This window comes from Euphorbia lathyris, chromosome 2 (genome assembly GCF_963576675.1).
Source record: "Euphorbia lathyris chromosome 2, ddEupLath1.1, whole genome shotgun sequence".
In the NCBI taxonomy this organism is placed as follows: Eukaryota; Viridiplantae; Streptophyta; class Magnoliopsida; order Malpighiales; family Euphorbiaceae; genus Euphorbia; species Euphorbia lathyris.
In genome coordinates this window covers 104951575-105023663 of record NC_088911.1, presented here as the reverse complement: position 1 = coordinate 105023663, position 72089 = coordinate 104951575, and the positions used below count along the sequence as shown (strand labels likewise).

The window sequence follows — 72089 nt, the reverse complement described above, 5'->3', positions numbered from 1 at the left end:
TACTTTTTTTTGCAACAGGTGATCAATTGATTATATTTTGTACAAGTTTAAGAGGCTACCTAAACATTTTATACAAGTTGAGGGACAAGTAAATTACACTAATGATACCTGAATTATACCTCATTTCATATTTTGGTACCTGAATTACATTTTGTCCCAAAAATATACTCCAAATAAAAGTGACTGGACATTGTAGTAGTTTTTCCGGTTTATGTTCAGTCGACGACTGTTTGACCATTTCTAATAAAAAAAGAGTGGGATCCACCTAACACCCAAAAGTTTAAAATACCTAAATACCCTTAATTATTTATTGCACAAAAGTTAAAAAATAACTACAGACCAGAAATATCTTTCTCTCTCTCCCTCTTCGGTTTCTCTCTCTTTTGTTTATCTCTCTATCATCTTTGGTGCGCTTTGAAGTGGAGCCAATTCGCTTCGGAGACCCAGAACCATGCCGGATTTGACATAATAGACGACTTTGTCTACGACGAATTTCTTGAGATCGTCTTGGGTGAGAACTGGAGCAGATTGGGATTAGATGGAGAAAGGCTTGCCGAAAAAGTGAAAACGAAGGGAACGAGCGGGAATGTTGGAGGAGAAGAAGGCATTGCAGTAGAGAGAAGAGGATGAAGAGGAAAATAAGGTTGAAGGATTAGAAACGAAAGATGAGATTTTTGTCCGTAATTTTGTAATTGATTGGTATTACGTTGTAGTGATCAGAAACTTCTCTAAATGCAGTTCATTGCAAACCCACCCTATCTTTTTAATTATTGACTCCACTTCTGCTGAGCCTCATGGAAGTCCAACCAGTGCATCTCTAGCTTCATCATAACAACTTAAAGCAATAGAAAGATTTTGATAAAAAAAAATTAGAGATCTGAACGAAGATTGAAAAAATTATTTCCAATTTCGTAACAATTCGTCCAACCATCTTCTTCTTCTTCTTTCGAAAATAAAAAAGAGAAACAAAATTAAAAATAGAGATTTTTAGATGCAAACCTTTAACCAATTAATTGTTCCAATCACTGGTTAAAGAAAAGCATAAAAGACATGGATTGAGTTAGAGAAATGAAATAATGGCCAAGATGAAATGGAACAGACTCTCCATCTTAATTCTTCGAAGAGAGAGAAAGAGAGAGATCGGAAGAGAGAGAAAGTTGGAGAGATAAACAGATTGGAAGAGAGATAAGTTTAACATTTTTGGAATTAATTAGAGGGTAATCTAGTAATTTTATGTTAGTTAGTGCATATTGGACCCCGATTATTTGTTAAAAATTGGTCAAACTAGCGTTCACCCGTCATTAACCGGTTTAGTGTATTAAATTGTCCAGTCACCTTTACTTGAGATATATTTTTGAGACAAAATGTAATTTAGGTATCAAAATATGAAATGAAGTATAGTTCAGGTACCATTGGTGTAATTTACTCTTGAGGGGCTATCGAAACACTTTAAAAGTTAAGGGGGTTAATCAATTTGGACAAATTCAGAGAGCAAATGATTAAATCTTAATTGTTAATTAATTAACAAAGAGTGATTAATTGATTGTTTATCATGTAACAAGTTAATTAATTTGGTTATGGTTAATTAATTAAATTTCTAAATTTAATTAATTAATCAATTGATTAATTAGATTACATAGGATAAATTATTAATTGAACCAAAGTATAATTTAATTCTGTACAGCTTTAATAATAGTTGTAGGATAATTGAATTAGAACTAATTGATTCTAATTGAATTAAGGGAAAAGTACAAAAATAAATCTTGTGGTTACACCTGTTTTCGAATACACCCATGTGGTTTAAAAGTTTGCAGAATGGTACATTGAGGTTTATTCCATTAGCAAACACATACCAAATTGACTAACGGTGTTAAAAGTCAAAGGTAAAAGATTTAATTTAATCTTTATATTTATTTATTTTATAAATTAACCCCCTTATTATCTAATTATCATAAACCAACCCCAAAATAAAAAATAAAAATCAATTATACCATTTTCTCCATCTCTTTAATTTCTTTTTTTTTTCTTTTTCTCTCTCTTCTCTCTTAATTTTTCTCTCTCTAAAATCAATTGAACTACCAAACAAACAACTCATTATTCCACCCTTACACATATCATCCCCATCTTTGCAATTTTCATTTCATCGCTGAAAAAAAGCAAATACCAAACATTAATCCCTCAATTGCGGATCGCCGATCAAATTTCACCACTCTTCACCGTCTAACATCTTTCCGATCAATTTCAACCATGAACAACAACTCCAATTCCACCGCCAATAAGCGCCGCCACAAGCGTTGCAACGACGACGATGACGAAGACCCCGAGGTTTGGGCAACCTTCAACACCACTTTCCGGCAGGCTCGATCGGTGCTTGACCGTAACAGGATTTGATCCAACAAGTGAACGAAAATCACCAGTCGAGAGTCCCCGATAATATGGTAGCATCTAATATACACCATGGCTAGAATTGCCATTGGAAAAGAAGTTAGTTTCAGAAAAATTTACTGATAAAGCTTGCAGGACAGTCCGAATTTGATTACGAAAAACAAATTCTTAATCGAAACTCTGATTTCTTCTTTAGATTCTTAATCGAAACTTGTGGCAACTTTGATAAAAAAAAATACTGAAAAACAGATAAGAAAAAAGGACCGATCAAATCGAGGAAGACGAAGATTATCCAGAGCTTCACTCAACTGCTGAAGCTCTAAATTTGATTACGAAATTGCCAAAATTAAGCAAAACTGAGGGAATTACTAATTAAAAAGGGAAGAACTAAATGATGAAAATTAAAGGGGTAATTAATAGGAAGAGAAGAGAGAACTGACGAAGATCGTTTTTTTCCAAGATTGAAGAACTGAAGATATTTCAAGAGAGATGTGGAGGAAGGTTTAATTGAATTTTATTTTTTATTTATGATAATTAGATAATAAATTAACTCTTTTACCTTTGACTTTTAACACCGTTAGTCAATTTGGTATGTGTTTGCTAACGGAATGAACCTTAATGTACCATTTTGTAAACTTTTAAACCACATGGGTGTTGTTCGAAAACAGGTGTAACCACGAGGTTTATTTTTGTACTTATCATCAAAAAAATATAATCTATAGGGTTATATTTATGATTAGGGATCAGGAAAAGGCTAATTAGAAATTAACCATTTAACCTAAACCTAATTGGAAGATGTATTTAAGGCCTAGGTTAAAAGAATTAACTATCCAAGCCTCCACAACTAAGAAAATTCGGCCCGCTATTGTCCTTGGTGTTCTTCGCATTCCATATTGATTTCGGCTAGCACCAATTCAGTTCTGATACGGTTGGTGCACGAGACCTTTGGAGATTCACACGACTTCATCTCTAGAAGAAACTAAACCCGTGAGTTCCTATCTTTGTTTTTAAAATTGTTTTTGAGGTTCAATCTGTGGTAGTCTAACACGGTTCTTTACTGGATTATAGAAAGGTTTAACGATAGCATTCCGTTGCACTTCGTTGATTTTCGATGATTAATCCCCAACAGGGTCGTCGGTTGAATTAAAACTTCCACCAACATAAAAGGTATGCCAAGATCGGCTTGAACAACTTTGGAATGGTGACATGATACTTAAGGTTGCGGAAATCGAAGCATTGAAATGGCAGCACATTGGTTTACTTGTTCATGAGGAGGATCACTGGTGGCAATGCACCAAAGTTGTGTGGCTTTAAGAGGGTGACCTAAATACCTGGTTTTTTTCACTCTTTTACGAATGGGAGACGGAAGCAAAATCTTATCACTCACCTACAAGACTCAAATGGAACTTGGGTTTCTGATGCTCCAGTTGGGACAGATTGCAATAACATACTTCACAGATATCTTCTCGATTACTAACAGTCATCGGCAGCCAGTTGTTAGCCTCATGCAGCCACGAGTTACAGACAAGGATAATGAATTGGTACTTGTGCCATTTACACATGTGGAATTCCGGACAACCTTATTTGCGATGCACCCAGACCTGATGACTCTAATCTTAGTTTTTTTTCAAAAATTCTGGGATGTCATAGGTACTGGCATATTTAATACAAGTTGCACATGGTTCGAATTAGGTACTTTCCCTTATGGTCTAAACAATACAATTATCACTTTAATCCCTAAGTGTAATGATCCTTGCCCTATGAAAGACCTGCACCCTATTGCATTATATAATGTTCCGATCCATATCATTTCAAAGGTTTTAGCTACCAAATTACAATGACTTTTACCATTCATTATTTCTGAGACCCGATCTGCCTTTCTCAAAGGTCGGTCTATACATGATAATGTTTTGATTGCCTTTGAACTTATACATAATATGAAAATATCAATAAAAAAGGGAGATGTAGCTTTAAAAATTGATATTAGTAAAGCATGTGATCGTGTTAATTGGAACTACTTTAGAGAGATTACGATGAAATTGGGATTTGTAGAGAGATGGGTTAATCTTATAATGATGTGTGTAACGTTGGCATAGTATATGATCTAAGTCAATAGTCAGTTGGTCGGTCCCATTAATCAAAAGCATGGTCTACGGTAGAGGGACCCGCTCTCACCGTACTTATTTTTACTTTGTGTGGAGGGCCTTTTTACTTTGCTTGTTGATGCAGAGTGGAGGAATTTAATACATGGATGTCGAGTTGGTAGGGGAACACCACCAATTTCACATCTATTGTTTGCTGATGATGCTTTTCTTTTCTTTCAGACTGACATGTTGAAAGTCAAGTGCTGAAGAAAGTACTACTCACTTATGAGCAGGCTTCAGGCCAAGCAATTAATTTTGCTAAATCTGGTATATTATGTAGTAGTTATGTGGCCCATGAATTAGCAGATGCAGTTTCAGCTATTTTAGGAGTTACAAATCCTATTGCTACAGGTCGTAACTTGGGCCTACCTTCATTGGTTGGGAGGAAGAAAAAGTCATCTTATCTCAATTTAAAGACGTGTAATGGTAGAAATTGCATAAATGGAGAGGTGGACATTTATCCAAAGCAGGGAGGGTTACTCTAGTTAGAGCAACAAGACAGACAATTCTGATTTACTTTATGAGTGTTTTTTTATTGCCAATCTCTACTGCAGATGAATTACAAAAAATGTTAAATTCCTTTTGGTGGGGTAATAAACCTATTGAATAGAGAGGTTTGAGTTGGCTATCATGGGAAAAATTGTGATTTCCTAAGCATTGTGGAGGTCTGAACTTTAGGAACTTCACTGCTTTTAATTTGGCCATGCTGGAAAACAGGATGGAGGCTTATGTTGAATCCTACTTCTCTTATCAGTCGAGTTTTCAAAGTTAAATACTACCCAAAAGGGGATTTTCTGAATGCGCGTCACCTAGTTACATATGGAGAAGTATATGGAGTTCCCAGCTGGTTATAAAAGAAGGTATTTGGTGGAAGATAAGGGATGGATAGTCCATTAATTTTTGGAAGGACACATGGTTATGTGAAACGAAACAAGTTCGTATTCAAACTCCGATGCTGGAAGGATTGGAAGAATTGAAGGTATATGACTAATTTATTCCAAATTCATTGGATTGGGATGTGGAGTTATTGTCTGAATTATTTCAACTACGGGACATCACAACGATGCTCCGATTACCACCATTGTGGGAAGGTCGAAAGGATGTCTGGTTGTAGCGAGAATCAGTGTCTGGCATTTACACAGTCCATAGTGCATATAAACTTGTAGTATCCATGGAGACATCGTCGCAACAACATATTCTAGGAGCTTGGACTGAATTATGGAAAATGGATGTATCGCTGAAAAGTCAGGTATTTTGCGTGGAATTTGGCTTAAAATGTGCTACCAATACGACATAGTTTAGTTAGATGTGGACTGAACATCAACAATAGATGTGTATTCTATCATAGGGACCTCGAGGATAATTGGAACCCATTTCTATGGCGGGAAAACATGGCAGGAGGCCAATTTATTTCCGCGGAGTAGAGCAGCAACACGAGCAGCACCAAGCTTTCCATAGCTATTTTTTACATTGCTAACCTCTTTTAACAAAGTTGATGCAGGTCAATTTCTGATGTTGCTATGGAGTATTTGGAGGGCTCGCAACGAACGACTATGGAAGAATATTGAGACCCCAGTGCGACAGATATGCTACATGGCGAAAGACATTCTCTATGACTGAACGCAATTGCGTGTGGCGATAATGAGGGGACCAACTTCGGGATTGTTGTGCCGTTAATGGCATCCACCCCCTCCTAATTTCCTGACATGCCATACGGATGCGACGGTGTTCGTAAATTTTACACTTGCTGGAATTGGGGGCAGTTCTTCGTGATTTGGCAGGCAGAATTGTCACCGGTAGAACGGACCAAGTGCATGGCATGCCGTTGATGAAGGAGATCGAGGCGCTATCCTTGCTCAAAGAGGTGGAATAAGTGACACAATGTGAACTTTTGTAGGTAATTTTCCAAACCGATGCCAAACTGGTAGCTGATGCACTTACAGTACCCACCGATGACATCTCTGAGTTGGCGATATTATTGCCCGCTATCAAGCACTGCTTGTTGGTCCCTTATGACGTAACAAGTTAGTTACAAGGGGGTGATAGGAAGTATTTAAAATTTTGGTACGTTAAGGTTGACTTCTTTTTAAATAAAAAGGATTACACAGCGCGCTGAGTGAATTTAAGACACTAGCTTAGTCAATTTGTGACTAAGTCAGCTTCTTTCCTTGAGTCAGGATATAGCACTTGAGTCTATTCCTGAACTCAGACACTCAATGCACACAACTCAGCGTGACCTCTTTACTTAGTCAGTTTTCGAGCAAGTAAAATATATCAAAGGAGTTTAAAGGTTAGAAAGATATTACTCAGCAGATTTATCCAGGTTCGGGCTCTATGCCTACGTCCTGTCCCCGGAATACGTTCCGAGCTTTCGAATTCTCTACTGAGCTCTTTAAAGGTAGAGCACCAAACCTTTTACAACTAGAAGCTGAGTATAACAAGAGTACCTTCCTCTATACCTCTACTCACTCCTATTCTACCGCTGAGTACTATAACCGAGTACTCAGCCTCTCCTTTCGATACTTCTAGAAATGATAATAAGATTGTCCTAAACAACGACTGCTAAGACACTTTAGATGATTGGAAATCACTCTATACTTTTACACAAAATATGGAAATTGGTGTAAGGTATTTACTTTGCTTTTCTCACAGAATCTTCGAGTATGAAATTGGTCAGCGTTTTGACGACTTGAAGTTCTGTGTTGATTGAAGCATATGGATGGCCTTTATATAGTGACACTTGAGGCACCTGGTCATTTCGAATTTCGAAATAACCGTTGGAGGGAAACGGCTTCCTGTCGTTGTCACTCTGAGCGTGCTCAGCGTTGTTGGCCAATAGAATTCTTGCATCTTCTGTCTTCGTCAGTCTTCGGCAGAATGTTTCGCCATTTATGGAAAAGTCCACGGGACAGCTTTCGTGCCTTCTGAATCTTTCCCAAAGTAGAAATACTTTGTCTAGAAGTTGAACATTTCCTGCCGCTGTCCATACTGCTTTGACGTCCAACTCATCAGCTTCTCCTTGAAGCTTTTGCCACGAAGGCTTCCAGATCCTTCTCTTGCTGAGTCGTCGTTTTGGTTGATACGGCTTCGTTTTGAACTTCTAAGCCGAATGGTGTTGATGTGTTGACTTGGGCTTTGGGCTTTTTAATCTTAATGTCTTATACACAATTAAACTCAACATTGAACAAACACATTAGTGTAAATAAATCAAAGCATTATAAATTTAATGTGTTAGAATATTTTTATCATTACTTAAATAATTTTGTCAAATCAAAATCATGTGGAAAGGTGTTTCAACAAACTCCCCCATTTTGATGTTGGCAAAAATATTCAGTCGAAGAACTCAGTGTTGAGCTCCCCCATGATAGTTGACCTTATTTTATCAAATAACTCCCCCGTAAGGGTTGAGCTACCGACTTAGTTTTACTCTAAACATTTCAAGGTTTAATTGAGTAAGTCTAAGGTCAGTTTTCAGAGATAGGTCAGCTCATGGAACATATTCTATTTAACTCAGTTTTACGCGGAAGGTTTAAATATCTGAGAGCGCTGAGTAAAATTTGTTCAATGAGTTTTAGTTAAGTGGACATATAAAAAGTGGTCAACATGCATGTTCAACACAGCAAACATATCATCAATTGATATAGACAGTCAAGCACAGTTGATTTAATGAAGATGCGTTTTAACAAATTATATCAAACACTTAAGTAGGCATCGCATAAGAGTAGTCAGTGTGAAATGATAAAGATGCATATAATTTGTTTCAAGTTTAAAGTCAGCACAACACAAAAGGAACACAGATAAAAGGGTTTAAAAACAAAAGCTATTCTAGACAATACAAGTTAAGCTATTTTTGTTTGCCCTTGCCCTTGTGTTGCTGACTGACTGAAGCTTGCTGAGTTCTTGGGGCTTGTTCTTTCTCCCCCATTTTGCCATCATCAGGTTTGGGAATGAAGATTGAGTCATTGGCAGCTTGAGTGAGACGCTGAGAAAATGCCTTTTAGCTTTTTCGTGCTTTCATTTATTCCGTCGAAGATTGGAACGCCATCATCGATAATGGCTCGAGGAATACAGATAGATGCAGCACTCAGCATGCTTAAAACAACGGCTTAAGACTTGCCGATCCAGTGCATGTTGTCAGTGAGTATTGCAAAAGCTTGATGAAACATTTTTAGCAGAGATGAATCATAATACTCACGTTGACCCTGGATTTTGCGCACATCACTATAGATTGCACGAGAATACTTCAGAATCTCGTTCATTTTAAGCTCATCAGTGGCTATCTCTTGCCTATTTAAGTTCAGCAGACGCACAACCTCAGAAATTTGCTCAATGGAGCATTGGGAGGAAGTGGAAAGCTGGTGATTTGTTTTCTCTTGCTCAGTGTGAAGTTGGCGAAAGAGATGTTGGACTTCGGCAGAGGTGGCATATGCTGAGTTCGAAGCTGACAGTTGATGAAACTCCTGTTGTAGAGAATTCATATGGTTTACAATGGTCAGCTGGAGTTCGGCCAGTTTCAGTATAGAGTCCTGTCGGGGCTGTTGAGATTGCAGTGTAGTTATAACACTCAGAAGGTCCTTCATACCTTTAATCTCGGTGAGAGGCTGAGTGATAGATGAGAATGAAGTTGTCTCAACAGAACTGGATTCAGCGGCATTGGTACTTGATTTTCGGAGGTCCTAGATGAGAGCTTGAGCTGAGTCAACAATTCGTCTACCAGACTCAAAGGCAATGTTGTAATTAAATGATCCATCCAGTGTTGGCCCAGATGCCGGAAGTGGAGTAGAACCAGTTAGAGGCAGTGTTTGGTTCTGCTCGACATTGGAAACCCCAGCATGGTTAGTGGAAACTGACTTAATCTGATTTTGCTCATTTACTTGGGGAAGTGGAGGATCGGCAGAAAGAGTTCCTTGCACGGTGTCAGGCTGAAGCTGACTTGGTGATGGAATTTGAGGAAGTTCAGCATCCACCTGGGTAGGAAATTCCTTATCTTGCTCAACAGTTTGAGGAGCGGAATCTTTGAGCAATTGCTCGGCATTGCTTGGATTTGCGGAGGCATTTAAGGCGGCATGTTCCTTTGGAGAAACAGAGGCTTGATTTTCTAAGTGCCCTTGGTCAGACTCAGGAGGGTTGGAGAAGTATTTGAGATGTACCTCAGTAAGGTCAGTGATCTCTTCTCTCAGCAGGGAGTCTCCCATTAGGTCAATGACCGGTTTTCGAACGGTGCTCTTCTTTCTGAGTCTTTTAAGCTTTGGAGGAGTGGGGTCACAAGGAATGGACTCAATAGAGTCATTAGGTGAGGTTTCCCGTTGAACAGCGGGAGTAGCTACTGTGTGCCCAGTTTCTTCTTCTTCTACTAACTCAGTGTAGATTGGTTAAACCTGTTCATCCTCAGCTGTTTCTTCAGTGTCATCCTGACCACTGTCTTCCTCGTCAGACTCATCATCCAGTTCTTCTTCTTCAAACTGGTCATCCAACACTTCCTCATCAAGCTGACCACCTACTTGGTCTTGGTCGTGTTCTTCCTCATCTTATGGCTCAGTGTCACAGCCTTGACTATGAACATAGTGTGAGTTAGGAGGAACAACTATATTGGTCGGTAGAGCATTGATGGGTCTTAACTCAAAATTGAGCTTCTTCTTCTTGCTCAGCGGTTGCTCTTCAATTTCGTCCCTTTCCTCTGTCTCAGGCTCAGCTTCCCTAGGTCGTTTCGAAGCTGATCTAGATCCACCCAGACTTTGCTGAGTTAGCGGTTTTGTTCCTTTACACACAACCTTGATCCTCTTTGGGGTAGAGGTAGCTCCTTTGGAGGTGCTTTGCACATCTTTCCTCTTTCTTTGTGTTCTGCCCTTCTTAGGCACTGTCCCTTCAGCGTTTTGGATAGCTTCCCCTTTTCCCTCCTTCGGCATAATTGGTAGGTCGTATGCCAATCCAAATAGGGCAGAAGCAGTAATTTCGGTTCCTTGAACTCGAATTTCCGAAATTGTGTCCACTTTGTGATCCAGAAGGATTCGTGTGATGAAGGAGCCCATTCTAAGGGTTCCTGTACTTCGAAGAAACCCACCGATGATGAAGACAGGCATATTAATCGGCGTGTAGATCAGCATGTGCCATATGAAGCACTGCTCGAAGTTGGTTGCTGAGTTGGTGCAGTTAATTTTGGGGTGGAGGAAATTTGTTAGTATGTAATGAGCCATCTTTTGATGCTGACCCATGGAAGTACTAGAAATTTCACCTACATGATCCTTAGGTTTGCAGAAGGTCTTAACGTAGGTGACTTTGTCATGATCACCTGACTTACGAAGTATAGCCCCTTCGTTTTTCAGCTTGAACAGTGAGGCTAGGTACGCTGGGGTGATGGAGATGTTCTTTCCTCGAACATTAGTTGCTAGGTAGTTCCTGTTGTCAGTGGCGACTTTCAGATTGGCGTAAAATTCATGTACCAACTCAGGGTAAGTGGGATCCCATACTGAGAATAGCTCGGTCCAGCCATTATTCTTGATCCACTCATAAGGCTGCTCGGCATCCACAAATCCTTGTGAGAACCACCTCGAGTGGTCAATCTTCCACTCCCTCACATTCGCGAAGACCTGAGTGTAGTTGCGATGTACTACTTTCTTACCCTTATCCTTTTGCTGATGTTTCCCTTTGGAAGGAGTAGCTTGGACAGCTTGAGCTTTCTTGTTCGGCGTAGTAGCTTCAGCGGGATTGCGCTGAGTAGGAGAAGTGGGATTGTCATCGGAGCGGTTTTGGGAAACACCGGCACCGGAGATGTTTAGAGAACCTCTTGTCATATTCTTAGAGAAGTTTTGGGAATTTTGGGAATTTTTTGAGAGAGAGAGTATAAATGCCAAAGATTTCTAAGCGTAAAGAATTAAAAGTGGGAATTCATCCACTATTTATAGAGATGTTGAGTTAATCCAAGGCATTGGGTTGTTCGTTTTACCTCGAGATTCTCAAACGACAAAGATTCTGGCATTTATGACATGTACAGCACGTGGGTTTTCTAATTATAGCCTATACGTCATCCTAGGTGGCTATTCAATTCGTGTGCTTTGCATTAAAGTTTGCAACGGCTCTTTACTCTGTATTAAGAATTTCAAGCGTTTAAAATTCTGAGTAGTAAGTGTTATGCAAAGGAATAGATCTTATACATAGAAGCTCAGCTAGAGTTAAACACTCAGTATATATATATTTATCTACTCAGCATGTAATAGCACAAATCATTCAGCATGGAAATTCACTCAGCATGAATATATATTTTGGACTGGAATTTACTGAAGAGGATTAAACATACCGATGGCTTCTCTCAGTATGCTGAATTGCTCACGAGCCAGTGGCTTCGTGAAGATATCCGTAAGCTGCACATCCGTTGGGACATAGGTCAGCTTGATCTCTCCCTTGAGTACATGGTCTCTAATGAAGTGGTGTCGTATGCTGACATGCTTCATTCTGCTGTGCTGGATTGGGTTCTTTGATAGATCAATTGCACTTTTGTTATCACATTTGACCTCAATTGTCTTTGTTAGAATGCCATAGTCTTCAAGCTGTTGCTTAATCCATAGGACTTGAGCAACACAGCTTCCAGCAGCAATGTACTTAGCTTCAGTGGTTGACAAGGCTACTGACGCCTGCTTCTTGCTGAACCAGGATACAAGACAGCTTCCTAGGAAGTGGCGTCCTCCAGATGTGCTTTTTCGTTCAAGCTTGTCTCGTCCATAGTCAGCGTTAGTGTATCCAACGAGTGTGAAATCATGAGTGTTGGGATACCATAAACCTGCATTCACTAAGCTTTGCAAATATCTAAGGATTCTTTTTACAGCTATGTAATGAGATTCCTTAGGGTTAGATTGATATCTAGCACAATAGCATACTGAAAACTGAATGTCAGGCCGACTAGCAGTTAAGTAGAGTAGAGAACCAATCATACCTCGGTACAATTTGCTGTCTACTGACTTACCATTCTCGTCAGCGCATAGGACAGTGTCAGTGCCCATAGGAGTAGATATTGGGTTGCAATTTTCAAGGTCATATTTCTTCAATATCTCCTTGGCATATTTAGCTTGACTGATGAAGATGCCATTTTTCCCTTGTTTGATTTGAAGTCCAAGGAAGAAGTTGAGTTCTCCCATCATTGACATTTCAAACTCAGTCTGCATTTGCTTGCTAAATTCCTTGCACATTGACTCGTTAGTGGCACCAAAAATAATATCATCTACATAAATCTGAGCCAGCAGGGTATCTTTACCCTTCCTCTTAATGAATAAGGTTGTATCAGCTTTGCCTCTGACGTAATTTCTAGTCAGCAGGAAATTGGTCAGCCTCTCATACCAAGCACGTGGTGCTTGCTTGAGGCCGTACAGAGCCTTTTTGAGTTTATAAACATGGTTTGGGAACTTAGGATCCTCAAACCCTGGAGGCTAATTAACATAGACTTCCTCATTTATAACTCCATTAAGAAACGCACTCTTAACATCCATTTGAAATAATTTAAAGTTCATATAAGATGCATATGCACATAAAATTCTTATAACCTCTAGCCTTGCCACTGGGGCGAAGGTCTCACCGTAGTTAATACCTTCTTGCTGACTGTAGCCCTGAGTTACAAGTCGTGCTTTGTTTCTGACAACGTTCCCTTGTTCATCCAGCTTGTTGCGGAAGACCCATCTCGTCCCTATGGTCTTCTGACTTTCTTGGATGTGGTACTAAATCCCATACTTCGTTTCTTCTGAATTGATCAAGTTCTTCTTCCATTGCACTCATCCAGAATTCATCGTGCTCAGCTTCAGTGAAGTTCTTTAGTTCCTGAACTGAGACGAAGGCTACGTTGCTGAGGTATCTCCTGAGTTGATTCCTTGTCATCAGGGTATTCTCAGGGGCATCAAGAATGGCACTCTCCGACTGACCTCTTGGTATTCTAATCTCCTTTGGTAGATTGATGTCTTGTGCTGTCTGTGTTTCAACAATCTCTGCAGATGTAGACTGGTCAGTGAAAACAATTTGAGGTTCACTTTTACCTTTGTTCAGCCCTTGAGGGAATGGCTCAGCGGCTATTTCTTGGTCAGCGGGTGCTGAGTGTGGATCATCCTCGGTCAGCGGCTGGTATCTACCTGCAGGGTTAGTTTCGTCGAACTCTACATGTACTGACTCTTCTAAAACTTGAGTTCGTTTATTGAAAACTCTGTATGCTTTGCTGTTTGTTGAGTAGCCTAAAAAGATAGCTTCATCAGCTTTTGAGTCAAACTTAGCTAGGCTATCTTTGGTATTTAATATAAAACATTTACAGCCAAAGGCACGAAAGTATCCAATGTTGGGCTTTCGTCCTTTCCAAAGTTCGTAGGGGGTTTTCTTTAATATAGGTCTAACTAGAGCCCTATTAAGAATGTAGCATGCTATGTTAACAGCTTCTTCCCAAAAGTACTTTGGAAGCCTATGCTTACTCAGCATTGTCCTGACTATTTCAACCAAGGTTCTGTTTTTCCTTTCAACAACCCCATTTTGTTGAGGCGTTCTAGGAGCAGAGAAATTATGGTCAATGCCGTTGGTTTCACAGAATTCAACAAACTGTTGGTTCTTGAATTCTCCACCATTATCACTTCGAATGTGAGCCAACTTTAGGTCTTTATCATTTTCAAGTTTTCTTACCAAATTTGAAAATGTCTCAAAGGTTTCATCCTTGCTACTCAGCAAGATGATCCAAGTGTACCGAGAAAGTCATCTACAATGACCAAGGAAAATCTTCTTCCACCCAAGCTCAACGGCTGGACTAGACCGAAGAGATCCAAGTGTAGTAACTCTAATGGACGCTTAGTTGAGACAATGTTTTTACTATGAAAAGATTGTTTGGTTTGTTTTCCAGCTTGGCAAGCGTGGCATAGTTGATCTTTTTCAAATTTAAGTTCTGGCAGTCCCTCAACCAATTGCTTTCTTGCTAATTTGGCCAGGAGGTCCATGCTTACATGACCAAGTCTCCTGTGCCATAGCCAGGAATTTTCTTCTTTTCCAAGTTCAGCATGAAGACATTATCAATACGAGGGGCAGTTAAAATTAACTCATTTGTTTTACGCTCGAATATTTTACATTCAGTGTCATCAAATATAACTTTTCTCCCATTGTCACATAGCTGAGCTACGCTGAGTAAGTTATATTTGAGTCCGCTGACTAGGGAGACAGACTCAATAGTAGGATTACCACCAACGGTTCCTGACCCTACTATCTTACCCTTTCTGTTGTCTCCAAAACTTACGCTTCCTCCTCGTTTACGCTCAAATGTGATGAACTGAGTTTCATCACTAGTCATATGCCTCGAGCATGCGCTATCAATGTACCACATCTTTGACTTCTCAGCACATCTCAGGCTTACCTGCAATATAGCTAGTTGCTTTTAGGTACCCAATTCTTTTTGGGTCCTTGCTTGTTAGGTTCAATAGGTAAAGCATCATATTTTATTTTATGACGACATACTTGGACAGTATGTCCATTCTTTCCACAGAAGTCACAGCTGGCTTTCCGTTTAGGATGTCTCACTGACTGGTCAGCACCCCAGTGCTGAGCGTGCCAGCACACCTTTGTGGTGTGTCCTTTCTTCCCACAGAAGTCACACTGGACATTCCGCTGAGGATTCCATCTCTGCTGACTAGTACTTCGGTACTCAGTGTTCAGAGGATTATTTCTTTTATTCGGAACCTTAAGTTGGTTCTGAATTGATGTGACGTCCTTCCTCAATTTCTTAGAATCTGATTGGACCTCAGAGACAAACTTTTGCATAATTCCTATGTTACTATGCAAAATCGAGGTGTCCTGGAGAATATATCGAAGGTCACTCAGTTTGACCTCCTCAACCTCGTCACATCGCCTGCTGAGTGCTCTAACCTTTTTATTACACTTTTTGACAAGTGTGTAGAGGTCACTCAGGGCATTAACCATTTCATTTCTGAGCAGGGTAGTGATATTACCTCAGTTGAGTGTTCCTCATCGTCAGATGCAATGGAGGGGTCAGCATGCTCAGAAACACATGGCTCAGCAAGTTCGTCAGCCATGAAACAAATCTTTACTGACTCAGTGGCATCGACTTCAGACGATGATGAATCATCACTATCACTCCAGGTTGCCACCATTGCCTTCTTGCCGTTCTTCCTTTCTTTCCTCAGCGAGGGACAACTTGACGTGATATGGCCAGTTTGATGACATTCAAAGCATGTAATGGGCTTTGAGCTGTCCTTCTTGTACTTGTTGTCGCTGGAGTCAGCTTTGTACTTATCAAACTTCTTGTAAGGATTCTTAGAATATTTGTCATTCTTTTTGAACAGCCTTTTCATCTTTCTAGTAAACATAGCCATCTCTTCATCGTCTGTTGAGCTTCCATCAGTGGAGTCAGCTTTCATGACAAGAGACTTTTGCTTATTGTCTTCAGACTTTTCCTTCACCTCGAAATTATTCATTGAGATCTCATGGGTCAGCAGTGAGCCAATGAGTTCATCATACTTATAGGTGGTTAAGTCTTGAGCTTCCTCAACATCGGTCTTCTTCGCTTGCCAGCTTTTAGGAAGACTCCTAAGAATCTTCTTGACTTGTTCTTCCTCAGTGAAGATCTTCCCAAGTCTATTGAGCTCGTTGATGATGTTTGTGAGTCTTGCATTCATGTCTGAGATCCCTTCATCATCGTTCATTTCGAACAGCTCGTACAATCTCATATGTTGGTTCACCTTGGACTCTTTCACCTTGTTGGTTCCTTCGTAGGTGACCTCCAGCTTCTTCCAGATCTCCTGCGCTGACTCACAACCTGAAATCTTGTTGTATTTTACAGCATCTAGCGCATAGTGAAGCATGTTTATAGCCGAAGCATGATTTTGTAGCTTCTTGAGATCATCCTCTGTCCATCTGGTCTCAGATTTGACAACCGTTTGGCCATCAATGGTTTCAACAGGAACAAATGGGCCTTGGACTATAGATAGCTGTGCACTCATATTTGTTGCTTGAATGAAATTTTTCATCCTATTCTTCCAGAAGGTATAGTTAGACCCGAAGAATAGGGGAGGTCGAGTAATGGACAGACCCTCAGGTAAAATCTGAGTTGTCAGATTTCCTGGGAGAAACCGAGTGCTGTTTTCAGACATAGTGGGGATCAGCTCAAGGTAGTTAAACCTTGTATAGTGAGCTTTTAAGCTCTGATACCACTTGTTGGTCCCTTATGACGTAACAAGTTAGTTCCAAGGGGGGGATAGGAACTATTTAAAATTTTGGTACATTAAGGCTGACTTCTTTTTAAATAAAAAGGATTACATAGCGCGCTGAGTGAATTTAAGACACTAGCTTAATCAACTTGTGACTAAGTCAGCTTCTTTCCTTGAGTCAGGAGATAGCACTTGAGTCTATTCCTGAACTCAGACACTCAATGCACACAACTCAGCGTGACCTCTTTACTTAGTCAGTTTTCGAGCAAGCAAAATATATCAAAGGAGTTTAAAGGTTAGAAAGATATTACTCAGCAGATTTATCCAGGTTCGGCCTCTATGCCTACGTCCTGTCCCCGGAACACGTTCCGAGCTTTCGAATTCTCTACTGAGCTCTTTAAAGGTAGAGCACCAAACCTTTTACAACTAGAAGCTGAGTATAACAAGAGTACCTTCCTCTATACCTCTACTCACTCCTATTCTATCGCTGAGTACTATAACCGAGTACTCATCCTCTCCTTTCTATACTTCTAGAAATGATAATAAGATTGTCCTAAACAACGATTGCTAAGACACTTTAAATGATTGGAAATCACTCTAGACTTTTACACAAAATATGGAAATTGGTGTAAGGTATTTGCTTTGCTTTTCTCACAGAATCTTCGAGTATGAAATTGGTCAGCGTTTTGACAACTTGAAGTTCTGTGTTGATTGAAGCATATGGATGGCCTTTATATAGTGACACTTGAGGCACCTGGTCATTTCGAATTTCGAAATAACCATTGGAGGGAAACGGCTTCCTGTCGTTGTCACTCTGGGCGTGCTCAGTGTCGTTGGCCAATAGAATTCTTGCATCTTCTGTCTTCGTCAGTCTTCGGCAGAATGTTTCGCCATTTATGGAAAAGTCCACGGGACAGCTTTCTGCGCCTTCTGAATCTTTCCCAAAGTAGAAATACTTTGTCTAGAAGTTGAACATTTCCTGCCGCTGTCCAAACTGCTTTGACGTCCAACTCAGCAGCTTCTCCTTGAAGCTTTTACCACGAAGGCTTCCAGATCCTTCTCTTGCTGAGTCGTCGTTTTGGTTGATACGGCTTCGTTTTGAACTTCTAAGCCGAATGGTGTTGATGTGTTGACTTGGGCTTGACTCCCACTTTATGGGCCTTTGGGCTTTTTAATCTTAATGTCTTATACACAATTAAACTCAACACTGAACAAACACATTAGTGTAAATAAATCAAAGCATTATAAATTTAATGTGTTAGAATATTTTTATCATTACTTAAATAATTTTGTCAAATCAAAATCATGTGAAAAGGTGTTTCAACACTGCTACTACAAAATTACTATTACTGAGTCAGATCTATCTCGTGACAAGCTGATGGATTGGCCCATGCTTTTACTCGGTCTTCACGTTTAGGATATTGTCCGGAAATTTATCATTATGTTCTGAGTTTTATTTCAGATGTAATGTTCCAACTTTACCCCATTGAGACTCATTAATGTATTTTTTTCTTAAAAGAAATTACTTTCTAATACTATTAATCTTTTATATAAATAATGCTCAGGGTTTCATCCATTTATTGAACATAATATATAATGAAGATTATATAAAAATAAAAAAAATAAAAAAAGATTAGACTAATTAAAATAAAATGAGGAGGAGGAACTGACCGCACCCACACCCCTAAGCTAGGTATTTGCTAGGGGCTCCTGAGAGCCTCGCCGAGGTACCTGCCGGCCCTCTCTTCTCTGGTAAGCCCAAAGTATTGTTGTGTTGGAATGTTAGGGGTGCGGCTAGCAAGGCTACCCGTATCCATATTAATGATCTTATTAAACAGTTTAATCCTTCTTGTTTTGCTTTATTGGAAACTAAGATTAGTGGAGATAAAGCAGATGAGGTGGTTAAAAAGTTTAAAAACTGGAACTGTGTTAGATCGGAGGCAACTGGCCGGGCTGGTGGGATTTGGCTTTTCTGGAGGCCAGATCGGGTTCATTTTGATATTATTAGCATGGATAAGCAGTTTATTCACTGTAAAGTGAGTGTCTCCGGTAATAGTCCTTTTTTTTATTACCCTACTGTATGTTGACCATATCTTAGCTAATCGAAAACAGCTTTGGGAGGTTCTCTACTCTATGAGTGTCAGCATTTCTGAGCCCTGGTTCGTGGCGGGTGACTTTAATGATATCGCCTTTATGAGTGATCAGAGAGGGGGTTCCAATCATTATGTTAATCGATGCCTTCACCACAAGAATAGTATGGATTTATGTGGGCTTTCCGATCTGGGGGCTTTTGGTCATAAATTAACTTGGAAATGTAACAATACCTTTGTTCATTTGGATAAGGTCTATGCTAATGTTTTAGCTCAGACTTCTTTCCCTGAGAGTTCTGTGTTAAATCTCCCGTTCCGTCATTCGGATCATTGTCCTATTTTATTTAGGCTTTTGAGAGGTAACCATCCTAGGGGAGAGAGACCGTTCCGGTATCAGTTGGCTTGGGAGTCCCATCCTAAGTTCAAGGATTTCGTTCAAGAGAATTGGAAACCTCATTCGAATGTCCTTCAAGCTGCTGAAGGGTTCAGGAATAATGTGATGGGGTGGAATAGAAATGTCTTTGGGCATATTATTAGAAGGAAGAATAAGTTATTAAATAGGATGGAGGGCATTCAGCGTAGGTTGGAGGTGAGGTTTGATCACAGTTTGGATGGCCTCCTCAGAACCCTTCAGAAGGAGCTGGAAGATGTGCTCATGCAGGAGGAGCTTCTCTGGTTTCAGAAATCTAGGAAGTCCTGGATTAGAGATGGGGATCGTAATACCAGGTACTTCCATCTTTCTACCATGATCAGAAGGCAGAGGAATATAATTGATGCCATTAAGGACTCTAATGGTGATTGGGTGTATGAAGATGAGGAGATTCGGAAATTGGCCCTGGAGTTCTATAAGGATCTGTTTAAAGAGGAACCTGTCTAGCTAGAGAGGGCTCACTCTGTCACTACCTTTCCTCTGATCAGTAAGGATAGCAGTCAGGATGCCTTTAACCCTATATCCCGAAAAGAGATAGACCAAGCCATTTTCAGCATTGGGGCTTCTAAAGCTCCTGGGATTGATGGTCTGCCTGCTGGCTTTTACCATAAGCATTGGGAAGTTGTGAAGGAAGGTATCTATAATTTTATCATAGGTGTGTTTAATGGTTCTCAGGATATAGAGCTGGTTAATAGAACCCTTCTGGTTCTGATTCCTAAAATTGATAAGCCTTCTTCCTTTTTGCATATGAGACCTATCAGTCTTTGTAATGTTCTTTATAAGACGGTTACAAATATTGTGGCTAATAGAATCCGTGGCATTCTTCCTGCGATCATTTGTCAGAATCAGGGTAGTTTTGTGCCTGGTAGACAAATGACGGATAATATGGTGATTGCCCAAGAGATGGTCCACACGATGAAGATTAGGAAGGGGAAGAAAGGCATTGTGGCTCTGAAGCTGGATTTGGAGAAGGCCTATGATCGTATCAACTGGAATTTCCTGATGGAGAGTCTGGAGAGAGCTAGGATCCCGGACAGCTGGAGAAGGTTAATTAAGGTATGTATCTCTTCTCATGTGTTTCAAGTTATGCTTAATGGGGATATATCGGAGGAGTTCTCCCCGGGCCGGGGAATCCGTTAGGGTGATCCTATGAGTCCCTTCTTTTTCGTTATTGCTATGGAGAGGTTATCTCACCTGATTCAAGATGCAATAGATAATGGGAGTTTCCACCCGGTGGCTATCAATAGCTTCTGTCCCCAGGTGACTCACTTATTCTTTGCAGATGATGTCCTTATCTTTCTGGAAGGTAATGAGGAGCAGTTGAGTATTATTATGGATATTCTTGATTGTTTTTGTTCGGCCTCTGGGAAGAAACTTAATATCCAGAAATCTAGGATGATGTGCTCTAAGAATATGAAACCGAGAGTCTGTAAAAGATTAAGTGATCTTTCAGGTATTCCTCTTACTGATTCTCTTGGGAAGTATCTGGGTATTCCCCTCCACAGTGAGAGAGTGTCTAAAGTTTCTTTTAAAGATACTTTGGATAAAGCCAATATGAAGTGTGCCACGTGGAAAGCCAAGACTCTATCTCTCACTGGCCGCCTCACGTTAATTCAATCAGTTAATTGTGTAGCTCCCAATCACATTATGCAGGCTCGTCAGCTTCCGGATCCTGTGCTTAATGATCTTGATAAGATTAACCGTAGGTTCCTGTGGGGGGAAGCTGCGGAGGGAAGAAAGATCCATCTAGTACCTTGGAGTGAGGTTTGTCAACCGAAAAATTCTGGTGGTCTGGGCATTAGGAAAGGGAAGGATAATAATAAATTTTTATTAATGAAACTCCTTTGGCGTATGTGGCAATGCCCCTCCTCTCTTTGGGTTCGCTTTCTCTGTGGTAAGTATCGGAAAGACAAAATCTTCGGGGGCCCTAAGGAGAGAGTTGTCAATTGTTCCTTCCTCTGGAAAGGGCTTAGCGCCGTGTTTGTATAGTTCTGCTTGGGGGTTGGTCTGGAGGTGGGTAATGGTAAGACCATCAGCTTCTGGTTTGACACCTGGATTGGGGATAAACCGTTAGTAGATGTGTGTAGCTCCCCCCCCCCCCCCCCCCCCCCCCGCCTAGTGATATCCGTAACTAGAGGATTGCCGATGTGGTGGACTCTGAGGGGGACTGGATCTGGTCAAAGTTTGATACCTTCTTTAGCCTAGAGACTCTCCTTAGAATTCGGGGAGTGAAGGTTAGTAATCAAGAGGAGGACATGGATAGGCATTGCTGGGCGCTGACTAATAATGGAGTTTATTCTTGCAAGTCTGCCTTTGAAGCTTTTACCCTCAACAGATCCGATCCTCCCTCGGATATTTGGAAATCCATTTGGGCCCTCAAAGTCCCTTACCGTATTAGGAGTTTCCTATGGCTGGGAGTTAAGGACAGGTTGCTTACTAATTCGGATAGGCACAGACGGCATTTGGCGGACTCAGGAGCTTGCAGTAGATGAAGAGGCCATGATGAAACTTTGTGCCATGCTCTTAGGGATTGCTCTAAGAGTAAAGAGGTTTGGAAGAAAATTCTTCCACACCATATTCTCTCTTCCTTCCTGGCCCACTCTAAGTATGACTGGTTCTCTGATGGTATTAGTGGGAAATTACTGACTTACATGGAGCATGGTGACATTTTCTTTGCTATCATCTATCACCAAATTTGGAAGTGGAGAAATGAGGAGATTTTTGGTAATAAAATTGTTTTTATTCCAAACTTAGCTGAGTTCTTCTCGAAAAAATTCTCTACTATTATTGAGAGTTTCAAAGGGGATTCCCTTGCCAGGTCTACCCAGAAAAGTGATGTCCATCTCGTGGGATGGAGCAGGCCGAGAGATGGGGTTGTAAAGTTGAATACGGATGGCTCCTGCCTTATCAATGGTAAGATTGATGTCGGAGGTGTTCTTAGAGATGCGGGGGGGGGGGGGGGCGCCTGGCTTTCTGGGTTCACCCAGAATCTGGGGTTGGGCTCTTCCTTCTCTGCGGAGCTCTGGGGTATTCTCTCTGGTATCAAGCTTGCTAAAAGCCTGGGCGTTAAGAGGCTATCTGTGGAGTTTGATAACATGGAGGCCATCAAAATGATTTCTGATAATCATGCTATTGGTCTTAATAGCCGCAACCTTATCAAAGCTATTAAAAGGCTTTGCTCTTCCTTTGAGATCTTAAAGTTCAGTCACATTTTCAGAGAGCAGAACCGAGTTGCGGATCGCTTGGCTGCGGCAGGCCATGAGGGGATGTTAGGTGTTACTACCCTTTCTGATCTCCCTATCTTTCTCTCTTCTCTTCTTTTAGAGGATAGGATTGGGGTTAGCTTTCCTAGGCTAATCCCAGGTTAATTGTTCTTTGTTTGTTTTTTCCTTTCCTGTTTCTACCAAAAAAAATGATGAAAAGTTAAACTTATAATATAAAATCCACACAAAAATTCGACTACTTATAATTAAATATTAAAGGATTAAGGTGCAAAAATACCCCTAACATTTTGGGTCAGGAGCAATTTTACCCCTAACGTATAAAATGATGCAATTTTACCTCTAACGTTGAAAGCCAAAAGCAATTTTACCCCTAACGTTGATAAATTGGGCCAATTTGAGAAATAATTCATCAAACTGTATTCTCGGTCTTGAATCTTATGATCTACACTTTATACATGTGTCATTTAATCAGTAACAAATCACAAACATATGTTGGGATGTGAAAAAAATAATAAGAAAAATATTGTCTATTGTATGAATTAGATAAAAAAATTCAAAAAATTAAAAAAATTTATAAATATTAATCTCCAATTCTATTATTAAATTACAAAAAAAATGAATCCTTTTTTTTAAACGAATTGATATGCAATTGGTACAAAATAAAGAATAAAAATATCTGTATTTTATAATAGTGTCTGAAGTTGATCCAATTTATTAACGTTATGGATAAAATTGCTCTTAGCTACAAACGTTAGGGATAAAATTACACAATTTTAGATGTTATGGGTAAAATTGCGTCTGACCCAAAACGTTAAGAGTATTTTTACATCTTAACCTAATATTAAATATTTTTCGTGGTGTTTAGGAAGAGTTGAGAGGCGATGACCTAACCTGCGATGGCGTCTTCTTCCTCGGTGGCCGACGATGAGCCGTTCGCCATTGCGCACCTTTTTGACCGAAATTCTTTTGCTCAATTCTCTAATCACGTCTCTGCTCCTAAGCGATATGAGTTGCACAACTCTCCGCCCTCTTTTGCGGAAGCTGTGAAAGGCTCGTCTTCATCAACGGCAATTCCTACGCCAACCCACCCGGCCGTAACTAAAGAGGGAGGCTTCATGGCGGTCAGAATATCTCAAGATATATATGAGGAAAGGATCAAATCTGTGCATCACTCTGTGATTGGTAGAGTCACTCTGAATAAGGGAGATCGGCCATGGAGGCACGCGGAGCTAAAACAGAAATTGAATCAGGTATGGAAACACAACCTAGACTGGAAATTGATTTCTCTTGGGAAAGGGTTTTATCAAATAATTATACCTAATGCTAGAGCACTTCAGTTTGTTTGGGGACTTGGTGCTATTTCGTTAAAACTGGGCATAATTAGGTTCTCGCCTTGGACTCCTGGATTCAATCCGGAACTACACAAGTCCACTTCTGCACAGGTCTGGGTTAGGCTATACAATCTGCCCTGGGAATTCTGGGACACCAGAATCATGGCTAGAATCGCTTGAGCTTTTGGGGTTCCCATCTGATTCGATCAGAATACGGTAAATGGCGAATTCGGGCACTACGCTAGGGTGCTCATTGATGTTGAGTTGACCAAAGAAGTTCAATCTAAGCTCCGAATTGATACCGATAATCATAAGCAGTGGGTTTACTTAGAGTATGAGAACCTCCCAATGCTTTATGGTACTTGTTCGGCTATTGGGAATTCGTCAGCGCAATGTCGGCGAAATGTAGAGGCGAAACAGCAGGTTCAGAAAGGAAAACAGCAGAAATTGGCCAAAGCTGGGCGACGGGTACAATCAGAGGATACTAATTGTCACGACCGTGCCCGAACGTTTCAGTCTTGATAATATATATTTTAGATTATTAATTAATAAGCCATTATTACCATATTATTGGTTCAATTTACTATGTTTATGGTAAATTAAAATTTTATATAGTTTTAAAATAAATAATAAATTAAAAGAACTAAAATCTATATATTTCAATTACACTAATATAAATATCAATAGTTAAAATTTTGAAATACTATTTGAAAATAGTATATAACCTTATTATTATTATTATTATTTTTATTATCTTTATTAAAAGGGAGAAAAAAAATATGTATATATAAAGTAAAAGGATGATATGTGTGGCATAAATGGAGAGGTGTAAAACACTTGTCATATATAAAATAAAAGAATGACATGTGTATCATGTTATGGAGAGGTGTAAAACACTTGTCAAATAATTATTTCAATTGCTCATATAATGGCACATCTACCTTTAAATAATTAATTTTTTAAAAATATTAATGTTTCATAATGTTTTATTTAATTATAAGGTTCTTAAGTGATAATTTTAAAATTCTAATGCATTTAAAACATTGAATTTTGAGTTTTAGGGGGAGTTTAGTAAATTAAAATTTAATTACAAAATGAAGTCTATATTTAAATATGTTATTATTTACATAATAATAATAGTATTAAGCTTAAAGATGATATGAATATGTGTACATGTTTTATAAACATGTGTCATTTTATATATATATATATATATATATACTTATAAGACATGTGTCATTTCTTTCATAATTTATAAAACATGTGTCCATTTATAAAACATGTGTCATTTAGTTAATGATTTATAAGACATGTGTCCACTTATGGAAAAAATTAATAATAATTTATAGGTAGTTTTACATTTGAATTTTATTGTTAAGTAATAATATATTATTATTAAAAATAGTACCATAATGTGTTTTGTGCATAATAAATCATTTAATAATTTAATTGGTATGTATTTTTAAGTGAAGTAAATTTGAATCTACATAAACCTTTGAATATAATTGAAATATTAAATATTTTAATTTAAAAATATTAGTTTCTGGATTAATTTAATTAGCCTAATCCGTAAGGCTACTAAATAGAGAAAAAAAGAAATGGGGATAATACCAAGGAAGCAAATAATAAAAGTAGTTATGTTTTTATGATTGGATTATTGGTAAGAAAAACACACAAATATATATATATATATATATATATATATATATATATATATATGCGCTAAATGAATAAAAGATGATGATGCATGGATATGTGCCAATAATTTAAGACATAAAATACATGTGTCAACTATTTAAATCTAAAAACTACACATGTCACTCATTTTAATCCCATTTTATATATATATAAAGAAAGGGACTCTTTTTGAATTCAAAAAGAGATGATGGAAATAAAAAGAAAAGAAAAACAAAATGAGAGAGAGGGGTTTTCTTTAATATGTTCACATATATATTTACATAAATGAAAAAAATAAGAAAAAGGGGGAGAGTGCTCCTCTTATTAGGTAATTAATGAGTGGTTTATATATTTAGATAGCTTTTTACAAGTAAAATGGATGTAATTTCATTCGGATTAAATCTCCATTTGAGCAAGTGTGGACAATTAGAGGTGCAATGATGGGTTCGTGGGAGGCTTTACGAGAGTCACGAGAGGTAATATTAGTTTATCTTTATTTCAGTTTTAATTAGCAGTTATATTTCAAAATAGACGGATATTTAGAAGTTTCGGTAACGTAAGGAATTGACAGTAGTAAATTGTCACTGAACCGTCGGTCGGAATTAACGATGTCAGTTTAGTGTTATACGGTGACAAATAAACATAGTCTAATAAAAGTGCTTGGTTTAAAAATTAGTTGTAAGTTATTTATATAATAATTAAGTGACTTTAGTTTGTCGAATCAAAATAAGTTATAAAATGGAAATGGAAATGGTAATTATTGAAAATACCTTAGAAAAATAGAAATGATTATTATTGATAATTGTCAATTAGAATCCACACAAGAGTTTGAATATAAAATTTTTTTGTATATAAAATCAGTACAAAAATGAGGAATATAAAATTGTACAAGTAGATTTATGATAATCTAACGAGTTTAATAACTAGTTAACTACTCTGATTTAGAGTTACTAATCTCGTGCCGATAAGAATATTTAACTTTTTCGATACCATATTTTGGGAAATTTGATTTTTGGAGTTGGATTAAATTATGAATTTTATGATTTTATATGAATTTTTGACAATTTTAGTTATTATTAAAGGAGTATTTGATTTTAAATGATTTTGTATTTTGAGCAATTTTTAGAGAATATTTGAACAATTGTGCTTCTTTTGCGGAAGCCAAATGGTTTATGGTTTATGGTTATGAAATAATTATGAAATTTGATTATGAAAAGAGAGTTGAGCATGTTGTAGTTTTATGATTTTATATATATCCATCTAGAGTAATCTGGATCGGTGGTTTTATATTTGAAGCACATGTTCAGTGAGGGACATGGCCTGTGTACACAGTTGAAAGACCTATCGGGTATGACAAATAAGTGTTGAGTAAGACCATGCGGGTTAGGCAAAATTATGAGATATCTCGATTCTATTGTGGGGATTGATACGTAAGGGGAGAAACTCTAGGATGGATATAATGTTAAGTTTGTTTGATTATGAATTTGGTTTGATAAACCATTTGTTTGATTATGAATTTGGTTTGGTAAAACGTTTGTTTGGTTACAAATTGGTTTGATAACCCGTTTATTTGGATACGAACTCGTTTAATAAAGAGTTTATTTGATTATGAGTTAGATTTGATTATGGTTTATTTTGATAAAAATGTTAATTCGAAAATATCGTTATTTATTTGTGAATTGATTTCATCTATGATACGAGTTGATTTGATAAAGTGATTTGGGAACTTAAAAGTTTATCGGTTTTGATAAAATATTTATGTATATTTTTTTTTTGTAAAATATATATTTACATTTTAAGAAGATTATATTATATGAACTATCAAATAAATTCGAGATACTAAATATTAGTTATGCTCAATAATTGAATTGTGAAAAATAAAATTTGTATAATAAAGTGAAATATACAATTAAATGATTAATGAGTCAAACAAGATGTGAATAGTGAAAGAGAACTACCTAATTTAAGAGAACTACCTAAAATAGGTAGAACTACGTGGCTTTGATTCCCGATTTAAAGATTAAAACGTTCGGGATACGTAGGAAGCTTGATAGAATTATCGAGTTCAAGCCAAATAATTAAATAAAACTTTAGGTAGTCCAAATAAATTTTTTTTATCTATTAGAAAATTAAATTAAGAATTGAACGAGTTAAAGATTGAAGAGCCGAATTCGTAGATTTTTATCCTGTTTCCTTTTCATACCCGATGCTGTTTTGGGTCGGGTGTGACAGTTAATGGCTATCGAAATGAGGAAGTGAATTTGAATAAGGAGGAAGTTTCAAGGGAAGTAGGTGATAAAGACCTGTTGATTAACTCTTTGTAAATGGTTCTACACAAAACTGATGCCTCGGGGATAGGAACTGAGGGAAACAGGGCGGAGTCTTCACTATGGGGTGACTGCAGCGAAGGGGGAAGTCGTTCAGTTTCATACTCAGAAGGGTTTGCGCTGATAATAGCGGATGTACTGCCTAAAGAGGTAAATTTCCTAACTGATTCTCCTGAATGGACTCAATATGCGATTAGATCAAAGAACATGGATTTGGGCATTGTTAATGAATATGCAGCTGAAGGAAGTAACTGGATTACAGCTCGGAAAAAGCGTAAGGCCAAAAAGCTAAAAGGCAGAGATAGTAATCCTGTTAAATACACATGATTATTCTGTACTGGAACTGTAGGGGAATCCATAACATGGGTACCCAGAGAGCGCTCAGGTTGATCTGCAGATCGAATAACCCTGACCTTGTATGTATCTCTGAACCAATGGTGGATTTTGATAAAGTTCCAGCATTCTTCTGGAACTCTATTGGATTGCAATTAATCTCTCAAAATGCCAACAATTCCATTTGGCTATTTTCGAAGATTGGTATAAGCAATAGATGTGTTATCATTCTCAGTCATGAGCAGCATATCACTATCAGGTACAGTTTAGCTGCTGAATGTTTTCAGATTAGTTTTGTCTATGGTAATAATAGCGCTGGTATGAGGAGAATTCTTTGGGATTCCGTTCTTTATATTTCTGATTGTGATAAACGACTCGTTTTGGGAGATTTCAATGCAGTTATGGGTGCTCATGAAAAAACAGGGAGAAATCCTTCTGAAAGTAGCTATCGTGACTTTAGGGATTTTATCCGAAATGGTGGCCTAAGTGAGGTGGATAGCACTGGTTTGCAGCTAACTTGGTCGAATCGCAGAATGGGGGATAATCATATGGAATGCAAGCTAGATAGGGCCTTGGTAAATGACAACTTTATTGATAGCTGGGACAGAGTTAATTGCACGGTTCTACCTCGCAACAAGTCTGATCACTCCCCGATCCTCCCCAATTGTGCTTCTGGCATTGCCTGTAAAGGGCGATTTTGTTTCCTCTCTATGTGGATGATATGGGCATTTTGTCCCTATCTTTTAGCGTGATTTACGGTTTAATTTCGAGCTTAATAGATAAGTTTAATTACAAAAATAGTATGTTTTCAAATAAATTACGAAATAAAAATCAATTTTACGTTTTTAGTTGATTTCTTTAGTTTTTGATTAATTTCAAAAAAATAAACATCAAGCTAACTCGGTTCCCGAAGATCGTATTTTTTAGGTACAAAGAAGAAAACACTCAAGCACTAACTCTCGGATACGAGGGGCGTAAAACAAGGCACGTGGTGCATAGAACAATGCCCTTCAACACACGGCAGTCAACTGAGCATTCCCACATGGTCAACATCAACTACGCGGGGCGTAAATCATACTACGCGGGGCATCTCCTGTGAGAATTGAAGACAAAAGTTCCAGGAACTCAAGGCATATTTCGAGCAAATAAGTTCCAAGAGCTCAACCACGCGGAGCGTATCCCAGTTTACGCGGGGCGTGGTTAAGTCAACAAGTCTAAATCTAGTCCACACGGAAGAAATTATCAACGGAATGGGTTAATCTTGCAGATACGCGGAGCGTACCACCTTCTACATGGGGCGTACCTTATGAAACCTACAAAAATAGTGTGAATTCTTGTTTGTAACTTGTGTAATTACGATTTTACCCCCGAGCTTGATGTGTATAAATAAGAGTGATTAGCACTCATTTCCTCATTCAGAATTTTGTATAGCTAAACTCTACCACTTTGAGAGCTTGTTCATTTATTTTGCCATTGCGCCGAAGTTCCGCTTCACCCTCTTCCACCAAGATCGAGAAGTTCCACCTCCAAGACCTAGGTGACGGCTTTGAGTCCGTGATAAGTCTCCAATTCAACGTTCAAATATCCACTTTAGTGCTATGTTATTTAATTAATTTGGTGTTATTTTAGGTATTATTGCTTGTTTTGGTTTGATTTGCCTCCACATGACTTAAATGATTAAAAGGAGCAGAATTGGGCTTAATTGAAGAAACTTTGGACCAGAAAGGAATTTGGTGCTGAATTAAAGGAGCTGAAACGAGAATGGAGTTAGTCTTTCCCAAGACTAAGGACCTCCGAATGTGCTGATGTTCAAATTGACCAGGACCTTTTCCTACTCGAAAAAGAAGGCATAAAATCAGGGATTTGAAATTTGTAAAAGAGGTTGCTGATTTAGATAGATATTATTTGGTTACCTAACTTTTAGGAGTGGGTTTTCTCTATAAATAGATGTAGAACAAAACTTCTTCGGTGAGGTTTTTTTTTCTCTTTTTGGTTTCTTAGTTAGCTTTATTTATTTTTATCGTCTTTAATGGCTATCATAGTCGATTTCATGACTATGTGTAGCTAAACACTTTATTCGGTTAAGGGATTAATCAAAGGCGAGCATTATTTTCTATCGTGAGATTGTTACTCTTTAATTTAGAAATCTGAATTTATATGAGCTGTTTGCATGTTTGTTAATCTATAAAATCAGACCATCATTGGAGGTTCAGGTGACGGTTCGGCCGGACTTTTTCTTTTTCATTCATTGAACAACGTTAGGAAATAGGATTTGTAATCATCTGAATATCTTAACAACGATTAAGTGCATGAACATGTGATTTGGTTTAAATCGGAATCGCTAAGAATTCGGTTAACTTAGATTGGGTCCTTCTAATTCCTAATGCTTTCGACGGATTAAATTCGAAGCGCTAAGCTAGAACTGTCTGATTGAATAGGAGCTTTATCTTTAGGCGCTCTAAGATTTGCTTTACAATTAAGGAAGGATTAGGTCGGGAATGAATAAGGAACGACTATAACCAATCCAGATCATGTTAATTAAGATAATGTCTCACCGTCAATGATCGATGGAAAATAATTGTTTGGCCTGCGGAATCTCCCTTAACTGAAATTCCAACATATAATTTTACATTCAATTTCAATTTGACTCTGCAATTTTTATTTATTCATTAATCAACAATTTCAATCCCCCCTATTTACTTTTTGTTAATTGCTTGGTTATATTTGTGATTAGATCAGTATTAATCCTTTGGGTACGATCTTTACTTGCTCTTTTACAATTTATTTTCGGCTAAGTGAAGTTATATTTATTTTTGGTGGCTTCGACACCCATCAAATTTTGGCGCCGTTGCCGGGGATTAATTTAACTTGATTTAATTCCATATATGACCAGGTCTGAAACTTCAGAGCAACTTCTTTTTAATTTAGAAATAGAAAAAACAGCAAGAAGACTTCGTAAATAAGTGAGGTTGCAGAAATTACAAGGTGCTGAAACTTCCAGTTCTAGTGAAGAAGAGGAAATTTCCAGGGAAGAAAGCGAGTCATCTGAAGAAGAAACAATGGCAGGCAGAAATTTAAGACAACTCCACGCGCCTCAGGCTGATCAACAGCCCTTATGTGTCACATACCCAGTCCTAGATGCGACTTTTGAACTTAAATCGGGATTGATTCATTATTTGCCTAAGTTTCATGGAATGGAAAGAGAAAATCCACATAATCATCTCAAAGAATTTCATGCGGTCTGCTCAGGTATGAGTCCACGAGGAATAACCGAGGAACAAGTGAAATTAAGAGCTTTTTCCTTTTCTTTGCAGGATGCGGCTAAAGACTGGTTTCTCAACCTACCCTCTGGATCCATCACAACATGGATGGGTATGGCACAAGCATTCCTAGAAAAGTATTTTCCAGCTTCTCGAGCAGCAATGATTCGTAGGGAGATTAGTGGAATAAGGCAAAAAGATATTGAGACACTCCATGACTATTGGGAGAGGTTCAAAAGGCTATGTGCAAGCTGTCCCCAACATGGGATAACTGAACATTCTCTTATTCAATATTTTTATGAGGAAATGTTAGGAATGGAAAGAAAAATGGTAGATGCTGCAAGCGGGGGAAGCCTCATTGATAAAACGCCATCTGCTGCTAAAGAATTGATCCAAAGCATGGCAGCAACTTCCCAACAATTTGGGAAACAACAAGATGTTCCACGAAAAGCGTATGAGGTAGGTACTTCTTCCATTGAAGAAAAATTAAATACTTTGACATCTCTTGTACAAAATTTGGTTGTAGGGAAGGTAGCTCAAGTGAAAACATGCGGGATATGCTTAGTTATTGGACATGCCTCAGATGAATGTCCCACATTGCAAGAAGGTACACCGGAGCAGATCAATGCCGTCTTTGGATATCAAGGGCAACCTCCACAGAAGTACGATCCATACCTCAGCTACAAGCAGCAAAATAATGTGCTTCAATCGAATATTCCCCAACAATATCAACAAATGCCTCAACAATATAGATATGTTCAAATGGATCCAAATTCAGGTACGCTGCTAAATCCTAATGACCAATCTGTTCTTTCTAACTTGTTAAAATTTCAGGAAGAACAAAGCAAGATCAATGTAAATCTTCAAGCAAACTTCCAAAATTTAGAGAAGCAAATTAGTCAGATAGCGACCACTCTAAGTGCAATACAATCCAGGGGAAGTTACCTTCACAAACCGAAGCAAATCCGAGACAGAATGTGAGCGCAATCTCACTCCGTAGCGGAAAAGCTTTAGTCTTGCCCAAGACTAAGTCCGCTTCCGAATCAGAACAGACTGTGTCAGAGAAATCGGCAAGCAAATAGGAGGTATTCGAAAAAGAAACGGAAGGTTTAGCTACAGAAGGTTCAGCTGGTAAGTCATCCGGAGAGCAAAACATGCCTTTTGTAATTAAGGTCCCTTTCCCTAGTCGTTTAGCCAAATCAAAGAAAGAAAAAGAGGAGAAAGACATATTTGAGGTATTTCGTAAGGTTGAGGTGAATATTTCATTGCTTAATGTTATTAGACAAATCCCTCGATATTCTAAATTCCTTAAAGAATTGTGTGCTAACAAGATTAAAAAAATTGGGTATGAAAAGATTACCATGGGTGAGAATGTGTCTGCTGTGCTCCAAAAGAAAATGCCCCAAAAATGTAAGGATAGAGGTATGTTTGCTATTTCTTGTCAAATTGGGAATACTAGTATTAAGAGAGCAATGTGTGATCTAGGAGCGTCAATTAATGTCATGCCTAAATCAATTTATTCATCTTTAAATGTTGGTCCTTTAGAGAAAACAGGAGTAGTAATCCAACTCGCTAACCGATCTATAGTTTATCCCGAAAGTTTGTTAGAAGATGTTCTTGTGCAGGTTAATGGTTTAATTTTCCCAGCTGATTTCTATGTCGCAGACATGGAAGATGAAGATCACTCTTCAAATTCATCAGAAATGCTGTTAGGTAGACCATTCCTAACAACTGCTCGGACAAAAATTGATGTTCATAAAGGAACGATGACTATGGAGTTTGATGGTAAAATTGTTCAATTTGATGTTTATAAGGCCATGAAAATTCCTAATGAAGTGTCTTCTGTTTGTGGTATAGATGCTATTGAACCAATAACTCATCAAGTTTTTGAAGCATGTAGGGAAGACATGATGCAAGTAGTTATAGAAGAAAGCTTAGATGTGAGCAGCAAAATAGAGGAGAAAGAAGTGGAGACTGGAGAAGATGTGCATGAAGTAATGCAACAGTTGGCAGCTCTGAAATCAGAACCTGAGCGTTCTAATGCTAAAACAATTTCACACACCACTCAACATCTTTTAGCTTCCGTTTTTCAGGAACCAAAATCAGAACACGGAGCCTTATGGGCAATTGAGCAGTGTGACATGAATATTGATGAAGCAGGAAAACTCAGGAAGCTAAAAGTACAAGAGCTTGAGGAACTAAGGAATGAAGCTGTGGAAATTCAGCATTTGGAGAACGGGAAAGTGCAAAAAGTAAATGGCCATACGCCATTTTATGAGAATATCCCGATTGAAAGTGGTGAAGTTATGAAGATACAAGTTCCTGGAGACTATCCTTGAAGCTCGATTCCGTCTAGCCAAAGACGTTAACTAGCGACGCTAATGGGAGGCAACCCAGTGTTGGTCCTGCCCAGGACCAGCATATGTCATTTATATTCAGTAGTGTTGGTCCTGCCCAGGACCAGTATCTGTTATTTATATTCAGTCTTTGTTTTTATTTATTTATTTATTTATTCAATTCATATGGAATAACCAATTTTACCATCATCTTCTCCAAATGACTTAAATTTCTGGGTTTTGATTTTACAGGTATAAAAGAAAAAAAAAAGAAGTCCCTAATTCTATCCCTCAAACCGCCACTCCCCCTCTTATTCCAAACCGACGGCAGGTCAAACCCCTTCACCACAACCCGTAGCTTCTGGCCACCATCCTCCACGGGGCAGTAACTCTTACTCTTTTCTTTTATTCTACTGCTGACCTTAGATCCTTAATGGTTTCTCTTTTTACATCGAGACGATGCATGTTATAAGTGGGGGAGGAGACTTGAGTAGTATAGGATGTTAATATATATGTTTGGTGTTGATTGGTGTGATGGGAGCTTTGCTCTGGTTTACATGTGCTGTTCTAAATTTTTATTTTTTTGATGTAAATCTGGGGTCGTAACTGATTTTTGACTAAGTGTGAGGTGCACACCAATTTATGATTGTGAATAAGTTTGCAATAGTGTGGGGGTGTCCATCCTTTGTTTTGTCCCTAGAAATAACAATGCTAGCTCTCAGTTTTGCACTCGGTTGAAAATAGGTTGCCAACTCAGTATTGAAACCTCTAAATTTTGTTTTGAATAAAGCTGACGATTTCAAAAGGTCGGGATTGCACAATTGTCTCAAGCATGCATATGAACCACTTGACTAATCTCACATTACATGACAGACGTTTTGAATGAAACAACACCAATTTACCCCAATTTTTGGAAAGTTTTTGAGCCTAAATGCAAGAACAAAAACATTACACTTTGTTCTATTCTTTCTGAGAGTTATCCAATTCTAGTTTGGAATTCTAGAACTTGCCATGTTATGCATTTCGAGACCACATTGATGTATTCAATCATTAAAAATGATAAGGGCAGTAGGTTTCTTTTCTTAGCCATCTCAAATAAAATTCGAACCCTTAGTCTTGCTCAAGACTAACAAAAATAACAGTACCAGTCCTTAGTTAGCCACATTTGAGCCTTTTCCCATTCTTGACACACCTTTGTTCGAGTCCCTTGGCTAGGAACGTTCTAGCCATCAGAGTCTGTACATTCTCTCACTTATTTTTGTATTTAGTTGTTGCTTTAAGCAATCTCCATATTCGAATAAACCACAAGCTCGTCAAAGTATGAGGATTTAGCATAAGCCTTTTGCTTATATGTGGTTGTGATTCAAAAGGTGTCTAAATGGACATTAGCTTGAAAAGTTGTAGCTTTCTTATTCTAGTTTGAAGTATTATCTTTAGAATAAAAATTAAAAAAAAAGAAAAAAGAAAGAAAGAAAAAAATAAGAAGCACAAAAAAAAGAAGAAAAAACAGAAGCAAAAAGAAAAAAAATGTTTCGTTAACTTATTCATTTCAGTATGTCTATAGTTGTTTAAGTTTGTCTTAAACATTCATTCTGAAGTTTAAGAATTATGAGTCGTTTGTAAATAATTGTGTCTTGATTTCCATTTTGGCCATTTTCAGAGTAAATCTACATTTTTATTACTCTGGGTTTCCCTTTCTTCCTCATTTCCTATCCAAACCTTAACCATAGCCTACGTTACACCCTGTTTTAAGTCCTTTTGATTTAGTGGCTTGAATTCATACTAAGTGGTGGAGATTTGATATATTGGCAAGCTTATGGTGATTTCATTCTAGGTTGCGACTTGAGTGATTTCTTGAAATTAATTATAGCCCAAACACTTGAGTACAATGAGTGGCTTCCGTGAGGGTGTTGTTGATTTTAATTCATACCTCATGTACATGGTCAAAATCTTAATTTTTGAGATTCTTCAAGTAGTTACGTTGTGTGTTTAAACATGAATAATATCTTGGCTTTGAGAATTGATGGCTGAAAATCTTTACATTATGAGGGGGATTGGGAAAGGTTGGTTAACACGAAATCATAAGAGTAAAGAGCTGTTGACATGATCTGATATGCTTGGGGACAAGCATTGGGTAAGTGTGGGGTATTTGATAAGTCTCCAATTCAACGTTCAAATATCCACTTTAGTGCTATGTTATTTAATTAATTTGGTGTTATTTTGGGTATTATTGCTTGTTTTGGTTTGATTTGCCTCCACATGACTTAAATGATTAAAAGGAGCAGAATTGGGCTTAATTGAAGAAACTTTGGACCATAAAGGAATTTGGTGCTGAATTAAAGGAGCTGAAACAAGAATGGAGTTAGTCTTGCCCAAGACTAAGGACCTCCGAATGTGCTGATGTTCAAATTGACCAGGACCTTTTCCTACTCGAAAAAGAAGGCATAAAATCAGGGATTTGAAATTTGTAAAAGAGGTTGCTGATTTAGATAGATATTATTTGGTTACCTAACTTTTAGGAGTGGGTTTTCTCTATAAATAGATGCAGAACAAAACTTCTTCGGTGAGGTTTTTTTTCTCTTTTTGGTTTCTTAGTTAGCTTTATTTATTTTTATCATCTTTAATGGCTATCATAGTCGATTTTATGACTATGTGTAGCTAAACACTTTATTCGGTTAAGGGATTAATCAAAGGCGAGCATTATTTTCTATCGTGAGATTGTTACTCTTTAATTTAAAAATCTGAATTTATATGAGCTGTTTGCATGTTTGTTAATCTATAAAATCAGACCATCATTGGAGGTTCAGGTGACGGTTCGGCCGGACTTTTGCTTTTTCATTCAATGAACAACGTTAGGAAATAGGATTTGTAATCATTTGAATATCTTAACAACGATTAAGCGCGTGAACATGTGATTTGGTTTAAATCGGAATCGCTAAGAATTCGGTTAACTTAGATTGGGTCCTTCTAATTCCTAATGCTTTCGACGTATTAAATTCTAAGCGCTAAGCTAGAACTGTCTGATTGAATAGGAGCTTATCTTTAGGCGCTCTAAGATTTGCTTTACAATTAAGGAAGGATTAGGTCGGGAATGAATAAGGAACGACTATAACCAATCCAGATCATGTTAATTAAGATAATGTCTCACCGTCAATGATCGATGGAAAATAATTGTTTGGCCTGCGGAATCTCCCTTAACTGAAATTCCAACATATAATTTTACATTCAATTTCAATTTGACTCTGCAATTTTTATTTATTCATTAATCAACAATTTCAATCCCCCCTATTTACTTTTTGTTAATTGCTTGGTTATATTTGTGATTAGATCAGTATTAATCCTTTGGGTACGACCTTTACTTGCTCTTTTACAATTTATTTTCGACTAAGTGAAGTTATATTTATTTTTGGTGGTTTCGACACCCATCAGTCCGGTTAGCTAGTTCTAAGGGCCGATTCTTCCATTTTACTTGCTAATTAGCTTGCACTCTTCCTATGTACTAGACTTGGTTGTAATCATATTCTTTCCATTCCATATTTATAATATATGATTTGCAATTCCCGTTTCTTTATACATGTTGATATTTGCTACTTGTTTTGATATTCTTAATTGATTATTGTGTAGGGGAGACACGATTTCCGGTGACCCATAGGGACGGGTTATCTTTAGGGATTCATATAGGTGCTGCCCTACCGGGAGTAACATTTTGGAAACCGTAGGAATTGACAAGCCACGAAACTTACGGGCCCTAGTTTCTGATCCCCAGCATTAGACACGCCTTGACTAGGAACCACGTCGTCTAAGTACTTCACGGTGCGGTCCGTCTACACATAGTCGTTTTTGCAAGAGTAAAGTATCAATCGTATATGTTTGGAGTCTTTGCTTATTATAATTATAACTTATCATAGTCCGTAGAGTTCGGTTATATGAGTATGTCTCACCGTAGTTTAGGAGTAGTTTGTACTTGTCACCCAAACCAACCTAAATTATTCACCGCCTAGATAACAAATAGAGCCGAGTAATTTAATACTTGTAGATATAAATCCCGTGGATTCGAAACCCGGTCTTAACCGGATTATTACTTGATACGACAGGGTACACTTGCCCCTACATAGTAGCGTCTAGTAGAGTTTTTCATCAACGCACACATCATATTTATCGTCACCCATATACCATCTACACATTCCATTATCCCACACTATACTACTAGGCGTCGCGCTCATCAGTGGACCACGCACAACTCTCTACATAAGCTAATTAGTGATCACTGGACCTCCTATAATATCTCTCTACTGCCAGCCCAGCTTCTGTGTCATAAGATTAAGACTCTCAGGCCTAAGCTCAGGGCTTGGAACAAAGAAGTCTTTGGCCTGGTGGATAAAAATATTTCAACTGCCTTGGTCAAACTGGAAGAAATTCAAGCCAAGATATCCAGGGAGGGTCTCAATGGTATTTCCTTTGCTCAAGAGGCCGACGCTCAGCAAGACCTTGATCTTCAGCTGTATAGACAGGAACTGCTCCTCAAGGATAAAAGCAGAGAAAAATGGTTAAATGCAAGGGATAGAAACTCAGCCTTCTTTCACCGCTCAACCAAAATTCGAAAGGTGAAGTCCTCTTTGAATAGCCTTCTGATCAATGATAATATTCTGCAGGATGAAAATGCAATCTCACAGCATGTCGTTAGCTACTATGAAACACTCTTCACTGGCAGTCTACGACATATCGATTATGACGCTGTCAACTTTGTAATTCCTCGTAGTGTGACGAAAGAGGATAATGACACTCTTACCAGGCGACCCTCGGATTCTGAGATTAGAAATGCCATTTTTAGCATGAATAAAGATAGTTCTCCGGGGCCTGACGGTTTTGGGGGAGTGTTTTATCAGCATTTTTGGGACAATGTTGGGCCTGATGTGTGCCAGATGGTTCACTCTTTCTTTAATACTGGATATATGCTCCCTGGCTTAAACTCTAGCATCATTGCGCTCATTCCTAAAGTTGAGCGGGCCAATGAAATTCAGCAATTTTGGCCTGTTGCAATGGGTAATTTTAATTACAAGATCATTTCAAGGATTATTTCTAACAGGCTTGCTCCTATTGCCTCCAAAATAATTTCCGAAAATCAATTTGGTTTCATAGCTGGCAGAAATATTCATCATTGCATCGCTGCATCTTCTGAAGGTGTCAATTTGCTTAAAAAGAAATGTTTTGGGGGAAACATGGCTTTGAAAATTGATATCAGAAAGGCCTTTGACACCTTAGATTGGAACTTCTTACTTGATGTGCTGGAAGCCTTTGGATTCTCCCTGCGGTTCAGAAATTGGATCTTGGAAGTTCTGAGATCAGCTAGAATTTCAATTTCTTTAGGTGGTGGAATCAAAGGCTACTTTGGTTATTCTTGCGGGGTCCGTCAGGGCGATCCACTCTCCTCCACGCTGTTTGGAATTGCCGAGGATTTCCTTGGCAAATGGATATCTAAGCAGGTTGATGATGGTAATTTAGACCCTATGATTTATGCTAGGAGTGATGCTTTTCCCTCTCATCTCTTATATGCAGATGACATAATGATATTTTGTCGTGCCTCGGTCAAAAATATGAACTATATCAGAGAATTATTTAGACTCTATGAAGCTAATTCTGGTCAAGCAGTTAATTGGGAGAAATCGCAGGCCATTTATGGAAATTTCATAACCGCTGCTCGCAAAATTCGGCTTTCTGACAGGCTGGGCATTAAGACGGCCTCTTTTCCTTTCAATTACCTAGGTGTTCCTTTGTTTCAGGGGGCCCCTAGGACTAGATTTCTTCAGCCGCTTGTTGATAAGTTCTTAAGCAAGTTCAGCCTTTGGCGGGGTAAAACTTTGTCGTTTGCTAGTCGGCTAACGCTGATTAATTCCTCCCTCACTGGTGCTCTTGTGCACTCGTTCCTCTTATACAAATGGCCCGCTGCCTTGCTTTCTCGGATCAACAGAGTTGTTCGTAATTTCCTGTGGACCTAGGATAGGGATAAAAGGAAGTTAATCATTGTCTCGTGGAAAATCTGCTGTCAGAAAACAAGCAATGGAGGTTTGGGAATAAAAAATTTTAGGCTCTTTAATCTAGTATTGATTGCAAAATTTTGCTGGGAACTTCTGCGGGGTAAGAGCTTTGTGGCATCACTGATTAGACTTCGTTTCCTTGATCCATCTGGCCTAGCAAAACGACTCATTGCTACCTCCACCATTTGGCCCTCTTTGAGAACTACCTATGATCAGGTCAGGTTAGAGTCTGTCTGGTGGTTTGGGGAGGGATCCGATCTTAACTTCTGGACCGACAGATGGATTGTGCCATCGGTTGCTGACCAGATTGGGATTCCTAGAAAAGAGCAGGCTAAACTTCACAAACCGCTACATGAATTCAGATTGAATGGGGAATGGATTAACCTTCAGAATCTCCCTGATAATGTGCAGGATAATGTCACACGCGTTGAGGGCACTGATGAGCCAGATGATTGCATATGGCAGTCGGCTAATTTCGGAAAACTAACAGTGTAGGACTATTACCGTAAGCTCAATCAAGGGGAAGCAGTCAATTGGTGCAAATTTCTTTGGAATCCTTTCGTGCCCCCTAGAAGAGCCGTTACCTACTGGCTAATTCTGAGCGGCAGATTGGCGGTTCAGGAGCAGCTGTAATCCCGAGCAATGAATCTTGCGCAGAGATGTGAGCTGTACAAAGTTGAGGGTGAATCAATTAATCATTTGTTTGTTAACTGTCAGGTGGCTCAGAATCTGTGGAATGTTGTTTTTGAAAATTTTGGAGTTAGCTGTTATTTTAATAGCGAGATTGAAGGGTTTTTTTAGTAGAATCCGAGAGATTCGAGTGTGGAGGAGCTTGAGGAAAGGCTGGATATTCTTTTTGGTTACCTGCGTTTGGTTCATATGGTTCATTCGGAACAGAGCTATTTTTGACAACGATCTCCCTTCAATCCAAATTTTAAGATATCAGCTGCTGCACTATATTAGAGAGGGTTCGGCTGCTGCTGTTCATGAAAGACCACCGACTGAGCCGGATTGCGTGATTGTCAAATGGCTGGCACCGTTAATGGGGTGGCTACAGGTAAACACGGATGGTGCAGCAAATAATTCTGGGAACGCTGGAGCAGGAGGAGTTTTCTGAAATATCAGATGCTTCGTGGTTGGAAGCTTTGCGATTCCGATTCAGAAAGCGACGACACTTGTGGCTGAGCTCAAGGCGATTATCTTTGCAGTTAGTGCTGCATGGGAGAGAAACTAGAGAAATCTTTGGATTGAATCTGACTCTAGCCATGCAGTCCATCTTCTTCGTAATAAACGGACGGAGGTCCCGTGGAGAATTAAAAGAGACTGGTGCAATTGCTTAACAAAACTATCTGATATGAACTGGACAATCACACACATTTTCAGAGAAGGCAACCAGGTAGCAGATCGGCTTGTTGGTTTTGGTCAATCGGCTATTTCTGATCACAGGTGGGATACGGCTCCCCATTTTTGTCAATCTTTTCTGTTTGACGATCTATGTAATGTAGGTCACATTCGTTTTCTCTAGGTTTTCTTTTCTTTTCCTTTTGTTTTCTTTCTTCTCCCTATCTGTAATTCTTCTATTTTTTTAAATAATATTCGGGTTGTTGGCTGTGTCGGGGGTGCCAACCTAGTTGGGATGTCCAACATGCCTTCGCGTCCCAACCTTCATACAAAAAAAAAAAATCGTTTGATATGAATTCAGGAATATGCATAATTAAGATATGTGAGCTGCTATATACCGCGCCGAAATTCCGGTCTACCGCCCATTTGTGACATATTTGCCCTCCTCACTTTTTCTAACAAAAAAGTGAAATTCTCTCAATTCCTCTCTACCTTCTTTGCATTTTCAAAAAACCGAGCTAAAACGATATGGCACCAAGGGTAGGCAAGGGCAAAGGATTCATGGGTGTCCCGGTAAGTGTTTTTGTTTAAAAAAATTAACGAAATCATGATTTTTGCCTCCGAAATCGGAGGCAAAAAAACTCAGAAATCGCACTAAACGGGTGCGATTTCCTATCTCCACCATATGTGGAACCGTTCCACCTATGGTGGAGACAGGGTGCACCGCGCGTTCCACAAGATGGTGGAACGCGCGACGCACCCGTTCCACCATAAGGTGGAATGGGATCACTACCCGTTCCACCTTATGGTGGGACTGGTGCGCCGCGCGTTCCACCATCTGGTGGAACGCGTGGCGCACCCATTTGGCCCCGCGGTCAAACGGATGCCCCATCCGTTTGATCGAGGGACCAAACGTTTGCGGTGCACCAGTCCGCCCTAGGGCCGACTGGTGCGCCACACCCATTTGGCCTGCGGCCAGGTGGTGTAAACCACCCGCCCAGGCCAAAAACGAGCCGTTTTGTGATTTTTTAAAAAAAAAATTTATTTCGAGCCGGTCGTTGGCAGACCCGAACACATAAAAAATAAGAAAAACGGTAAATTGAATATAATAAATAAATAATTGAATTTTTCGATATTTTACAGGATGATGTTGTTGAGGCGGGTTCTGGCCGTAGGCATACATCTTCACGTGTTGTTATTGCCTCTGCTCGGCGGCAGCGGACGGAGCAACATCGGTTCATGGCGGACGCCCAGAGGGCATATGCAGCAGAGGAGGAGTGTGTCGGAGGTCAGGATGTGGCGGCTGATGTAAAGATGGATGAAGATGACTCCATGCCTCATCCTAGTTCTGATACTATCCCCGTACCTCGTGGCGTCGTGATGAGGGGTCGAGACGGACGATTTTCTTCTACCGTAAGATCGTCTTCTGGTAAGAGAAATTTAAATGTGTTTATTTTTATTTGTTTTATTCGTGATTATTAGAAAATATACTAAAAATTTAATGTAAATTGTTTACTATAATTTCAGGTAGCAGCAAGCGCTCGAGGAGTGCTACAGATGATGACTGGGTTGTGAAGGACCCCATCCCCAAGGGTCCATTTGATGGTGTTGTGATCCCAAGCTCTTTGGGACATGTTGCATGTGCTATTTGGGGCGGTCAGGATAAGGGCGTCCTTAGGTTTCATACCAGATCAGGGTATTGCTCGAAGCTGAGATTATAGTATAGTGGTTCTTCCAGGATGATTCAGTTGCGTATGGAGTCATCTGGCATGTTCCATCTACCTGGTATCATGCACAGTCACATAGATGCTGCTCTGATCACGATATTTGTAGAGCGGTGGCAGCCAGACACGTCATCATTTCACATGTCGTTCGACGAGATGAGCATTTTGATGCATGATGTGTGAGAGATATTGCGCATCCCTATAGATGGTGCCATGGTGACTGCTGATGCGAGTATTGACGAGCTTAAGGTTTGCGTGATGGATTTGTTTGGGATGACTCGGGCTGAGTTAGATACCGGTCACTACTCCTCTGGCGGTATACGAGTCGCTTCCGTCATGGATTATTGTAGAGGTGATCAGATTCCCGAGACCTAGGCTATCGCTTGGACGTGGCTGATGCTCGGTTCCACCTTGTTCGTAGATACGAGTGGTGACCGCATCTGACCTTCTTGCCTGCTGTTGGTGCAGGACTCGGCAGCTGGAGCCGCTGGACTCTCTTGGGGATCGGCTGCACTATCATATCTATACTGTCATTTTGGTATTGCTAGTAGAGGAGATTGCGGGCAGATCACGGGTTGTCTGACATTGCTCCAGTCATGGATTTATGAGTACTTTCCTTGCTTCAAGCCTCATCGAGAGGCAGTTACAGTTGACCCGGATCTTCCTAGGGCTTCCATGTGGCCATCTATATCGCTGGAGAAGAGCGATGAGCGGCTGAGAGCATTTCGTGCCCGGATTGATAGATTGACGGTAGATGAGGTACAATTGCTATATAATTATAAATACTATTCAATTAAAATAAATTTTTATTACTTGTATGTGTTAATGTAGTTTTATACATCTGTAGGTGATGTGGATGCCGTATGATCCTGATGCCATTACGGGAACCCCAAGGATGGTATACGCTGGATGGATACGATATTGGGATGTGATCGAGCCGTACATGCCAGAGAGATGCCTTCGACAGCTTGGATATGAGCAGACCATCCCCAGACCGATATTGCGGCCTTCCAAGGTTGTGCGTCCCTGGGCTAGTTTGAAGTATCGAGTATATGTGCCAGCTTTGATGGTGCAGGATATTTGGGACTCTTTTCCCGAGTCGGTCGTGCTTAGATTGTCTATATTCACTCCAACGCGTACTCCATCGGCCTGTGAGGATCAGTACATGCATTGGTACACCCGTCACTCACACCCTCGTCTACTTCCGGAGATTGTTGCACCCGGACCGACTGTTTATACTCGCTCGAACAGTGAGATTGTAAGTCATTTTTTGTTTTTCTCTACTGATCTACAAATATGAAATGATATTTACTGAAGTGTGAAGTGATATTTACTCTGTTTTTTTATTCGTTTCTTTTGACAGTGGGTTAGTCGTTTATCTACCTGGGGTGAAGGTGTTTTGGATCACATGAGTCATCTTGACGAGGATGCTGCGAATGTGTATAGTCAGTCGTTGGAGCAGATTATGGGTGCTTGGCATTTGGCCAAGTGATTTATGACTGTATACTGGTTGTACGATTTATATTTCGACGTATTTTAGTACTATTATTAGTTGTACAGATTACAAAATTGGTATTTTGGTATTTTTATTTTTAGTTGTATGCTTTATTATTATTTTGGTGTTTTTATTATTAGTTGTACGGATTACAGAACCTGTAACTAACTTGTAACTAAACAGAACCTTACAGAACTCACCAAAATTCACCTGTAACAAACTTGTAACTAAACTGTAACATTACAAAACCTTACAGAACCTTACAAAATTCATCAGAATTCACCTGTAACAAACCTGTAACTAAACAGAACCCTACACAATTCACCTATAACTAAACTATAACATTACAGAACCTTACAGAACTCACCAAAATTCACTTGTAACAAACCTGTAACTAAACTGTAACATTACAGAACCTTACAGAACCTTAAAGAATTCATCAGAATTCACTTGTAACAAACCTGTAACTAAACTGTAACATTACAGAACCTTACAGAACTCACCAGAATTCACCTGTAACTAAATAGAACCTTACAGAACCCTATAGAATCCACCTGTAACAAACCTGTAAGTAAACTGTAACATTACAGAATCTTACAGAACTCACCAGAATTCATCTGTAACAAACCTGTAACTAAATTGTAACATTACACAATACCAATAATTACTAATATCCCCTAAGTTTGGCCAATCTGGTCCACTGTGCCACCCTATCCTCATAGAAGCGCTCCCATCCTACAACGCTTTGACCACGGTGCCGAAACCACCATTGTATTATAGGGGGCACCGAAAAATTAGGCGATAAATTAAACGTATGTTGTGAGGGCAATGATTCCCTAAATGAGCTATACATATCTCACGTGCTGGTCTTGTAGCAGTGGATGTGATATACAAGGGTAAGATAGTACCACACAACTCCAATGTTTCCCCACCCGCGAAGCTGAATAACATGACAACAGCATTATATATTGTAGCAACCGACCACAAGTCATCCCAAACGAGCATCCAATACTCCGGCGTACAACCTGCACTTTCCCAACCTATCGCACGAATAGCTGCATCAACATTATCAACAAACACTCTTTCATACAGACAACAGTTAGCAATTACTTCATTTCGAATGTTATGCCTAACTATCTGCCACTCTTCTTCGCTACAAAAAATGTAAGTTGAAACCGTACGGAAATCACAATTTCCATCACCTACAACGTTATAGTATGATTCGACATGTGGCTTAATTATGCCAACTATTTTATCGGCATGTACGAAGTCAGAACCATAATACGTATTTCCATCTGCATTCACGTATTTTAGTGTAAATGAACTATATATTGCAAAACATTTACAAAAAGAAGTTAGGTTTATCAAATAAACATTACCTGATGAGGCAGCATTATGTACTGATGATGAAGAGCTAATTCTGCCACTTCTACCACGACTCCTAGATGAACTAGTAGAACGAGCACGTCCACGATGAGTTTCATTGTATTCCCAAGAACTCGGTATACGTTTTGTGTATTTGCTCGCCTTAGGTCGTCCTCGAACGTGAATTTTGACATCGGGTTCGGTGTACTGAGCTTGATCAGGGTGTAGTTGATCATGGATAAACATTGAAATATTACGTATTAGGGCTAGGTCGCCTTTAGAGACCTGGTCCACTAAGGACTGAAAATATCGCTGATCCTCGTTCAGATCATTACACCCTGCATTTTCATCAGTGTGACCATAATTGATTAAAAGTGTTCTCCAGAACACATGAACACTCTCAATACTGATCATTTGGTTCAGATCACAAGCTCGTTTGAGCTCGCATGCACATGATATCTGATGCGAGGTTCTCAATACACAACCGCAACGCACGTCCACTTCATGGCTCAACCCTCTCATGCGCTCTAACTCTTTATTCAGCAACTGCATACAGTGGTGAGAGACATTAAATACCAGGTGGTTTAATGGGAATCCGACGAAAGTGACTCCTTGACGAAGTCGGGACTGCTCAAGCATGTACCTGAGATGAAGACAAAATTACAATTAGTTAGTGAAATGATACAACCATAAATGCAAATTCCTAAATTGCAGTAGAACAAATTGCAAATACCTTATATTAGTTGCTTGTGATTCAATCTGCTTGTGAACCTTCTGCCATACCGTGTCAAGGGAGCCAGTTGAGGTATTGAGCCATTGCTTTAGACTAGCATGTTCGCTCTCCACTCGACAAGAAGTTGTGTTGCCAAAATGTAGGAACTCCTTTGTCCAAGCAACAACAAACTTCTCCTTATGCACCAACCACGTCTCCTCAACATACGAGATAAGATTTTTATACCTACTCATCCCATCCTTCATCATGCTAAGATTGGTCTCGTACTCCTCAATGGTTAATGATTGTAATATTGTTTTCCATTTGCCATTCTTGAATTTAGAGGCATGTCCTTTATCTCCCAGAATTCTATACACCAGATCTTCCACATCCTTATTTATATGCCAAGTGCATAGCAAGTGCGCTGCTTGTGGAAAAACTTATTTGATCAACTTTAATAACCCAAGCTCCCTATCACTAACAATAACGGTCGGGTTAAGATCAAACCCAATCAAAATCCTCAGCCTTTGCAAAATCCAACGATAGCTCCCTTCAGTCTCGTCTTTAACTATAACATACGCTATCTTGAAGTTGTTATTGCATGGCGTCATCCACAATCTCAACAAACGGCATTTTGTACTTGTTTGTTTTGTACGTTGAATCAATGCCGATGTACCAGTGGTAAGTCCTTAACATATCAACTGAATCTGGATGTGCCATAAACACATGCGTTATCACACCATAATCAGCCTGTGTGTAATTGACATATTTGTTCTCTACAGCAATATGGTAGAATTGACTAGCCAAGTCTCTACCTTCAAACCCGTCCTTCCTTATTTTGTCCCTGTAATTATATATGTGTTTAATTATTGGGTTGTCTTCTGGGTGTTTTTCTTTAACTGCTGCTAAAATAGCACAGGGCTTTTCTTGAGCTGAAGTCATATCACGCACAATTTGTTTAGATGCGATACTGAGTCCGCTCATCTGCCGACTTCCTTCTAGATACACACGCATTGTATGGTTATACATTCCAGTTAACCCAGCCTTAGCATGTATCCCCCATCCAAAAAGGTCTGCATGTTGATAGGCTTTAATTTGAAATTTACAGCGGCACGCTTTAGTTTTAGTTTTAGTTTTTCTTATTGTAGGATATTCATCAATTCTCACAACACCTCTATAGCGTTCACCCCGTGAACATCTCAACAGCATCTATTTTTCCCCATGTTTGTGCGAAGATATTACAATCTCAAACCCATTCTGAATAGCTATCTTTTTTGCCCAATCAATAGCATCCTGACACGAAGGGAAAACGGTATCCGTTATGAAACGCGAACTATAATCAATGTTATCGGGTTTCCAATCTTCTAACGGTACCTGAATATACAAAAAATGCATAATAGGTTACCATAATTTACATTAAAATTTTAAAAAAATAGTTCGAGGCAATTTCTGCCTTTTTTTACCTGAACAGGTAGCTTGCCCGTTTCACCATTGGTGGGAACGGACAGAGCGTACTGCCGTTCCGTGGGTGGAACAGGTGGCGCGTACCACCCGTTCCATCGGTGGAACGGGTGGCGCATGTTGCCCGTTCCATCGGTGGAATGGGTGGCGCATGCTGCCCGTTCCCTAGATCGAACAGGTAGTTCATCCGTTCGGCCTACGGTACGGGAGTACGCGCTACCCGTTCAGGCAAAAACCCAAAAAAAAATTAAATAGACACGTATTTAAGAATCGTAATATTAGCTCGTGTTCGAAATCATTATCTTCGGGAATGCTTGGGTCCATTTTTGTAAAATCCGAGATTTTTGCTCGGGAGAGAAAGGGAGAGAGAGCTTTTAAGGTTTTGGATGAAATAAAATGAAAAGGGCAATATGGTAAAAGAGGGGGCGGTGGATCGGAATTTGGGTACGGTGAATAGGAATACCCTTAAGATATTGATTAAGTTAGAGATCTCGAGTTCGAATTCTAACGTAGATAAAAAAAACTTTAAATGAAAAAGGATACTTTAAAGGCGTCTGATGAGTTTCGAATTAAAAAAGTCGGATAAATTATATAAAAAAATGGAATAATGTCCAAATTTGTCCTTAACGTTCTTGAAAAAGTGCAGATGTACCCCTAACGTATAAAATGATGAACGTTACCAAACAAGTTCAATTTTACCTACACAATAGAAAATTTGAACTAATTGATTTAACACTTTTTCGACTATCATATCAGATATTTCAAACAAGTTTGTCAAAAAAATAAAGCAGTTATATGAACATAGTAAACATTATATGCAATTTTTTGTGATTAATTTGTATTTTGCAGATTTTTTTTAAATTGATATTTCGACGTGTGTTAGCAATAAAATAAGTATTTTAGATATAATTGATATTTGAAATATCTAATATGATAATTAAATAAAGAGTTAAATAGTACTACAAGAGTTTGTTTAAATTTTATCCCAAAATTGATATTGTTTGACTACATTAGGGTAATTTATCCTAAAAAAAAAGGGATAATGGGTCTATAGTTTTTAAGAAAGTATCAATTTAGGTTTCACGTATAAAATAGTAACAATATAAGTTTAACGTTTAAAAAATGTATCAATTTAAGTATCGATAGATACTATTTTATACGTGAAATTTAAATTGATACTTCGCCAAAAACATACACCTATTTTGCTATCTTATAAAAAAAAAATAAAAAAAAAAATAAAGCAACATCTGATAAGAGGAAAAAGAAATTAAAATTAGGAATCTTGAATGAAATAGTGATCAATTGGTAGCACGTCGCAGCTTTCTTAACCTAAATCGCTGTCCAAACAAATACTAGTGTTTTTCAACTCTGCAAGTTCTATTCTATTCTAATGTCCAATAAACCCTAAACCCTAGCCGAACAAACACAGAACTCTCAACGTTACCTTCTATCTTCTTCAACGTCACGTCCATCCAGCATACGTAGGTATTCTCTTGGAAGTAATTATTTGGAGTAGTAATTATTGTAGATTTGCTCGTTGTTGCATTTCTTAGTACAACTGAATAATGTTTCCGGTTCTTTGAAGCCTTATATTGGCCGCAGGATCTCTCGAATTCAAAATTATGTTTAGAATTTTGGTTTTTTCTTCTTTTAATTACATTGCTTGTCAACAATTTGAGTCCAAAATTATATTCCGAGAGTTTGGAAATTCTATTGTACACTTGATGCTCAGTTGCTTTCTTTCAGTGTTGAGCTAAACTCTCTTATGTGATGCATAGCAGTTTAAATGGCACCTGCTGCACTTAGCAAGAAAAGAGGCTCAAAATCACTGAAGGACCCTGCTGCACTTGGCAAGAAAAAAGGCTCAAAAATACAGAAGCCCCGGCCAAATAAGAAGCAGAAAGATGACCTTTTCACTGAAAAACGCCCGAAAAAAGTTGAGATATCGGATGATTCTGATAGCCCAGATGAAGAAATAGAAGAACAAGTAGAGTTTGGTGAAGATGATCAAGGATCTATTTCCGGTTCAGATATTCTATCTGATGGAGAGGAACCAATTACTGATGATTTTCTTCAAGGAAGTGATGGTGAAGGTGCCATGCTTTTAACTGTTTATTTTGTTATAGTTTGTTATTGTTTCAGTTTTATGACATTTTTTGTTATTTCTTCATGATGTTGCTGCAGAGGAAGATTCAGGTTCAGATTCCACTACGGATGCAGGCTCAGATTCTGATTCAGATGAATCTGATATTGAGAAAAAGTCCAAACGCATTGATTTACGGAAGAAAAAGGAAGAAAAAGATGCCGAGGAAGAAATCAAGGATGACATCCAGGTCAACATTGGTGAAGATGAGTTTAGATTGCCAACCAAAGAGGTTGTTATTTTCCCTGCTTTCTTTCTCTATTTACTCAACTTTGGTTAGATTTTTTCTTCTTCAGTTGGTTCATATCATCTTAAGATTCTTTTTGTTTACCTGTTGGCTTAGGAACTTGAGGATGAAGCACGCGGACCCCCTGATCTTCAAAATCTTCAAAGGAGGATTAGAGAGAGTAATGTTTTCATCCTGCTATTTTGAAATTTTAACATTTTCCCTTTCTTGACAACTAACTTTTTATGTTGTGCTTAGTTGTCCGAGTGCTGTCAAATTTTAAAGATTTGAAGCAAAAGGGAATTGGGAGAAAGGATTATGTAGAGCAGCTTAAAATTGACTTGAGTTCTTACTATGGATATAATGATTTCCTTATTGGAGTTCTGGTTGAGGTATCTCATTCCCTTATTTAATCCCTTTTCTCAATTTGCCTTTTCCATTTGTTATTTGTTTAATTTCTTTCATTTTGGTTGGTTTGTAACATGACTTGCATGATGTTTACAGATGTTTCCAGTCAATGAACTTATTGAACTTGTTGAGGCTTGTGAAAAGCCCCGGCCTATATGCCTAAGAACTAACACTTTAAAGGTAAAGCATGAATTTGGATTGTTACAATTTTTTATTTGATTTGTTGTTCAGTTCTTGCTTTATATATTGCATGACAATGAAATCTCGTGTACACAGACCCGGAGACGTGATTTGGCTGATGTACTCTTAAACAGAGGAGTAAATCTTGACCCCTTAAGCAAGTGGTCAAAGGTATTCACTTGTTATATCTATATATAAATAAATATTTTTGGCTGTACTTTATCATTAGAATAAAGGGGTCTTGTAGGTTGGACTAGTTGTGTATGATTCACAAGTGCCTATTGGTGCCACTCCAGAATATATGGCTGGCTTCTACATGGTAAATTATCTCTTCTAGTTCTTACTGAACCATTTTCTATAGTTTGAATGGCTTATGTAGCTTCAATCGTATTCTCTTCACAGCTGCAAAGTGCAAGCTCATTCTTGCCTGTAATGGCTCTTGCTCCTCAAGAAAAGGAACGAATTGTTGATATGGCGTAAGTGACAGGTTTCTTTCGTCGATAGTAATACCTGCTAGCTATGCCAATTCAATTTAAGCTATCATTTCAAATTTTTTGTCCTTCCAGTGGTCAATGTATTATTATGTCAATATACGTTAACATTGTGTGAAAAATAAGTGTATTGCTGAAGTAAGTACCGACTTGTGTTCAGTGACGGGTTTAGGATTCAGGAGGTGCTTCAATGCTTATGATGCTTAATTGAAATTTTTTGGGTGCGTTTACCCTAAAAAGTTTAAAGCTCCATACATAAGCTAAATGGAGTTTTACAGCAACCAGTGGATGCTTAATCCCCCCAGCCCCCTAGATCTGTCCCTGCTTGTGTTATATTGAGATATTCGCCTGGAACTTAGATGGTTCTTAATTGCAGAATTCATCCCCTACTCCCCAACACCCAACCACCCAAATACACACAAAACCTGAGGATGAAATTTCTGCTGAGATCTAGAGTGAATGTTTATATCTTTTATGGTAATTTTGTTTTTCATCTTCTAGGTATTTAGCGGTTTATGGCATTCTTACTAATCTTATTGTTTTGTTTCCTCTACTAATAAAAAATTATGCCTATTTTAGGGCTGCACCTGGTGGCAAGACAACATACATAGCTGCACTTATGAAAAATAGTGGTACGTGTTTATTCTAGCTTCCATGTTTTTTTTGCTAGATAAGCCCATAGCAAAAATGGTTTCTCCAGTCATCCTATCTAAAACCAAGATATCCAAGTGAAAGCTGAAGATGAAATAAGTGACAAATTAAATCAGACTACTAAATAGGCCAAAAATCATTAATTCAACTGTTAACTTAAAAATCCTTGAGATACTTGTGGTTGTCACCGTGTTTAAATTTATTTTATATTCGAAATCAGTACATTTAAACCTTCATACAAATTTGAAGATAGAGAATCCGAGTCTTCGTTGCAATTTTTGTTAATTTTATTCGGTCTATTTTCTTTGTTTTAACTGGTGGTTAGTGAGACTACTTGGTTTGTGTGCCTGCAGTTTTTTATTTTTCTTGAGTAATTATCTGCTAAAAAAGTGCTTAGGTTGCATGTTTATATGATTCTTTTCTAAGTTGGTCTAGGTGTAAGATGTATTCAAGGTATCTGCTTGTTTGTTTTATGGAAGAAAATTTATGTTTAGCATGCCATAACGAGTTACTGCCAAATTCTAGAAAAAACAGCTGTAAAATTGTTATATAAATTAAAAAGTACTTTTTTATTTGTTCATACACTCGTATGCCTGCATGTGATTTTTTTCCCATTCATTATATAGTTTAGCATATCATATTCCAGCAATTTCAAAAAATTTATGTTTTAATTTGATTGTCACCAGGGTTAATTTATGCAAATGAGATGAAGGAACCGAGACTAAAGTCGCTCACTGCAAATTTGCACCGCATGGGAGTGACTAACACTATTGTTTGTAACTATGATGGTAGAGAGGTTAGTGGCTTGCTTACTTTTTATTGACTGGCAGGATTTCTTGATGACAGGAACTTGTTTTCTGTTCCTGGTCTGGCATGTGGATATTAGAAATTGGTTGATGAAAACCAGAAATGGATACCATATGTCATAGTATTTGAGTATGAAAGTGCCAAATGCACTATCTATTGTGGTTGAAATGAAGTCAATCACGTCTCTTGTCAAACTTCTATTTTTATGTATACTTCATTTGAATTTTCTGTCACAGCACCTCTCATGCATGCCTGATTACTTTGTTTGTTCTATGCCTTCATGAGTGCAGCTTACCAAGATTTTGGGCCACCATGCTGTTGATAGGGTGTTATTGGATGCTCCCTGCAGTGGAACAGGGGTAAATATACTCTTTCAATATTTACCCAAGCTTCAGCTCATTTTTACCACTTCCTGCTTGGCTGAAATGCACATGTATTATTGTTTATTTTGTAGGTTATATCTAAAGATGAATCTGTTAAAACTTCTAAAAGCTTGGAAGATACACAGAAATGTGCCCATCTACAGAAGGTATGTGCTTTCCAATTATTAACAAAGTATTAAGGGTCTGCTTGGATGGAGTTAAAGAAGGTTTTATAAAGATTTTATCAGGAAAAACTTTCAAAACCCTCCGATTTGGTGGGACTCAAAATAACCTTCAATTAACGTCTGCGTTAACCTTTATTTAATCTTTGAATTCCTTCCCAAGCAAGGTTAGTTATCTAACCTTCCTTAACCTCCATCCAAGCAGCAGACCCTATAAGGAGTAGAGGCAAGAGGTGCTTATGCTCTCTTATGTTGCTGGATTGTGTTAACTGTGACACCTTACTGATAAGTGATGGAAGAGTCTGGGATTTTGCAAATTAGCTGGCTTTACTCTTTTCTTTTGATTTATTTATTTTTTGGAAGTTGTTCTGATTTGTCTGCAAAAATTGGCAATATAATGTTCTATGCAAGTCTTAGCAAATATGGTTATTGATTTCTCCATTATTTATTCTTTCCTATTAAAAAGATATTGGTTTATCATTACTTTTCTTTTTCTTTGTTCTTAATTTGGGCCCTTTCTCAAAGACTTAATCCTTTGTGTAGCAATTGATTCTTGCTGCAATTGACATGGTAGATGCAAATTCAAAATCTGGGGGATATATTGTTTACTCTACATGTTCCATGATGGTTGCTGAGGTTTGTTTATAAGGACACCCACCTGGATTTCCACTTACCCTTAATTATCTCTTTCCTTAGATATTTGAATTTTCATCTTTCAGAACGAAGCAGTCATAGACTATGCTCTTAAAAAGAGGGATGTCAAACTTGTGCCATGCGGTCTTGACTTTGGGCGTCCAGGGTAGGTCTTCACCCATTTATGTTGTTGCAAATGATCCTGTCAGATTTGAGTGCAAAATAATAGCAATTCTTTTCTGTACCAGGTTTTCCCGCTTTAGGGAACATCGTTTTCACCCATCTTTGGAAAAGACAAGACGTTTCTACCCACATGTTCACAACATGGATGGATTTTTTGTAGCAAAGGTAAATATCGGTTTTCAATTGGTGTTGACCATTTTGATAAATCTACCCCATGAATGGCTAAATTAAACTAATTCTTGGGTATTTCTGGATGTTGAAATGCCAATGGTCTTTCAAACTCTGCATGGCCATAACATGTCTCGAGTATCTATACTTTATATTAATAAAACTCACTTAATCTTTATCAAAACGATAAATAGGCGGCTAATGTTCCTTGTTTAGGGAAAACCTTCACACAGCTCAAGCTGTGACACTTAACAAACACATGCTTGGAGATGTTCCACATATATGCTTTTTTTGACCAACTGGATTATCAGAACAAAGTTGAACTTATATCTACACTCTCTTACATAACCATGTCAAACTTGAAATTGGTAGAATGATGAGTCTACTGCATGTCACTGTTCCAAACCTAAATTTGCCTATATTTGGTAGCCTTGCTGGTATATATGTTGAAGTCCTGCATGGTTTACCAAGCTCCCAAGCAGACTTAATCTTGTAATTGGCTGAAGTACTTGTTGAACACCTTTCTTAAATGTGACAATAACGGACACATGCTTTTGAATAAGATTTAACTGTAGTAACATCTGTGCGTAGAAGCCTAAAGCCTGCATACAAAGGCAAAAAATTTATGTAGTGGTTTTGGTTTCAAGTGGCCAAAATGAGGAGTTTATTGCATGTCTAGTGCAAATCCGACTTTGGAATCTGGATGGTGCACTTTGTGATCATTGAGTCTCTGATCTTGAAATGGAAAGTATGTTTGCAGTTGAAGCAATAAACAGGCCATAGGATTTTCAGTTGCAAGTTTCGCTTATGGCCTATTGGTTTGCTCAAGCAAATGTGTTTGAAATTTGAGTTGTGGTTTGACTCTTCTGACCTTGTATATATATATTTTCATTCTGCAGTTGAAGAAAATAAGCAATTCAATACCCAATGCTACACCATCGGAACCTTTAGAGTCGGTGGAGCAAGCTTCCGAAAATGACAGCGATAATGAAATGAAAACTGCAGAGACTCTGAAGAAAAATGTTGCTCCAAAAAAACAGGGCCAAACTAAAGATATTTTTGAATCAACTAAGAGGGTGAAGAGAAAATTCCCTTCGAAAGAGGAAATCTCAAAACTCAGGTAATCTCCATCTCCAAGTTTACCAGAAAAATTGCATCCCACTCCCTGCACTTTTATGTGTTATGCTATATGATTGAAGTTGGTCTTGTAAAGGCTGACAATGAATCATATTTAAACTGCTGCAGGGAGGAGAAGAGAAGAGCCTTGAGGGACGGAAGGAAGACTGAATGACAAAGCAGAATATGGGAAGAGTGAATACAAGTAGGGCTGAGCATAAACTCCAAAACCCGATTACCAAACCGATAACGGAACTGAAATTCTTGTTTGGTTCGTTTTGTTTATTGGTTTGGTTTTTTGCGTAGTTAGTTGCTTCTGTTTAATTTCTTTTATCCAGTGTGATTGAAGGGTAGATACCCTTCATGGGCTCCTCTCTCAGTCTAGAAATTTTGTTTCTCACAGTTTTTATTTCTTCTGTAATTTAATATTAAATTTAATACATCAATTTTTGGTCAGTTTGTTGTTTAAATCATAAACTTATGTTTTCAATCTTTTAATTCATTCGACACCATTATTATATAGTTCAAGGTTTATTTCACGAACAATAAAAATGTTTAATGAATTCCACTATTTATTAATTTAATTTAATTCAAAATTTGAATTCCTTGTTTTTAAAATGTATTTGTTAGTAATTTATCATTTTACTTATTTTTCTATAGAACTTCAAATATTAAAAAACAAACAAAAAAAAATTGTTTGAAAGAAGTTTCAAATTTGCTGTTAATTGGTTTTTTTTTTTTGGGGAGTGTGGATTTACTTTTAATGTAGAAAATTGTATTACTTCACTCTGTAATGGATCCAAGTAAGATTAATCTTTACTTCTATGTAATAGAAAATTTAAATAAAATGATTTGTTATTTGTCAAGGTAGACTTTCAAAACATCAATGATATTTTATAGTGTTGTTAATACGGTTACAAATAATGAGATTTGTGATTGTGTAGAGTGTTTCGTTAGTAATGATTAAAAATTGATCCAATTTCAAAACATTAGGGATTAGATTGGCTCAACTTGCAAACATTAGAGTATAATTATGTTATTTGTGACGTTAGGGGGTAAAATTACAGTTGGCTACTAACATTTAGCGGTGTCTCAAGAAATTTTTGAGAGGACGGATAATACTGATAAGAAAAAAACACGAATAATGAGAATAGAGGAGAAGGTGAGAGTTTTTTTAGAATGAAGTTTTTATAAATTTTGGAGATAATGTTTAAAATTTTATTTAGTTTTTTAAAAAAAAAAAAATTCAAGGATAGTGAATACAATTTTGGGATAGAATAATTAAAGCGGAGGAAAAATAAAAATGAAAGACTTATTCTATTCAAAGGGAAAAACTCATAATTTAGGAGAGATTATTGAATAAATAAAATAATTAAAATATTATTTATAACAGGCTTAACATATCAGGCGACCCTTGAACTCGGTCCAAAAAAAACTGTTTACCTCACCGAACTTATAAATTATTTTGTTAGGTTTCTAAACTTACTTCAAGATAAGATAAACCCTCTAAATCTATATGGCAGAACATGAGAATATTTAGTCAATTTTTTTTTTATCATTTTAAGCAAGTTCATGGTACAATCAAGTTTAGGGAGTCAATATGTCACCTTAAATAAATTCAGATAATCAATAAATCACTTTAAATAAGTTCGGGAGCTAATATAACACTCAGAAAGGAAAAATTATCTTTTAATAGTGGCAGAACTAGAAGACATGCCGGCACGAGAAGGCAATTGCCCCCCTAAATCCGTCCCTACCAATGTTAAAGTTATTTTTATACCTTAGCCTTTATACGTAATTCAATGATTATTTATATTTTAAATTTGGATAAATAATTCATTAGTCCCTACATTGTTACCTAATACACTTGTTTAATTTTCATGGTCCTTAACTTTTATTCAATTTAGCAATTTAGATTTTCTATCCATTTAAATTACTGATTTGACCTTTATTTATTAGTATAAATTATATTTTTGATAATATTCATAAATTGAGGACTAATAAATTATTTAACATTATTATTATTTTGAGAAATTTATTATCATTATTAGGGTAATTAATTTATTAGTCCTTATATTTTGACAAAACACATTGTTTAGTCTCTGTATTTTTAAAAACACATGGTAAGGTCCCTAACATTTTTATCAGTGAACTTTTTAGTCATTTCGTCTATTTGTTAGATTTTTTTACCGTTTATGACTTCGAAAATGACTAAATTACCTTTTACTATTTACTTTCAAACTTCAGAATAGGAAATCCAATTTAGAAGAAGAAGCTATTTGTAGGAGAACAAGAAAAAGAACAGACCCAATGCTTACGAATTTGAACGATTAAGAAGAAAATCAAGAAGAAGAACACTAAAAGTTGATTTCAGATACATTAGAGTTTAAATGAAAGGAAAATAAAGGAAAAGAAGAACGCAAATCCAAATTGACTAACAAAATCTTTATGAGAGTCTAACGGCAGAGACTAAACAGTTCACTGAGAAAAACGTTAGGGACTAAACTGTTCACCGAGAAAAATGTGAGAGACTTATAGTGTGTTTTTAAAAATACAGGTACTAAATAGTGTGTTTTGTCAAAATATAGGGATTAATAAATTAATTACCCTTATTATTATTAGAGCAACATAATTCCATAGGGCGCCGTCACAAAATTTATGCTTCCTCTTAAACCCAATTCTGCAAAATTCTGTTCCGTTAAACCCTACTCACTTCTTCCTCTTCTTCTCAGAACAGTTGAACCCTAATAATAAGCACTGCTTTCTGGACGCAGACAGAGTACTAATAAGTTAATCGATCACGCAATTTCAGAAGAGACAATGAGTAACAAAGAGGATAATAAGAAATTTTCCATTTGGGATTTGCCGGATGTCCCCATGGGTCAGCTGCCACCGCACCTCCAGCTTCAAAATACTCGAGTTGTTTGCAAAGCGGATGCTCCTATTCATGTACCTCCCACTATCCTTCTTTTTTTCTATTTCTCATGCTAGAGGTTCCTTTGTGGGTTTACTCCATAAAAGCTTAATTATTTATGAGTTCTGGAGATATTTTTGCTCATCCTGAAGGAGGCTAGATATCAAATTTATTTTTTTTCAGATTTTTTCTTGAATAATATTTGAGTCCCTGTCTGATATATCTTTTATGCCTACTGAAAATTAGTTTCATGTGGTTCTTCAGCTAGTTTTTTTTTTTCCATGAAAATTAGTCCCTGTCTGATATTATCACTTGAATGATCAAAATATAAATTTTTTCGTAGTTTGGATTTCTTCATGTTTCAATTTGAGAAGTAAATGCAGAAGCTTTGGAACCTGGATTTTTTCTTGTTATCTTTCAATCTTATTGTTAACTAGACTGAGGCATTGGTCTATTTTTTTATGGCTTTTAAACTTTTCATGATTTAGAATTTTGGTATCTGCAGACGGATAATATAACATACTCAGGTGCCTATGCCTCAATTGGAGTTGACAATAGTTTGCATTTAGACTATTTCCATGACAACTTTAGAGTGGAAGTGGTTCGACTCACTAAGGATGATATGGAGTTTGACATGATTGGTATTGATGCAGCAGTTGCCAATGCATTTCGACGGATTCTCATTTCTGAGGTGTGCTTGTTATCCCCTGGAATTAATATATTGTTATATGTTCAGAAATTATCTATTCATTCTCATATGGCGGAGAACTAAAATTGATTTTGTTGTAGTTGTACATATATGCACCACTCACTGAATATTGGTTCAATTCATAGTTGTTTAAGGCGCGCCTCAGACAAGGCTCAAGGTAGTGATTCTTGATTGCACAAGGCGAGGCGCAATTTAAAAGGCTTTCGCCTTGTGCTCGGGGCCATAGTCAAGGCGCGCTTCAGTAACATATACTATTTTCACTAGGTTTTTTTATTTTTTAATTCTTTTACTGTTTTATGTAAAACAAATGGTTAGTTAATCTCAACCATTAATCTATTTTAAATAGACTTAATCTATACCCTTGATCTCAATAAGAATATCAAGAGACTTAAACATAGAAAGACTATATCTGCGTTATGGTCTGCTCATCTCTACAACCATGTAATTCTATTAATACCTTAATTTATTTATATTTTAAACTTTTGTACCAAGACTACAAGTTAATGTAGACAACCTGTTCATGCCAAAATTCAGGCTGAACTAATGCAAACCTTTTTTTCTATTCATCTAAACTAATGTACCAAGACTACAAGTTAATGTAGAGTACCTGTTTTTTTTGGTTTACGCTTTAACTAGTAGTAGAGTAGTAGTGATATTGATATGCTTTAACTAGTAATAGAGAGTGTGTGTGTGTGTGTGTATATATATATATATTTTTTTTTTTTTCCTGTGCCTCGTGTTCCTCAGGCGTGCGCCTTGCGCCTTTAACAACTATGGTTCAATTTATGTTTAATGTTATTCTATAGCACATACCTTGAATAATGAGTTTCTTTGAATATTACATTAACCTGCCATTTTAATTCTCAAGCATAAGCCCCGAGATGTTTAGATACCATTCCAAAATATTGTGGGAGCATTGTCCTATATTTTGAGCTATCAATTATCATTTGGCTCATGTGCTTTGACAAAGTAGAATATCTCATGCAATATATTGGCTGGTTTGGAGACCAAATTAGCTTTGAACTTATAAATGATGTTTAACTTAGTGAAGTGCAAAATAAACTTTATGGCTCAAATTAGCATGCAATTCAACATTTATAATCAATTTACAATGTCTTCAAAAGAGCAAATATATTAAGAAAAGCTAGTTACTGGTACTATGAAACTTTCAATTAGTATATATTATTAATGCTTGAGTTAATTTTAACCTAAATTAGGAAATTAAAAATCCTCTTATTTTATTTGAAATTGAACTAAGTCTTAAACCCGAGTATCGTACGATTTTAGCCACAACTGATTTTGAACTAAATTGAATTGAGCATGCATGACTAACAAGTTTAAGGGGCTAATTCACATCTAAACCATATTTTCACATTATCTTACTTGGAACATTTTACAAGTAGTTTATTATATCAGTAATGAATTACATTACAAGATTTTTGGCTTGCTAGTTTCTTCTTATAAATCTATTTTAATTTGCTGTTGGAGAAAGGAAAAAGTCTTCAATTGGTTATCAATCTGGGCTACCATTTGGATGTATGCATTAAGTTTTTTTTGTGATATTTTCGATTTTCCTGCAATCTCCCCTAGATGTAGCTTGTCCTATTATGGAAATGATGGGCTTTTCCTTTTTCCTCATTTGTTCTCATGTAGGTTCCAACAATGGCTATTGAAAAAGTTTTCATTGCAAACAATACATCTCTTGTCCAAGATGAAGTCCTTGCTCACAGGCTGGGTCTCATTCCAATCAATGCTGACCCTAGGCAATTTGAATATCTTTCAGGTTCGACTCATTTTACCAATCGGTGCTTTTTTTTTTTTTAACAACTATAGATCAACACATAAACACATTTTGAGATTTACTTCTTTTTTGAAGCAATTAAAGACTTCTTTTCCCATCTTCTATTAAAAGCTAGGTAAATGTAATAGCACATACTTCACCGTGGCATGAATTTAACACAATGGGCTAATTAATCCCTTTTCTCTCCCTTTTTCTTCTTGGTGATAGCAAATGATACCGCAAACGAAAAGAATACAATTGTTTTGAAACTCCATGTAAAGTGCAAGCAACGTGAACCTCGTCGTACAGGTTAGTTGCAATTGATTTTACATAAAATTCATTATAAGTTTCTTGGTGTTCTATTTTAATGGGCAAACCGTTTTGGCTGCAGTATATTCTGAAGAATTAGAGTGGTCAGAAATTGGAAGTACATTTGTTAAGGAGACTGAAAGAGTTGATACAAAACCAAGTACCTATACTTCGTTTACTTGCAAACAAGAACACCAGCCTAGAATCAAGCCCAGAGAAGATAAGATCATACTTGCTAAACTTGGCCCTGGACATGTAAGGCTTTTTGCTCCTTTTTGTGGCTTTGGTTATTATTGTTCGTCTCTTCCAGTGTATTTTATTAAAGGAATAAGGTACCAAAATAGGCCTATGGTTTTTGGAGAAGTATCAATTTATGCTCCACCTACAAAATAGCATTGATATGGGCTTAACGTTTAAAAAAAGAGTACAAATTTAGGCCTCCATAACGGAACGTGACACATCATTCATATTACAGAATAGTATGAATGACGTGCCATGTTACGTTATCGAGGCCTAAATTGGTACATTTTTTAAACGTTAAGCCCATGTTGATGCTATTTTGTACGTGGAGCCTAAATTGATACTTACCCAAAAACTATAGGCCTATTTTGGTACCTTATCCCTTTATTAAATGACAGACAGATAGTGATGATTAACTACTACTTTGTCTGCAACCTATTTGAATATAGGTCTTTTTCATGCATTGCCTATTGCAGGGAGTGCTTAGAGATCATTCTAATTGGTTTGCACAGAATATTTTACTGTGATTCTGCATATGCACCAAAGAAATTTTAAAAGTTAAAATTGTCTAGGAAAATATTTATTGAGGGAAAATCATGCCACAGCCATAGTCTGTTATTGAACGTTAAAAATGGACCATAGAGGATAATCACATTAAAAAACCTGACTCTTCTGGTGGACCTAGAGATACGAGCTGTGGATCAATATGTCCAGCAAAGAAAGGACTTGTGGAAATGCCCTGGTCTTCAGATAATATTCTGAAATTACATGTTAGGTATTGCTTCTCATCATGGCACTTGTTAGTCATCGCTGGAGCTGGTGGGAGTCCGAGGGTGTAGTGTCTCGGGGAGGACCTTGCTTCTCTGTCAGCAGCATGGTAGTGGGGAGCCTTCCCTCGCAGGGTCTTGCACGAGCAGCACCCTAGAATTAGAAGGAATTTTTTATAATAAGGCCTAGGTCCATGTGTTTATTTTGGCCTGCTTCTCTTCCTCTACAAAATACTCTCTTGTAATTGTAAACTCTAAGTGGTTGTGACATTCAAATAAGAAAACTAGTGCGGCGGTGGATGTAGGTCATATTGACTGAACCATGTAAAGTCCTCGTGTCTTTGTGATTGCTTTATCTTCATTGTTTATTTATTTTCTTTGTTCTTGATTACTGCTTGATTCATTTTCACCAATTATATTCCCCAACATTGGGCTCTCTATCTATTGATTGTCATTGTTGTTCTGTAGGAAATTGAACTTGAAGCTCATGCTGTTAAAGGCATGGGAAAAACACATGCGAAATGGTCCCCTGTTGCTACTGCTTGGTATAGAATGCTTCCTGAGGTGAGTAGTACCAACAATCCCAATCTAGAAACAAATAAACACTCCCTTTATTTTTTCCCCTTAAACGTCTTTTAAATCAATAAGAATTTTCTTTCTTTGTTCCATTATTCCTTGTAGGTTCTGTTATTGGAAGATGTCGAAAATGAGATTGCGGAAGAACTTAAGAAGAAATGCCCTGTTAATGTATTTGATATAGAAGACATTGGCAAGGGTAAAGTGATTTTACTATCTTCACCTTATATTTGATCATGTTCTTGTGATCAAAGAGGAGCAAAATATCTTATCAAAGAGGTGGTAGATGATGCATTTCCCAATTGCATCTGCTCTTCTAGATTTTCGTTAGAAATCAAATAAAATTCATTAGATTAAAAGCAAAGGAGTTTGCACCACACTGCCTTGTATAGTTGCAAAAACTGTCTCTTAAATGTGCTACTTTATAGATGATGCAAAACGAGAGTTTTGCTTGTCAGAGTCTGTGTTTCGGTGTGTTATGAAAAGACAACAAAACACAGATATTGAAAGTGAAATAGGATCAAATGTCTTTATTTATGCAGTATCTCTATGAGATTTCTGGGTAGGGTATTACAAACAGCAAAATGAAATTAAATGAGTCACACCTAAACTGCTCTTCACCCCCTCCCCTCACTCAATATGAAGCCCCTAGCAGAAAAGATAAAACATAACATATCACATAATTCCCCCTTTCTCTAAAACCCTCCTTAAAACACACACACACCTTGCCCTGCTATCGACATTGTACTATGGCGAAACCTCCCAACTTGTCTTATTTGCCAGATCAACAACCATATCCTTTCTGTTCACGACTCCTTTCCCACGCATACTCTTGCCATTCTGATTGTACACCTAAGATTGGAATCAGAGAGAAGAGAATGCACCAGGCTCAGCACAATTCCTATCAGGGTGTTCTAGGGAAAGATAGTGATGCCTTCCTAAAATAAGTGGGCACGCTAAGACCAGGCCAGTGAGTTGTGTTGCCTCAGAATATACACAGATTGAATTGAAGAAACCTTCCATCAATGTGTATATTATGGTGCTTTTTTGACATCTGACTTGAAAATTACTTGGCTCTTCTACATTGATAGTACAAGTTTTGTTTGGACAGCTTTTGATGTTTCATTATATTTAAATTATTAACTTGTCGAGTTATCACTTTCCGAGTTTACTCTCTTTTTTCGGATCATTGTCATCAACAATGATTAAGCTGGTTGTTCTGCAGGTAAGAAGAGGGCAACTGTTGCTCGACAACGAGCCTGCACACTTTGTAGGGAATGCATCAGAGGGGGAGAAGCATGGGAGAAACGGGTAGCACTTCGTCGTGTTAAAGATCATTTCATATGTAAGTAATTTGATCTATAAACCTTCATTAAAGATCAAATCAAGCTCATAAGAACTGAACTTAAGAATATAACCATAACATAAACTTCATTGGCTATACTTACTGTTATCTTTTCTGTTTTACTAGTTACTATCGAATCAACTGGAGCGTTGCAACCTGAAGTGTTATTTACAGAAGCTGTGAAGATTTTGGAAGACAAATGTGAACGTGTAATTACCGAGCTCTCTTGACTCTTTTTAATTTATTTAATTATAAAAGGGAGAGAAAGAAGTAGGCAAGAGTGTTGTTTCCATAGAAATAACAATTTTTGAGCATTCATTGATTATCAAAATGTACTCTTTAATTATAAAATCTTTGTCATATGGTGGGTTAGCACATGATTATGTGCTGTCATTAATATTATAGGTATGGTTTTTTTTTTTTTTTCTGAAAAGAAGAAAGAAAATTTGTTATTGTAAAGTAAATTGATGGAAGTAGAAACATTAAGTATTGAAAATAGTTTGGCATGTGAAATGAGGATACTTGTGATTTTGTAAATTGATGGACTTGGTGAAGATCATGTGGTATACCTGTCAACAAGAATCTTGGTCTGTTCTTCTGTCTAAAAAGTCAGAAGAATTCATAGATTTTGCCTCAATCTTGTTGTCCAACACCTTCACCTAACACACTACTACCTATTGACAGACCTTCAACCTGTCTGTCTATGAAATTCAATTACAACTTTAAGTGATGTTCTATTTAATTTCAATTTAAATAAAACTACACCCTTTTTTTACATTTTTATTAACTATTCTTTTTGAAATTTACTAAGGGTATCTTTCCTTTGGTTCTAGGTTAGTTAATAATTAATATTTAAGAAAATTATGATGAATTATTACTGATAGTAATTAACTTAAATAACTAAAAAAAATAGTAACCTATTTAACTAAGTAAAATTTTGCTTTTCCATTAATGGTATTAAAAAGATCGAAATAACCTTAAAGAAAAAAAACGTATTTGTTTAAATAAAAATATAAAGTACAAACAAGTTTTCATTAAAAAATTTAACAGCTACCTTTTTGAAAAAAAAAACAAACTAAATGCTACTGTTTTATAAACTTAAGCAAATCTAATATTTTTACTATTTGGAGTGAAAACAAATATCCTCTACTTTTTTTTTAACTATTTTCCAATTATTTTGAAGTTCTTAGAGCATTTTTAAAAAAATAATTTGTTAGGTCCTTAAAAGCTAAATTCCGAAGAGTTTGTGGCAAAATCCAACTCCAAAAGTTTTTTAGTTCTTCTTCAAATCACTAAGAGTATTTTTTTTCTTTATTATTATTGAGTAGATTTTCTCATCTTCTACTCGCTTCTTATTTTATTTATTTTTTATTAATAATTTATTATTAAAAAATCTCTTTTATCTCACTGTTGGTAAATATAACAATACATAATAATTTCAATAAAAATAAATAAATAAGGAGTATAATAAGTATTGTTAAAGATAATATGTATTTTAATGTCTTAAATGACCAAGAGTTACTCAAAAATCTTTTAAAAATGCTCTTCCACAATAAAAAATGTTTTTCGTCACAGGCGGAATTATGTGGGGAATGGAGGGCCCGCTTATAATTACAAAATGTAAAATCTTCATCTCTTTGTTGATAATTACAGTATATTTAATCGGTGACCGATATAGTCTTTACTGGTATTTAGTGTTAAAAAACTATAATTTTTAATATAATTTTCATCAATTGACCCTCAAAAAGTTTTGTTCCGAATCCGTCACTATTTTTTTTTTATCTCATAATGAAATTTTAGAAATTGTCACATGAAAATAATGGGAAACTTTTAATAAAAATGGTGCACTCTTTATTTGTATTGATACATAACATTACCTTTGAATGAAAGTTGGATGGTCCAACTTATTATAAATAGGACTACTCACAAACACATTACCAAGAAAAATAAAGTATCTTCCAATATAGTATTATTATTATGAAAAGAAAAATAAAAAGCATATGGCAAAAAGGAAAAGCATTTTTGTTAATAAATCATCATTGAATAAGGGCTTGGGAAATTGATTGGGCCACATTTGCTTAATTAAAGATTAGTGTTGACTGATTAGCATTAACTGGTGGGTTAATAATTAATGAATTAATTGCTCTGAAAACTATAATTAAAAATGTGGATATGACCTGTCATTACAAAACAAAAAAACTAGATCTGACCCAACCTCGACAGGTCAACTTTTTTGGAGTTTAGTTATACTTAACTGAGCTGCTAAAACCTAGTTAATTAAACCTTTTTTCTCATGCTGCCAAAAAAAAAATAAAAATAGATCACTTTTATATGGTTTCAAAAAATATAGTTTGGCAAGTTTTTTTTTTTTTAAATGAAAGATAGTGGTTTCATTTATAAAATATATCTCCATATAAATAATTAAAAATTACAATTCAAAAGTAAATCAGATTGAGTCTGTATCTTTAATATCATAGATCATGATAGAATAATAGTAGACAGTGTTTGAAACTTTTTTTGGCACGACAGCGAGAACCACACTCCACCTAGAATCAATTTTATAGTCTTTTCCTTTAAAAAAACTTAACGATCTTTCAATAAGCTAAATCTATATGATAATTGATAACACTTTTTTGTTTTTTTCATAAAAAAAACATGATAATATCAAGAACGAGCTGACGACTACAGGGGAAGCGGCTGACTGCAGTCCCTGAGCCTAGCTTGTAGCAAGCCAAAAGTTTTACTTGAACCTACTTTGCTAAGAGAAGAGAAAGAAGGGAAAGACAGACGGCAGAAAGCAATCCCTGCCTGTAAACCAGCTAACCCGCGGAGTTGAACACAAGACTGACTTCGGCCAGGAGATTGATGGAAACGATTTCCCTTTCTTTTTTATGCGTGCCCTATCGCTTAAAGACCCCTACCGGACAAAGACGAAATAGATAACCATCTATTTGGTTTTATTTAAGTTGCTAATATGAAATTATTATAAGTTTTCATAATGTTTGTATTGGAATTGAGGTATTCATAATTTCAAGTTAATTTTATGTACTATTTTCTTGATTTTCATGTAGGAGGAGATAATAGTTAGTAGGAACATTAGAAAATAACTACTCCCTTGTTTATCCTACTTATCCTATTTGTTTTTATTTTTTTTTATTTTTTTTTTATTTTTTTTTTGTAAACCCAGAGTAATTTTTTCAAAAATCTTTTCAAGAAAACCATTTGTGGGAATTGTTTTATAAAAATGGATATTATAAAAGCCTAATAACTCCAAAGCTCTTTATCAGTTACAAAAATATTATTGTTTCTCAAACTGTAACTAAAACAAAATGGATCTTCTTCTCTTAAATTTTCATAACGTTTTTATCTTAAAAAATGTATGTAACTATTTTGTATTGTTCTTTGCGACCGTTTTCAGGGAAAATTATAAAATTGGGTGAAATGGAAGACCATTTACTCAACCTTTTACATATCTAAACTATATTATTGTGACATTTCCAAAATAACTCAGATCTTTCATCTTCCCCTTCCTATCTACCTTCCCCTTCCCCAGACATTTCATCTTCCTTCCTTTATATTGTGAAATCTGATCAAATTTCTTCATCAACATATTTGTCTCTTCTTCCTCTCATCTCTTGATTTTTCATCTTCCCGTTTTAAGAAAATTAAGCCATGATTCTTCATCTTCCTGTTTCTTTTCGTCTCTTGGTTTTTTTCTTCTTGTGCGAATCAAAGACATGGTTATTCGACGTTGTTCTTCGTGTTTTTCTGCGTTTATCATATAGTTACTGTTTAATCTTCATCTTTTTTCCAGAAAATCCATTCGCGAAATGAGTTTTGCAAAGTCTGCAAGGAAAAAATAGGCTAAAAATGACAATTGAAGAAAATGAAACTAATCAAGATAATTCAAACTTGTAACAGATGAAAACGGACTGAAAATATTAGTACAAAACATTTATATTTTTAAAGACAGAAACATTATGAAAATTTAAGAGAAGAATATGTTTTGTTTCAGTTATAGTTTGAGAAACAAGAATGTTTTGTAACTGACAAAGCGTTTTGGAGTTATTGGGCTTTTAGCAATATTCATTTTTACAAAAGCCATTTATCTAACAATTTCCCACAAATGGTTTTCGGAAAAAAAACCCTCTAGGTTTAAAAAAGATTTAAAAAACTTAAGTATCAATATCTTTATATTTGAATTGATACGTAGTGACATGAGGCAATAAAATTAGTTTACAGGGTGAATTACTCTTGAACTTAACTATAGTTTAAGACTCTCATGACATGTTAAAAATCTATATTTAAACTTGTTCTGCATACTAGGAAAATTTTAGTACTGTTAATAGCCATGTGCATACATTGGGTCTCATGAGTGCTCTAGAAAGACATCTTAAGTCTTTCGTAAAAGACAGACCACCTTCACACTCAAGTAGTCCATTTGAAAAATCATTAAGAGTTTCTCTAAACTCATCATCCAAACGTACAAACCATCAAGTTCAAATGAATACCATTACTATGTATTTAACGCCTTTTTTTAGTGAATCAGATTGCGAATGTGCCAGAAAGTTTGTTGAAAACTTACAAAAATTGAAAATCTGACTTCTAAATCAAAAGATTGTGTGAAAATTTAAAGGACATGAAAAAAAGCTTAAAGTTCGTCAATTATATCTACGGATATCGAGATTAATTGAAGGAAACGATGCCGAAATTGAAATTGAGAATAAAAAGGAATGCTTGATTAATCGAAATTGAGATTTTGAAATTGAAAAGATTACAGATATAAGAATTGAATTGAAAAAACTTGGAATTAACAATTGAAAGAAAGTGTAAAACTAAGACAATTGAAAATTGAAAGAAATTGAGTCTAATTGTTGTAGAGATTTTTCTAAGATTGTTGAATCTTGTTGAGATTTGTTGTTGGTTTGTCCATCAAGTAAGTTTCACGTTTCAGCAAGAAAGTTCCAATAAGTTCTGTAACTGCTCTCATCCACTAACTGTTTTTGCTGCTGAATTATATTTTTCTGCTGTAAAAAATATGTTGGAAACTGCCCAGGAATTAAAGTTCCACGTTTCAACAAGGAAGTTCTGTAACTGTTCAGCAAGGAAGTTCCATAACTACTTCCCCCACTAACCCATGTTTCAGCTCCACTACCACACTTTCTAACTTCCACGATTTTTGTGCAGCTCCACCATTGATTTAATTGGATAATTATCCAATTCAGTCAGAATAATTGGTAAATTACCAAATCAGTCCAATACTTCTAATTTCTCACACATTTTGACGAAAAAGATACAATTGGCAAAATAATATCAAATCCAAGCCAAATTAAATTGCCTAATTGCCCCCAACTCCATTAATTTTACCAATTTGGGCCAAATTAAGTAAATTAATTATGAAATTGGCCCAAATCAAAATATGGGTGAAACACTATACTATGGTCTTTGTATACATTATTTCTTATCATAGGGATTTTTTAAACAACGGGCTTTATCCCCGTTCCCCTCGACATGTCTACTACACTCTCCTTGGTAATCATTTGGTAAAAGAATCAACCAGTTTTTTTTCAGACCTGATATAGTCCAAAACGATTATCCAATATGCAAGAGTTGTTTCAATGCACTATGTCTAATGCGCATCTGTCTCCTTTTTCCATTGTAGACACTATTTTTTACAGTTCCAATAGCTACTTGTGAATAATAATGTAATGACACATGAACTGAAGATCTCCCCCCATAATGGAAAATCTAGTAGTAGATTTCTCAACCATTCTACTTATTGACTTTCTAATTCAAGAGCTATAAACTCAGTGTAACACCCTGATCCAATACCATGTAGATATTGTCCGCTCTGGCCCAATTCCAACACCTTGGGGCTCACGGCTTTAAAACGCGTCTGCATGTATTGGATTCACATCTTACTAATAAGCCTCAATCACTCCCTCTCCATTTTCGATGTGGGATTCAGTTCATTCCTGCCCCCATCACCATCCCTTAAGGTCGCTCCTTGCTCAGGTCTTCTACCCCGGCGCCACCCACTCCAGACCGGGTCGTTACAGGCCCACCAGCTTCCGCCTGGTTCATCCCCGAACCACACATCGTACGTGGAGAGTTGGCTCTGATACCAATTATAACACCCTGGTCTAATACCATATAGATATTGTCCGCTCTGATACCAATTGTAACACCCTGGTCCAATACTATGTAGATATTGTCCGCTCTGGCCCAATTCCAACACATTGGGCCTCACGACTTTAAAACGCGTCTGCATGTATTGGCGCCGGGGTAGAAGGCCTGAGCAAGGAGCGACCCTAAGGGATGGCGATGGGGATAGGAATGAACTGAATCCCACATCGGAAATGGAGAGGGAGTGATTGGGGCTTATTAGTAAGATGTGAATCTAATACATGCAGACGCGTTTTAAAGCCGTGAGGCCCAAGGTGTTGGATTTGGGCCATAGCGGACAATATCTACATGGTATTGGACCAGGGTGTTACACCCAGACTCCATAGTTGAACGAGCAATAAAAGTTTGTTTGGAAGATGTCCATGAAATTGCACCACCACCACCTAACATAAACACATAACCACTAGTAGAATTTACTTCATCGTTATTAGTTACCCAATTGAATCACAATAACCTTCTATCACAGTAGGGAATTTGTTAAAATGCAAACACCAATTAATGGTACCTTTCAAATACCTAAGCAAGCGATGGAGTGCAGTCCAATGATTATTGTTTGGAATATGTGTATAGCGACTCAATCTATTAACAACATATGCAATATCTGGTCTAGTGTGATTTGTTAAGTACATAAGACTATATATAATTTTAGCATATTCTTTTTGTGAAACATTATCACCTTTGTTTCTCTTTAATGAAACACTCATGTCGTAAGGTGTTCTTGCAGGTATCAAATCAAAAGCATTAAATTTCTTTAATATCTTGTCAGTGTAATGTGATTGACCCATTGAAAAACCATTTTCATTTTCATAATTTTCATTCCAAGAATCACATTTGTGACTCCCATATCCTTCATGTCAAAATGCGGTGATAAAAATTCTTTAGTATTTTTTACTAAACCCAAAACAGTATAAAAAATTAACATATCATCCACATACAAAAATATTATCACACAACCTAATCCAAAAAACTTGTAATGAACACAAGTATCAGAACCAATTACTATGTAACCATTTGATATCAAAGTTGTGTTAAACTTTTCATACCATTGTTTGAGAGCTTTCTTTAAGTCATAAAGAGATTTCTTCAATTTGCATACCTTACTCTCTTATCTAGGAACAACATGTCCCCGGGTTGTTGAACATATATTTATTCCTCTAAATCACCATTTAAGGATGTTGTTTTTACATCCATTTGATGTATCACAAGATTATGAATAGCGGTAAGTGCAATCAAAGTTCTAATAATAGAAATTTTAGTAACATGAATATAAGTGTCAAAATAATCAACTCATTTCTTTTCACTATAACTTACTACAACCAGTATTGCCTTAAATTTTTCAATAGAACCATCAAGTTCTTTTCCTTTTAAACATCCATTTACATCTAATATGCTTGCTACGTTTAGGTAGTTCTACTAACTCCCATATATGATTCAACATAATGGAGTCAAATTCACTGTTAATGCCCTCTTTCCAAAAGTTTGCATCTATAGAGGTTATAACCTCTTTATATGTTTTTAGGTCTTCTTCAACTAGAAAAGACCATATAATTTCATCATCCGCGGGGGGGATTGTTGGATAATTGTCTTTTGTAAAAATGGATATTTTAAAAGCCCAATAACTCCAAAACTATTTGTCAGTTACAAAATTTTATTGTTTCTCAAATTGTAACTGAAACAAAACATCTTCTCTTAAATTTTTATAGCGTTTATGTCTTTAAAAATATAACTATTTTGTATTAATATTTGTTGCCAATTTTTGTTTGTTACAAGTTTGAATTATGTTGATAAATTCTGTTTCTTCAATCTATGAATTGAGCTATGAATTCTCTTATGTAAGCACGAAAAAAGTCATATGCTTTCCTTTTATCTTGAA

At 37.0% G+C, this 72089-nt stretch overlaps 2 protein-coding genes across 2 annotated transcripts; both read left to right on the top strand.

The window, feature by feature from the left end:
• Positions 1-49136: 49136 nt before the first annotated feature.
• LOC136219287 (26S rRNA (cytosine-C(5))-methyltransferase NOP2B-like) lies at positions 49137-55846 on the top strand. Its single transcript, XM_066006641.1, has 18 exons — positions 49137-49321; positions 49622-49933; positions 50025-50215; positions 50327-50390; positions 50468-50601; positions 50714-50797; positions 50894-50968; positions 51045-51116; positions 51200-51273; positions 51868-51920; positions 52626-52735; positions 53037-53105; positions 53201-53275; positions 53834-53926; positions 54010-54089; positions 54172-54271; positions 55174-55394; positions 55520-55846. Exons 2-18 carry the CDS (start codon positions 49627-49629, stop codon positions 55563-55565), a joined length of 1848 nt encoding a protein of 615 aa, XP_065862713.1. The 5' UTR covers positions 49137-49321; positions 49622-49626; the 3' UTR covers positions 55566-55846.
• A 2199-nt stretch (positions 55847-58045) lies between these two features.
• On the top strand, positions 58046-64448 carry LOC136219290 (uncharacterized). The gene is made up of 9 exons (XM_066006647.1): positions 58046-58339; positions 58810-58995; positions 60667-60796; positions 61022-61102; positions 61185-61357; positions 62578-62673; positions 62791-62884; positions 63911-64030; positions 64157-64448. The coding sequence occupies exons 1-9, from the start codon at positions 58211-58213 to the stop codon at positions 64258-64260; spliced, it is 1113 nt and encodes a 370-aa protein (XP_065862719.1). The 5' UTR covers positions 58046-58210; the 3' UTR covers positions 64261-64448.
• The last annotated feature ends 7641 nt before the right edge of the window (positions 64449-72089 follow it).

Bases quoted from the DNA above. Each gene is read 5' to 3' on its own strand.
- LOC136219290 (XM_066006647.1), top strand. From the start codon at position 58,211: ATGAGTAACAAAGAGGATAATAAGAAATTTTCCATTTGGGATTTGCCG. The intron at 58,996-60,666 runs GTGTGCTTGTTA...GTTCTCATGTAG, and splicing joins GACGGATTCTCATTTCTGAG to GTTCCAACAATGGCTATTGA. The intron at 61,358-62,577 runs GTAAGGCTTTTT...GTTGTTCTGTAG, and splicing joins CTAAACTTGGCCCTGGACAT to GAAATTGAACTTGAAGCTCA.
- LOC136219287 (XM_066006641.1), top strand. From the start codon at position 49,627: ATGGCACCTGCTGCACTTAGCAAGAAAAGAGGCTCAAAATCACTGAAG. The intron at 50,602-50,713 runs GTATCTCATTCC...TGATGTTTACAG, and splicing joins TTATTGGAGTTCTGGTTGAG to ATGTTTCCAGTCAATGAACT. The intron at 50,969-51,044 runs GTATTCACTTGT...GGGGTCTTGTAG, and splicing joins CCTTAAGCAAGTGGTCAAAG to GTTGGACTAGTTGTGTATGA.